The sequence below is a fragment of the Gallinula chloropus genome (genome assembly GCF_964237585.1).
Source record: "Gallinula chloropus genome assembly, chromosome: 2".
NCBI classification, from domain to species: Eukaryota; Metazoa; Chordata; class Aves; order Gruiformes; family Rallidae; genus Gallinula; species Gallinula chloropus.
In genome coordinates this window covers 64,926,892-64,998,980 of record NC_140086.1, presented here as the reverse complement: position 1 = coordinate 64,998,980, position 72,089 = coordinate 64,926,892, and the positions used below count along the sequence as shown (strand labels likewise).

The 72,089-nt window shown below is 43.4% G+C and overlaps 3 protein-coding genes across 3 annotated transcripts; 2 read left to right on the top strand and 1 right to left on the bottom strand.

Moving 5' to 3' along the window:
• Positions 1–37,899: 37,899 nt before the first annotated feature.
• SEC61B (SEC61 translocon subunit beta) lies at positions 37,900–43,056 on the bottom strand. Its single transcript, XM_084260339.1, has 4 exons — positions 42,971–43,056; positions 42,773–42,870; positions 42,332–42,433; positions 37,900–38,278 (listed from the first exon to the last, which is right to left on the bottom strand). The coding sequence occupies exons 1-4, from the start codon at positions 42,971–42,973 to the stop codon at positions 38,191–38,193; spliced, it is 291 nt and encodes a 96-aa protein (XP_084116465.1). The 5' UTR covers positions 42,974–43,056; the 3' UTR covers positions 37,900–38,190.
• Positions 43,057–43,412: 356 nt separating this feature from the next.
• On the top strand, positions 43,413–45,163 carry ALG2 (ALG2 alpha-1,3/1,6-mannosyltransferase; the record flags this gene model as incomplete). Its single annotated transcript, XM_084260626.1, has 2 exons — positions 43,413–43,739; positions 44,139–45,163. 2 exons carry the CDS (start codon positions 43,413–43,415, stop codon positions 45,039–45,041), a joined length of 1,230 nt encoding a protein of 409 aa, XP_084116752.1. The 3' UTR covers positions 45,042–45,163.
• A 21,111-nt stretch (positions 45,164–66,274) lies between these two features.
• Positions 66,275–70,540, top strand: LOC311189168 (uncharacterized protein). Its single transcript, XM_084260748.1, has 3 exons — positions 66,275–66,535; positions 69,376–69,522; positions 70,405–70,540. The coding sequence occupies exons 1-3, from the start codon at positions 66,328–66,330 to the stop codon at positions 70,431–70,433; spliced, it is 384 nt and encodes a 127-aa protein (XP_084116874.1). The 5' UTR covers positions 66,275–66,327; the 3' UTR covers positions 70,434–70,540.
• The last annotated feature ends 1,549 nt before the right edge of the window (positions 70,541–72,089 follow it).

Sequence of the window (72,089 nt, the reverse complement as noted above, 5' to 3'; positions counted from 1 at the left end):
AGAGGGGACAGCAAACATCTGCTTCCACAGGCTCTCCCTACTTCCCAAATGCCTTCTTTCTTTCACAAGCACCCAAGGGACAAGCGCTGTTTATTTAGCAAAATCTCTGGAATTAGTTAACTTAAACCAAATAGTGTTTTTGAACCAGTTATTTGTTCACAGTCCCTACTACATACCCGGATACCATGAGGCCTATGAGGTGTCCCGAGCATAACTCAGTGCAGAGTTTGTCCTGTGTGGTCCTTACAAGCGATGGCACATGAGTCAGCTGGCTAACCACTAGAAAGCAAAACCATGCTCCTCATAAGCTTTCAATTATAAACAGTAAATTAACAAAGCCACAAACACTTCTTAAAAGCTTCTATTTCAAAGCCAGCCTTTTCCGCTGTCCTCTCTGATTTCTCTCAGGGTCCCAAGGTAAGGACAAGCTCCATCTCCTTCTGAAAAATCAGAGGCGAGAGCAGTGCCAGGTGTAACCCAGAACAGCAGTGCTGCACATCAGGAAAACTTTGTCTGGAAGGGATCTCTGGAGGTCTCCACTTCCACCACCTACTGAGGGTAGGGTTAGCTTCAAGGTAGACCAAGCTGCCTCACAAGCTTTCAGCGTCTCCACAGAAAGAGACTCTGAAATGTTTCATAGAGATCTGCCCCAGTGTTTGACTAAGTCTCACAGTGAAGAATTTCCCTCCGTCAGAACTTCCCTTGCTGAATGTTGTGACCACTGTCTCTTGTCCTTTTGCTGAGCAACACTGAGAGGAGTCTGCCTCTGTCTTCTCTGTAACCTACCTTTAAACAGTTGAGGAGAGCAGTTAATCTCCCCTTAGCCTGTTCCTCTCTCGGCCAAAGAGCCTTGGTTACCTCAGCCCACCCAGCTACGTTACACATTCCAGCCCACAACACAGAGCATTTCACTCAAAGTTAATGACACCATTCCACTCCTGCAGAGGTCCAACCCAACGACCTAAGGATGTCACCCTGTGTACTGCAATGATAAAACACCAAAAATTCTAAAACCACTTGAGGATTTTTTCCCCCTTGTTCTATATAAGTTAAATGCTCATATGAAGCAACAATGAATTCAAAACTCTACGGAGTCCTGTTTTATTACAAGTTGTGTAAAATACAGTGACAAAACACACCCTCACAGGTGACCCTCCCTCCCTCTCTCCCTCCCTGCTAGGTATTAAGCCTGCTGCTTGGCCAGCCGAGCTGCACTAAGCATCAGATAAAACCTGCGGATGGATTAGACCCGGCTGGCACCTGCAGAATTAACACCTGCAATTTTGGTCAGCTAGCTAAACTAATTGAACCGAGCCTCACCGAGCGCTCAGGTTTCACCCCTTCCCTTTTCACACGTAACTCCTGACGTCCTTTGCAAGCGGCTGCGAGAAACTGCAGGTTTGATTTAGTTTGAAATGTGATCGTTTTCGCAGGTGACCTCAGCTTTCTCATGCAAACAGGGAGATACCTCTTTCTTCTCCCTGCAGAAGGGAGTGGGTTTGGGTTTTTTTGTTTTGTTCTGCCTGAGGAAACTGCCATTGGATATTCAGTGACAAGCAGTTTGAATAGATAGATTTAATTTTTGCTACAGCCCCGGTTACAATAACAATCCTTCCATCCCTTGTAATTACCACCCAGCTTTTCACCCGCAACTACCTAACAGCCTCTCTTTCTGTATATTTAATCACCCTCCCCTAACTTCCAACTCAACTAATGGAGCTGCTGGTCGGTTAGCAAACAAATAATCACCTGAGTGCCAGCTACGGACAGCTGCACCGTGTGTGTGTCACCCACAACCCATCTGCAGGATGCAGCGAACGCCAGATGCTTGTCTTGGAGCAAGGCTGGCAGCAGAGCGCTGGACACAGAGAGCCCTGCGTACGTGCACGCGTGTGCAGATCTGTGTGCTGAGAAGTAAGAGCAAGGGAAGCATGGAAAAGGGAAGGGAAGGCAAAAAATCAGTTGGTTGCTCAGAGAGCAGATTTGGGAAGTGGTCCTGACTAGCATGGTGCGGGTGTCTCAGGAGTTTGGTTGTTGCTGAACACTACAAGCGGGCAAGCCGTTACGACTTTATGTACAGTGTTGGGCAAAATCTCCTGACTAAACCCAGATTTTACATTTGATCCACAAAGTGACTGTGCAGTTCGACCAGAGGTGGGCTCGTAGTAATTGTCGGCATTATTCACACAATTACATTAATCTTTTGATATAGCACACATCACCTTGAGAAGAAGTTAGAGATTCACTGCCAGCTTCAGCATATATACACTAGGATGCTGCTGGAGTACATCTGGGAATCCCCATTTAATGATGCGATATTTTATTTTACAACATACATTCAGGTGTGTGGTGATTATACAGGAAAGATATAAAGCTCAGTCAAATCCACTGGCTTCTCTAAGGCCAGGTCTCTCACTTTATTGTTTGATTTTCTCCACAGAAAAAGGAATTAATGCTTTAGAGCAAACTAGGATTATATCACAGCCTTATTAATCCGAGCACTGCAAAAATAAAACAAGAGACTAAACTTTAGAAAGTAAAGATTTGGAGGTAACCCATCTTTTTTAACTAACCTTGAGCAAAACTCAAACTTGTGGCCAGTGTAGATGCATATTAACACCATATTAACTTACTTGCTTCTTTCTAGTGATAAAGACAAGACACTAGCAAAGCCAGAGTCAAACCAAGGCAAAGAGGCGTTAAACTCTTTCCTTACATGGGTGTAACTGTGGATGTCAGATTGGATGCTGCAAACAGAGAAAACAAGCAAATGGATGGGAGCAGCAATACAAGAACAGAAATGTTTTTGTTTCACCTCATTAGGGAATATCTGCCTCATTACAATGAGGAGAAGGGAAAGGTCCTCTGTCTTCATTACACTTACCTCTTCTGTTCTTTAAGATGGGCTTTAAGTACCCATCCACTTGTTTAGCTGGTACTCTTCTTTCAGAGCAACATGTTGTCCTCTGTGTTTGCCAAAGAAGACACAAGCTCCCTTAAACTCAGCTCACCTGTGATGACTGCTTGGGAGGTTAACTCTGGCCCGGCCAGAACCAGGACAGTAGGATAACACTGCTGTACCACCAGCAATCTCTGCTTGTGCAAACAAGACTTAAATCACAGAATACCCTGAGTTAAAAGGGACCCATAAGGACCAATGAGTTCAACCCCTGGCTCCACACAGGGCTAGCCAAGTCAGAGCATGGGACTGAGTGCAGTGTCCAGATGCTTCTTGAACTCAGTCAGGCTCGATGCTGTGACCACTGCCCTGGGGAGCCTGTTCCAGTGCTCGACCACCCGCTCAGTAAAGAACCTCTTCTTAATATCCAACCTAAACTTTCCCTGTTGCAGCTTTATACCTTTCCCTTGGGTTACATTGCTGGTCACCAAAGAGAGGAGATTGGCACCTGCCCCTTTGCTCCCCCTCATCAGGAAGCCACAGACTGAGATGACATCTCCACTCAGCCTCCTCTTCTGGCAGTACAAACCAAGGGACTTGACAGCAAACACAGGTGAACCTCCTAAACATTTAATGGTCTATAACTATGCTGCTGGTTCAAAACTTCATTGCTTCTACATTTTTCCTTCCACACTTTGGCATTTAACACTAATTTACTTATGTGGCCTCAGCCATGATCACAGAGCGAGCTGTTACCAGAACTAGAGGGTATTAACTGCTACACAGAACTAAACCCACACATGGCTGCTTGTGTTGTAATATGTAAGGGAAAGAAGAGAGTGTGAACAGCACCCTGCCCTCCCACTCTGCTATGCACTGTTACAGTACTGAATACATGAGAATTTCTGTGGGAGTGCATATGTATAGATAAACCACAGGTAGTGGTAGCTTCTGGGATGGGATGGGAAGGGAAAGGCAGGGCCACAACCCCACCTGTACTGGCTGCATACCAGTGCCCACTGGCACCTGAGGAGAGTGAACTTGTGTTACCTACAATCTGTTAGATCTCACAAAATGAACCCAACCTTTTTCTTCATGAAACAGCACTATCTGGAAGTAATCTCCAGTTTTGATGGATGAGGGGAAATGCTAAACTATGTACTTCATCATTTGCCCTTACAAGAGTGGGATGAGAAGTGGTCTGAACAATCCATTGCTTCTGAGTGAGAGACTGAGCTCATTGCCTGCTGGCTTTCACCTACTGGGTCACAATTTATATCCTCTGCATCTACATGACAATTACATGTTTCCTTCCAAATTGCTGGTGAAGGTATTGAGCAATGCTGAACCAACAACAGCTCCTGATGCAACTTCAGTTCAAAATTTACAGCACTCCTCTGCCAGCTCTTCTAAACCAGAGATTTCCAATCCGCAGTGTGCAAAGCCCAACCTCAAAGGAGCAGCCAAACAAATAAAACTCTGTCCTGATGCTTTCTTCTCAAGACAATGAGAGCCAGTCCCAGAAAACTATAGACAACTTTTGGAAATGGAATTCAAAGCATGTTGTTTATTAACAAGGGCACATCTGGGAAAGAGGGACAGGTGGAAAGGCAGATGACAAGCAAAACCAACCTTTCCAATCTTTTCTGTTTCTTTTTTTTTTTTCCTTTCACCATTGCATCAACATCTTCCCCTTGTCACGTGTGGGCGCACATACTCCTTTCTTGCCTTCCTTCAGCCTATTGAATCCTGTCACTCATTAGCTGTCTGGGGTCCTGGATGGTCTTTGTTCCTTTTGTGTATAAATAACTATCCCAACGAAGCTGCTAGTCATGTGTCTACAGAAACATTTACTTACAAAGATCTAGTTAAAGGTTAAATCCAGCAAACTCTAAAAGAAGTTTGAGAAGTCAGTGTATCTCAAGAAATTATTGTGAAATTAAGAGCTGAAATGCACAAATCTTTGGAGCTCTTGAAGGGGATGCCCTACATTGTGGTTTCTTCGTTGTTTTCAGAGGTTGATGGGAAATTATCTGCTGAATATTTTTGTTGTTAGAAAACACTAATTAGTCAAATACAGAGTTTGGGGGAAAGTAAGGCAGTATCAACAAGGAGAGACACAAATTTTGGTCAAAACCAGAAAGAAAGGAATGCCAGGATAGCTAGTAATTTGCTTGTGAGGGAAATTCATGTGGCATGTGAAAAAACCAGACGCAAGTCTCAGCTCTGCCTGATTCACAACAAGAATATGAAGGAAGCCAAGTCAGTCTTTCTGTGGTTCAGTGACTATTAATACAAGACAGAACAGACGCAACTGGAAAGCCTGAGAAAGTCCCACACACACTCCCTTGCAAAAGGCACTGTCTGGAGACTAGGGAGGCCATAGCCTAGTTTCATCAGAACAGCCACTTGGAACAACATTGAACTGTCTCAGATTTATGTTGAAATGTGGAGGAAATATTTATAAAATTTCAGTGAGTTTGGTGGGCAAACCTACCTCCACACTCCTCCCCTCTCACAGCCCTCAGAACTCTTCAATCCTGGTGTCTCCATTACACCCTGCTCTCCTCTGAGAGCTCAGAGGAGCAACATGTTGGCTGAAGTGAGTCCTTTTTTCTTAAAAGTCCAAGGATGCTCAAGGCTCAAGGAAGACAAGCCAGACTGCTTCAGGCTGCCCATGGGGGTTGTGGAGTCTCCTTCTCTGGAGATATTCAAGACCCATCTGGACGCCTGCCTGTGCAACCTGTCGCAGGGAACCTGCTTTGGCAGGGGGGTTGGACTGGATGATCTCTGGAGGTCCCTTCCAACCCCTAAAATTCTGTGAATCTGTGAGTTACTCCTCAATCTCTGTAACCTCTCTGGAGCTGCTGCAGGTGTTGTATGCATGAAATGCTCTTCTGGGGTTTCAAGGAGACAAGTGTATTGCAGACTCATCGATGCCTTCTTCCTTTGTTTTAGCCTGCATCTGACTTGGCTTTCCTTTCTTTTGTTTTGGTGGAAGGATGGGAACTGTGTATTCCCTAATACAGAGGAAACTGAAGCAAAGTAAATGAGAAGACCAGAAATTAAACTTTTATGAAAGTTTTACAAACTGTTCATTGCAGTTCTATGATCCAGGATAGATTGGTAAAACCAACAATAGTGACAAACCCCAAGCAAACCGAATGAACAAAAGTCAAGACAAAGTTTCAAGAGTCATGACTCAGGTACCAAGTGATTTTACAGGTGCACAGCAAAGAAAATTTCAGCAGCAGTGACTTTAAGCTCCCTGAAGAAATAGGAGAGGAACCTGTAGACACACGAGATACTTGGACTGGGAAACAGAATGAACTCTTTGCTCAGTGGCTATCAGGCATAGGAAGAGCAGTGGTTCAGGAAATATTCCCTGGAGGCAGGAAAACATGACCATTTCTTTGTCAGGACACATGTAAAAGAAAAATGCAACATCTTTTCAAACATTCCTAGAGATTTTTGCTCTTGCCCTGATGCAGAACCCTGTCTCATCTTGGTAACACTTGTTTTTGCCCCTGTACAATCACATGGGTACCTCCTATTACTTACAGATGATGTTTATCACACAACCATAGAAACTTTGCTTGAAAGGGACCTGTGGAGAACATTTAATTCATCCTTCTGCTTCACACTGTGGCATCACCCACACTAGCTCCCATCAGCTGTGGTTCACCTGGCCATCTACTGAAAATTTCCCAGGGTAGAGATTGCACAGCCTCTCTCACTAATATGTTCCAGGCCTACACTGCACGTCTCACAGGTTTTCTCAACCTCCCAACTGCAGTTGTGGGCTGTTGCTCCTTCTCATACTGTCTGCTACTGAATGGTAGAGCTGGCCCTGTTGCCTTTGCTATTGCCCCTCCAGTTGCTGTAGGCTTCTTCTAAGATCACCATAGAGCCTCTTCACCAGACTAATCCCTCAGCCTCTGATTGTGGTCTCGGTCCTCCACTATCCTCTGCTGGACTCCCTTCAGCTTCCTCACAGCCTCTGTTGAACTGGGGGAGAGAAAGGAGGGTCAGTACAGGATGCAGGATTCCAGCTGTGGCCTCATCAGCACCAAGTAAAGGTAGATGAGAACAACTTGGCCTGATCTGCTGGGTATGCTCCTTCTATCCCAATGTGTTGTGTGCCTCACTGTGACTTTTGATTCAGTCACAAGGGGTTCAAACAGCCCACCATAACCCCGAGGTCCTTTCCAGCCAGGCTGCTGCCTAGCCAGTTCCCGCTTTGTAACAACACCGGAGTTATTCTGTCCTCAATGCAGAACCTTGCCTTTCTGCTTGCTTCATCTCAAGGAATTCCTGCTGTCCCAATCTTCAACTTTGTGAAGATTCCTCTGGACTAAAGCTCTGCCATTCTGCGTGTCAATCACTCCCCCCCACTTTAACACAGTCTGCAAATTTGCTAACGGTGCCATCTGCCTCCTCATACAGGCCACTGCCTTCGTGTCTTTGCTATGTTTGAAAACGAATTTCAAGAAGATGTTCTTTTTCAGTGACTGAGGTGACAGGAGCTGGCATATTGTTCCCTGAATCCTCCTTTTTGCCTTTACCAAAGATAGGCCTTCAGCCTTTTTCCAGCCTTCACAGACCTTTGCAAACCACCGGTATTTAGCAGATGACAGGCAGCAGGTGCCTCTCTCCGTGCCATCAGATGCAATCTCATCAGGCCCTATGGATCTGAATACATCTAGATGTAGTTGTCTGTAACTCACTGACCCTTCCTCCACAGCTGATACATATAATGCTGGGAATATGCTTTATCTGTAAAAGCTGATGCATAAATGACATTGGGGACCCCGTTGTGTAGTGCTTGCTGGTATGTTGTTTTCCCCTATTCATCAGTGCACCCAGATGCACCTTCAACTTCTTTTATATTTAGCATTTCTGTAGAATCCCTTCTTGTTATCCTTAATGCCCTCTCCTCACCGTAGCTCCAGCTGGGCTTTCACCTTACTCAGTTTTGTCAAAAAGTGTTCAAGCACTGGTTTTTACATTCCCCCTTTGTTTTACATTGATCTCTTCAATTCTTGCATGCTATTTGGCTGCATTACTGGCTCACCATGCAGCTCTCTGCTTAGTTATGTGAGCCTTCCACTGAAAGCCCCTCCTGCACATCGAGGCAGATTGTTCCCAACTTCTCAGCAAGGTTTTTTTTTTTGCACTCCCCCTTTTTATTTTTTAATCAGCCAGACCTTCTGTACCCCATTCCCCTTCAGTAGCTTCCTCAGGAATTGTGCATACAAATTCCCTAACTGCCAATGTCTGCTCTATAAAGTCCAGGTTCCTAATTCTTCCCAGGCTTCTTCTGTACCTTGAACTCAAACATCTCATGATCACTGCAGCCCAAGGTGCTGCTTCTGCCTGTCTGGATTGCTGAGATCTCCCATGCAGACAAATGCTTGCGATCAGGAGATTTCTGTAACTACCTGCAGAAACCTTCACCCTCCACATGTTGTTCAAGGGGTCTTCCTAACCTTTCCTTCCACATTTGCATTTCACACACTTGTGCTCCTACCCTCGTTGGCATTAGTGTAACAATTGTGTTTTCAGAAGCTTAAGATAACATAATGGGGTGGTGGTGATGGGGGAAGCCTTGGGGAGTGGTAGGAAAAGAGGACTAGCAGGTTCCAGGTACTCATACTTTGCAATTCATCAAACTCAAAAAAAAGATGGACATGCCTTAAAAGACTCCAAACAACTTAGCATTATTAACAAATGTAAGCACAACTCTGTGATCCAGCTGTGATCATTTATCATTATTAGGAACAGGAAAATACCCAGTTAATTTTGAGTCCATTTAAATGAATGGGAGACAAACCTGTAGGTGATCAAGAAGATTGAATAGACTGTAATTATACTATTTTTACTTGAAAATTCATTGCAAAATTATGCACAGTAATTATGCCACTGTTGTACTGAAAGCCAAAAATGAATTAAAGAATGTCCTTTACTCGCACAAACTACATTCTACAAACCTTTCTCTGAGACCTAAGAGGAAAAAGTCAGATAAAGGTACCAATGTTTCTGTGTTAGCCTTCCAACGGAATACCCTAGTAGCTATTGATGAACAGCAATTAATGCCCTCTAAAGAATATGCAAAGGATTTAACAACTCTGGTCGCCAGAGGGTGAAAACAGATGCTGCCTACTAACCTCTCCCTATCCTGTGCCACTTGCAAGGTGTGCCTTTCAAGATTTAGGAGGCCACAGACCATAAGCATGCCCTCCAGAAGGACTGTAGGGCTCACAAAGTGATGGCTCTCCTTGAACCTATCCTCCCATGCTCACTTTCACTTTCTACTCCAAGTCTTTCTCCCTGCCAATAGTGCCCGAGTCAAGGACAGGAGAAGGTATCTGCCCACTGCAGAGGCAGCTCTTATTAAGCCAGTAATGACCTGCCATGGCTAGAAATAGCCTGTCACGACAATGTGCCTGAATTACAAGACAGCATATGCAACTCCTGACAGAACATGTGCTCTCCAGCCACTCTACTCACATGCACTGGTGCCTGCTTGGGCCAGCAGCCATGTCTACTTGTCCAGCTGGCTGCCATGCTGGATTCAGGCGGTGAGGAAGGAATCATCCCCATCTAGCTGATCCACCACCACATCCTTGGTCATTATTTTTATGAAGGGCATTTCTCAGTCGCAATAACCAGTAAAGCAATACTGAGATTTTAATTAACTTCTTGCAAGCTTCCAGTGTCTATATGACACAGTTCAGATTTTACGTCAAGTTGCAACAGGTATCCCCACTGTAATTTGTCTGTTAAAATGCAGTTCTTCAAGGAGCAGCATTAAAGCAATCCTGGTGATTAAATTCACTATCACACCCATGGCTGACTCCCATCTGTATGCCTTTTAAGTTCTCTTCCCTCCCTATGTTGCTTAAAAGCAGCATCTTTTCACTTCAGTTTTCCTCCTTAGTCTTCACCATGATGAATAATAATCAAGGACACAGTTCTGGTAATAGGTGGCTTCTTTGCAGTGCTCTTCTTCATTTCTCTTGCCAAGATGAAGAGTGCTGTCCCACTCTTTCCTGCCCAGCATTTTACAGGTAGGGGAACCAGAGGCCCCAAAATGTGATTACTGAGCTAGCAAACGATGGAGCCAAATACCATGTAGATCCTGCTGTCACCACCCAGCACTGCAGCTAGAAGAAGCTTTGTTCTCCTGTAATCTCAACGATCACTACCAATGTGAGTCATGTTTCCCACGCTGTCATTGATTCCTCGCTTGTGTGATGCTGCTAAACAGGGGTCTGAAAGGGGATTTTAGACACCGGCTTCTGCCCCAATTACTCACACAGAGCTAGTACCATTATGCAGAGACAGATGCAGTAATTTGACGTATGACACACCTCAGGCTTTTAATATTGCTCCAGCCTCCTTACATACAGGATTTCACGGAACAGGCTTGGACTTTCTGACAGTGCAGCACAACCACAGCACACTTTGGTTTGATGCATGTTCAGGGCTTGAGAGCAGTTTTTATTTAGTTAGTTGGGGTTTTGGAGTCCGTAAAGAGTAGAGCTTCTTCTTGGCGAGTACGTGTAAAAGCAGAAAAGCAAGAGGCAGTGCCAGCTTGACTCTCAGAGAGAGACAAGATCTTTAAAATAATATTTCCGCTCCTTTTGAGGCTACAGCCTGTGGTTTTGTATGATGTACCTGTGTGGCAAACTATTCAAATGAGCCCACAGAGAGTCTCGCATGTTAAAAGATATGTGAAGGAAAGAGGAATTTCCAGTGGAAAATGTGATTGAATGGAGAGACGTTCACTTGGACAATCTCTTACCAAAGCACAGCAAACGACTAGAGGTACCTGCCAGTCTTTTTTTTCCATGCCATGAGACACTGTCTCTTTACTGCTTGCATCAATTAGAACTCATAATGTAATTACCGGGCACATCGAAGCATCATGCCTCCCTTCAGATAGGCTCACAAGCCTGCCCACTCATGCTGCGGTCTGCAAGGAACTAAGAATCCCCCAGCACTTTAGTGATGTGTTTCGCACTTCAGCTCTGGGCTCTGAGTGATGCTTTTAGGCTCTTCTAGCCCTGACAACTACAGACACCATTCCTCAGGAACCTTCAGGCTCAGTCAAACAGTCAAACATCCTCTTTTTTCCTATTTCATATTAATAGGAGCTACTTTTAGAGCATGATGGTCACAATTTAGTATATAGTCAAGAAAAGAACCCATCTATTTGCTGAATATTTCAAAACTGTGATAATAGTATGAGACAGCGTGAGTATGTATGTATTTACAGACTTTGAAATCAATTGTTCTCAAACTGTGCATGTGGGGTTTTCAACGTCTCAGGGAGCTTGTATGTTTAGGTATATTTATCAAAATGATGAGGATTTTTGTATGCATAAGCTCTTTTCAAGCTATAGGTACTAGTTATACTGATCACTGAATGTCAACATGCCTGGGTGTTGGGGTTTTTTTTTGAAAACCAGAATGATCTCTAAAGCTGATTCTTAAGGGAAATGTCAGGGGAGATAGGGTCAATTTGAAAAGGGCAAAGGGAATGGAAATGTTATGGTTTGGGGTTTTGGGGTTTTGTTTTGCTTTTTTTTCCAGACAAATGTGATACCATTGTTCTTCATCACAAATAACAATAACTACAAAATTATTCTATAGTCACAATGATCTGATTTGGAAATTAAAAAATCTCTATCATAAGTAATCCATTGTGTACCCAAAACCTCCAAAGCAAAACTAGGTCCAGGACCCAGAAAGAGCTCCCTGAACAGCAGGTAGCAAACCAAAATACTCTTGCTAATCTGAGCCTGCTGTTCTGCACCACAGTCCCGCCTGGTCTCACCCTAGCTGTACATCCCAGTCTCCTCCCTGGCATTCGCTCTCACATTCCCCTGCTTTACTGGTGATGCAAAAGGGTTCACGTCTGTACACGGTCAGTTTCTTGTTCTGCTCACTGCGTAGGAGTGCCAGAGACATCACAGGAGAAGTGACGGGAACGTATAACTGGGGATGGATGTTCAGCAATGGCCTCAACTTAAATATTGTTTATCTGTAGCCTGAGGCTTTACAGCTTGTGAAATTACCCAGTGTAAGCGCAGCGAAGGGGTAGAAGGGAGAGAGAGGTCAGTGCTCAGTGGCCTTTACACACCTTGTCTTTAGGGATTTGGGTGCCTCTGCACACTTGCCTTCCTTATTCATGTGTAGCAGGGCCAATCCTAAGCCCAGAGGATGCAGCCGCCTTGGGCAGCAGGTTGATAAATGATCACAGCCCTGACGCCTGCTCTGAGTATGCTGGAGGTGCAGAGGGCCAGGTCAGTGCAGCTGCTGACACCGAGGAGGGGATGGAGACAGACGTTTCAACTGGGCTCTTCCCTCTCATCCTGTTTAACAGCAGCAGCAGCAGCAGCAAATTACATTCCCTAGGCTCTCCCCTCTCTGAGCTAGCTCCCTTTCCTCCCTTCTCCCCACGGCATGGGTCCTGAGTTCGGTTTACCGTGCTAAGAAGCCCCAGGCCTCCTCTGCCACACGGCTGAGAGTAGCCCAACTGCACAGCTGCAATCATGACAGCTGCTGGCACTGGTAATTCATACGACACACAGATCTGCCATGGCCAGGAGGTATAGGCTACCTTCCTCAAGGTGTTGTGGTTTCACCCCGGCTGAGAGCCGAGATCCACGCAGCTGCCTGCTCCTTAAAGGAAAAGAGCAGGTTAAAGGGAAGGGGAGGGGGGGGTTGAGAAGTAAGGGAAGGGAAAAGGAAGAGAAAGGGGCAAATAACCCCAAAATCAAGAAATTAAGAGGCCCGTGGGTTGGGATAAGGATAGTTTACTAAGATAACAGAAAGATACAATGTAACAATGCTAACAGGACTTCAAAGCAAAAATATATGAAGCTGTTGATACACAATGCAGTTTCTCACCAAACCACACAACTCAGGCCGTGCCACCCAGAGCCGTCCCAGAACCCGACCGTCCCCCAACAACCGCGCGTCCCGGAGCCGCCCCAGGCCTTCCTCCCGTCAGCCCCCGATATCCTGGGCAGGATGTAACTGGCGTGGAATACTCTCTTTGGTCAGCTCGGTCACCTGTCCTGGCTTCGCCCCTCCTTTCTCGTGAAGAGCTGAGAAAGTCCTTGACTGTCTGACAGCAACTAGAAACATCAGGGTGTTATCAGCACTACTCCCATTTTACTCTCAAACACAGCATTCATCTGCTGTTACAAATGAAATTAACTCCATCCTGACCAAAACCAGGACACAAGGGTACAGCTCATATGAGCACAGTCTGCACGATGTGGTATTCCTCAGCAGGCAGGTCCCTAGACCTGCAGCTTTCTGCTGCGTACAGCCATGGTTATGCTGGTCCTGCAGCCACAACGTTGCCGCAGTTGCTCTTCAACCCAGACAAGCAAAAGGAGAATGTCAAAGAGTGATGAAGGATTACGCTGGTATTCGGCCAAATGAACCTGAAGTGATCTACACAAGCCTTCTGTAGCAAGCAAAGGAAACTCTCACAAGGCCACCATCTTGTTTGGGATGGTTTCTGCAAAGCTCGAGGCAGCTGCATGGCTCCAGAGACCACCAGCAGAACTCTCTGTCCTTTTCTGGATCTCAGTAGTTGGACCATCACAAAGAGCTGCTTGTGGAGCTCATCACAACAGTGATGGGGGCGGGGAGGGGGGGGGGGGGTTGTGGTTGATTGTTTTTGTGGTTGGTTTTTTTTTTTTTTTTAAAAGGTCAGAACAGCTGAAAACTGCAAAAATGAATTTGTATCAAAACAAAGTTTTGCAAAAGTGAAGGCAAATGCAGCCCTTTGCCCAGCTTAATATATAGCTGTAGTTTCCTCCTGTGTCCTACCAGAGACACATCTGAACTGGAAGTGGGGGTGATCTTAATAAATGGCGTTAAACTGCATATTTTTCATTGAACTGGAGGGGACGGAAGCAAGAAGCAGAAAGCTGAGACACCTGTTGCAAGCCTCCTTCAAAAGAAACTATATAATACTAATTGCAAGCTGTCGTAAAGACCTTTACAATGCCTCAAAGGCACAGGGTCAATGTGTTAACAATTTGGTTCATGTACTTAGTGGAAAATAAAGAGAAAAGAACTTCCAGGTATGCTTGTTCCCTGCAAACTAAAAACTTTAGCTGTATGGTTTGATGAGTGGCTTTATGTTGTAAATTCCTTTATAGTTATAGAAATATGAGTTAAAAACCCCAACTACATTGCAGACCTAATGTTGAAGTAGCAACAGGGAAGGGACAAAAGAAAGAGGTTCCCCAGGAATGGAGGAATTATTGCTATGTCATCAAAGGACAGATTTTTCTTCCATGCTTTCTCAAGGCAAAACTTTGGTTCTAGTCTGCCTAAAAAGAACATCTTTGCTTCTCAGGTGATGTCTGTTGCACTCGCTGAGCAAAGAAATGTGAGGAAGGACAGCGTCTGGGGAGAAAGAAAGCCAAGAGCATTTATTGGAAGGTATTAACTATATCAGAAAGAGTACTTCAGACTCTGATTTAATTGAAATCAGGACTGTAGCTGGAGAAAAGAAACATCGCCAGCATACCCTAGAGAGCAGTTCTGAAATCTGTGCTGCATTGACCACTGACAATCCATAGAGAGCTGGCAGGTCACACTGTGCTGGCTCTCCTCCTCGTTTCCAGATGCTAAATTACATTAAAGTCAGCTTAACATTCATTAAAAGCCTTCCTATTATTACTTTTCCATATAAGCAGTTGTTATAGCTGCTGCAGAGACATTGTGTGCGGGTGACAGTGACGGGAGAGGCCCGAGTAAATATGAATGGGAAAGGAGAGGCGATTCTGACCAGGAAAACGCTTGGGAACCTTTGCTTCAGAATTTAACTGCTCTTCAAAAGATGAAAGCAGCTACACAGTAGATTGCGAATTCAGATGCTCCAATGCTCCAGAGATACCTTCATCCTGAACGCGGAGGTCACGTTTTGTTTTTGTGGTTTTGTATAAATTACGAACCAGTGAGAGCCACCACTCTGTGAGACTGGCACCGCGATGCCGCTGACCTGGTGTCACTGATAATTACAGGTAATTTCAAGTGCTGTCATTAATTTGCCGTTTTCAATCACTCAGCAAAGCCTTACAGGCTTTGTCCTGTATATAATGCTGTTGAAGGTAATAAGATTTCTTCCATCAGGGATTTAAGGAATTACATTTAACTCGGATTTTTTTAAAGGCTTTGCGCTCTTTCTTGCAGGTTTTGGAAAAAAAAGAAAAGTAATTTTTTAGCTGTTTTCACCCATTTCAGTGGGAAGTTGTTCCAGACCAGGTGTCCCTGCCTGTGTCAAGGGGGTTGGAACTCTACGATCCTTGAGGTCCCTTCCAACCCAGACCATTCTATGATTCTATGATTCAATGATTCTATGATTCTGTGATTCTATGATTCTATGATACAGAGGCCTGAAATTAAGGTGTTACCAGAAATATATTGCTACTCAGTTCAGAAAGGAAGCTCCTTTAGAGGCGGGAGAGGAGGGGAGAGCAGGGGTCTTCGCCTCCACCCCATATAAGCCTTTTTGCTCACGTCTTCATTTTTTATAAAAGATCAAAAATACAAAGGTTCTTTGCTTGAATTCTGGCCTTTAATGGCATATCCCATGCAATGAAGAAGAATCAAGTGGCACAAAGTAAGTGTGGCTTTGCCAGCAGGACAGAAATGACAGTCCAAGCCCAGTACTGAATGATATTTTGAAGGCAAGTATCAGTCACAGTGCTGTGCATTTATCACCTGCATCATCTGATGTACATGAGAAAAACATATCAAAGGGACTTCAACAACTAAAGAACAACCCCATCTTTTTTTTTTTTTTCTGGGAGAGCAAAGTAAGAATCTACTGGAGAAAGAAACTCTTTTTTAATCTAAAAAGGAAGATTTAAACCCTTTTTAGTGACTCATATGACTTAGAGCTGTAGCGACTTTTTTAAATAGTATTTGCAATTTCTGCAGGGAAGACTTTCAGAATAGCATCACTAAAAATACCCCGATGCCTTTAAAGATTTACTGTCCATGCCCTGAATTCTCGGAAAAAAAAAGAGCAGAATATTAAAATAACGTAGATCCTACCAGAGAACTACACATCTATAAAATCTTACAATGAGCATAGCTGGGAGGAGCAGAGGTCCCTACGCTGAGACCCCTTCTGTATGCAATGCAGTTCCTTTGCATATGCAATTCCCACTGGTGTCACACTTGACCCAGGCCACACAATGACGCTACCAACACACAGTAGACATGTGCACTGTTGGCTTGTTCTGATCTTTGCTCAATATTTGAAGCTGAATTTGGCTTGTTTGGCAATCCAGGTACAGCAGAAGGCAGGAAATCTCTCATGGTTGTGGGCTTCTGATGTCTTGGGGCAAGAGCAGCTGAATCGGCTACTGCAGACGTGCAGAAGGACAACACAAGCATGATGCGTCTCCCAAACCCAAGGGGCTTCTAGGGAACTCGGTTTATCCCGCAGGTTTCCTCAATGGAGTATCTACTCCTGTGGAGAGATGAGCTACAGAGACGAGACACCGGCTGTCTTTGGGAGAAGAATGTAACTTGGTCTTCCTAGGTGGAGCTGTTCTGCCCCCCCATGGCAGGTCACTAGCAGAGCACGGAACCAGCCCTCTCACAGAGACAAGCCCCATCCTCCCATTGCAAGGCACGCCGAAGGTTTTATGCCAGAAGGACGGGACCCGTGTTGGTGTTCACAGCACCGCGTTCTGTTACAACGGCACATGTCAGAAAACTGCAGGACCAAGGCAGCTGAAGGGAGTCTATAAAAAATTAATGGCTGACACAAATATCGACCTCCAAAGAAACACTGGTTGGAAGTGGAGATGCACCAGAAGTGAAAGTTGTGAGTTATTACAGACTTTCTAACAGGTTCTCATTTGGGGAACTGATTTAGGGTGCAAACTGCTTCCAGGGGCTAAAACTGCACACAGGGTGCAACTGGGAATAGGGTCCCCAATGACATTAACTGCTCCACATGTGCCCAGAACGAGCGAGATACGGAGCCAGATGCTGGAGAGGAATGAAGTATAAAGTTTCTGTGGAGGAACCCAGACAGCCCTTGAGGGGAAGAAGATGACTATGCAAGTAGAGAATTAACACACAAAGCCTGGGAAGTTCAGAGAAGCATGAAGAACATGTTCCTATGAGGTGAGACAGTCTGTCCCATTCCCCCCAACCCAGTGCAGTCCCCCAACCCAGCAGTCACTGGGAGCTACACAGGGGCTTGGCTGCATTCTGCTGACTCCACTGAGAGTGGGAGGAAGATCGTGACTGTTTCCTGACTACATTCAAACAAATGTATAGAGCTTTTATGTGGGCAGGGGCATCTGGTTTTCACACCATATGCTACTCCTTTTGGAGTATAAGGATATAGCTGAGTACATGCAAGGGGATGTTTGTATGATGAGCATGAAAAAGTCTGAAATGAGACCAGAAGCCCATAGTAATAAATAAATTTTGCTTTCCATCATGGGGCTCCGAATTCTCTTGATAAACTTTACACTTGATCTTAAACGAGACGGCACTTGTGCATGGATGGGGAAAACCAGTTATTTTTCAAGATTCACCTGGAGTACACTTGCTACTTCTCAAACACCCAAAATGTCACAAGTGAAACAAAAAGAGAAACAAACCTCACAAAATTCCACCATGTCCCAGTCGATGTTCTCTCCCTGCAGTGCTTGCTTGTCACCAAAGATGCTGTACTCATTGATGCTGTGTTCACTGGCAAGGTGGCCTCTTGCCATTTAATGTAGGGAAGCTGTGACCAAGTGACTAAACACTAGTCTTAAAAAACCCCCAACAACCAAAACCTGAAAAAATACGTATTGTAAGTGGCACAGAAATGCAGAATTTAAGAGGACATCACAGGCTTCATTAACCCCCAGTGCCGTGGGATCCTTTGTCTTGAAAAGGTCCCCATCAAAACCCTTCTTAAAGGTAACACAATAAGGAACAGCACACAAAAGTGTTAGTAGTACACAAAAGGATAAAGAAGAAACAATTTCACTGCCACTGGTGAACTGACTTTATTAATTGTAGGCTGGGAGGACAGGTGGTCAAAAAAAGACTCCTGAAGACCAAGGGAAAGCATGTGCCAAAAAGAGGTTGTATGTTTTAGACTGAAAAACAGCTGTGTCGGTGTGTATGTACTATTTGCTACCAGTTTCTGCTGTTTTCACTGAATTTCATGTTAACCATACCTCCCAAGGAACAAAAGGATTATTAAAATATTAAGTTTCCTGTAAGAAGTTTGAGGAAAGAGCTTGAAGTGTATTGATGCACATCCAAACTAGTTCTTACCTGTTGTTAAGAGTATAAATGGTGCCAAATAATAGTGCCATCACAGGAAAAGGCACACATACAACTAGCATGATGAGTTTTCTTGACATGAAATCTTTGAATAAAACTGGCCAGCAGAGAAAGGCTTGAAAAGATGACAAACATGATTCAAGCATAAGGGCAGGAGACAGTGCAACTGCATAGAGAAAGTGATGCAAGGTTCTGTTTCTAGTTGGGGGAGATGTTTGAGATGAATTAGTAGCTGGTGGATGTTTGCCATTCCAAGCCATGCTAACGACTTTCAATCAGACCTGAATTTCAGAGTTTCCAGAGAGAAACATGACAATACTGATGCCCAGTGGATTTAGGAATTACACATAAATACCTGATGTATCATGTATGCACATACATATATTTCAGTGAACACACATCCATATAATTAGGAGCACAAAAGCAGAGCGACCAATAAATAGGTGATTATATACGGATGTAGTTATTTGGCGGGTTTCTATTTGCATCTGTAACTATAGATATCATTTTGGCACAGTATAAAAAAATCTGATATATATTGGGGGTTTCTTTCTATATTCAGTAGAAATAAGAAATATGTACATGAGATAAAGCTGTATGTAAAGATCTGGCAGCCTGACACACTGAGTAGGCCTGTGCTCACTCTAAAGGCTGGGGCTGCATTAATGTTAGTTTCCTTTCAACCATGACAGGGAAGGAGGAGGGAGGTCTGGAAAGAACCATCTGCTTTTCCAGATTGCTGTTAATCTGCCAATAATTCATATTGGATATAAAGAATTAATGCTATGGGAAAACGTTTAAAATATATAAAGTGTTCATCTTCAGCATATGGAGCAAAGACCAGCAAAGAACAGGCATGGCATAGTCCTCATGAGTGGAGAACCCTCAGAAATTCATCTTTTGGGTAAAGGAGCATGAAAACACAGACAGCTGTGGAAGGAGAAGGGGATATTCCTCTGATAACCAAAGAAAGAAACCTGGAAGTCAACAAAAACCTTTGCAAAAGAACATTTACAGGTTGGACAAGCAACACTGGGGAAACAGGGCCCAGCCATGCACAGGGATGTATGTACGGAAGGCTGGCTTTGAGGGATGTGCAGGCTATGCTCCGTGAGCCTGTGACAAGCTCTCTGAGAAGACACACAGCGAACTGCCTCAAGCAAAAAGGTCATGCAAAGGCAGCCTGAAGTCACTTGGAAAGGGTGGCAGGGTGGCATCGGTGAGAAAGCAAAGCGTGGGGTGATACATCTGAGGTGGAACACTAATCTCCTAACAGTTGATCATGGTTTTTACATTGACCAGAAAAGGTCGACATATGGTGTGCTGGGAAAACTGCCAGCAGAAGTACTGCCATTTTCTGAATGCTTTTAATACAAATTTCAACCTTTTCCTTATCTATGCCGCTCTATTAAGAGAAAACAGTGTCAATTACTACAAGGAGTGATTTCTACTTCTTATGTAGAAGTAGGTTCCTCTGAAGATGTAGGCTGAGTCTGAGAAGGAATGAGTTACATACAGGTGACAATTCATTGAAATGGGACCGGTTTGTCCCAGAGCTGGTACTCCAGCATGACATGGGCAAAGGAAGCTCTGACAACACCTATCCAAGGAAACAGAACAGGGTATGGGCACAGGCCTGAGCACTGACAAACCTTAGCATAGTTTCTAGTACAACTTTGGCCCAGGCCAAATGTCATTGCTGATCTCTAGGAATGTTTCAAGAGCTAATGCAGGCCAACAGCCATGCTGGGTGCACCCAGCCGCTGTGATGGGGAGGGCAGGTTAGGAGAGTCTAGCTTTACGAGCACAACCTCAGCCATGCCTGCTGGACCCAGGTTCAGAGGCCTGTCCCTAGCCCACTTTATTTACCAATGCAGACACAGCCTTTGTGACCTAACTCCAGCCATTCCTATGTGCCTCTACACGGCTCCTATGGCCTTCACACAGTGACACACTGCCCTCTTCAGAGCAATTTGCCAGTTCCAGCGTTTGAATCCAACCAATGCAAACAACAATGAAGGCTTTCTGCATAGGCAAACGTGGTATTTTGGATCCATCCTTCTATCCCTCCCCATGCAAGGCGGCAGAGGAGCTTTAGAGAATTGAGTAAATAGCTTTTCAAAGCTCTTACCACTGCATTCATACAAAGGTCCCCAGTGTCCTGTGCAGTGTGAAATTATCTTGTAATGCCAACATTCAAGTTTCATGCCAGAAGTGAAAGGACTTATCTACTCTGACACCAGCAGAAAATCACCCGCCTCTCGGAGGACAGAAAGCTGGTGCAGCAACATAAGTGATCTGGCAGTTCCTGCATAAACAGGAAGGGAAGAATTCCACAAATTTGATGACATGTGGTCTTTATTTTCAGAGTTGCTTGATTGATGAGTGACTGTGAAGAGGTGCTGTGTATGGGGAGCTCTGCTGATGGGCCTCGTGATCCAAAGCTGGAAGGAGCTCTAGACTGATATCATTGCTACCTGATGACAATTTTCTGGCTCTGGGGGCTATTTCTTCTGTCAGACATACTGGATTTTGCATGCCATCTCTCCTTCATTTCATATGTCTTTTTTTTTTTTCCTTTTTTTTTTTCCTTCTCTGAGTTTTCTTACACTATAAAATGTGTGAATGGGTACGGGTTGTACTCTGAAATCATGAATGTGCTGTCTCTGTTTCACTGTAATTTTTACAATCTCTGCTTTACAGACAATAAAAACTACCAGTAAACCAATTCGGTTTATTCTCCTCTCTGGTAAGCTTAAGCTGCAGGTTGAGAATTTCTCAAAAAAATTAGTCTTTGTCAAAAGGAGCAGGGGCCACACCACCTGAAGACCCTCCATCAATAAAAGCACAGACTGATATCTCACTTTCCAGAAGCAGCAGATAACATAGCTGGGGGGAAAAATACAAAAGATTAAAGCCCTTTAGGGGGTTCTTTACTATAAGGTATTCTTGGCTTAAAGCTTTAGTATTTTAGATACTACCTTTAATTTCCACAGGTGCAAAATGAATTTTAAACAAAAAAACTCAGCCCGCTAAGTAATGTTCAGTTTACCCGGGACACACAAAACACAAACTGGAGAAATTACACTTCTGGATACATAAAATGCACTTATATTCCATGTGTCCAAAGTATATGTTGTTTAACTTAGTGTTTTGTTTTATGAAAAGAAAATGAAAGACATCATTTGTATAGCTGCTTAATGTTTTATTCCTGGCTGGGTATTTGGACTAGGAAAACAACAGCTTTCCTTTTGGCTGTTAGTGTTTAATTATTCAATGTTAACAGCCAAGAAGTAAGCTGTTAGCCCTCCTCCTCTTCTTCACAGCTTTTCTTTCCCTAGTGGGTCTAAATCTGTCCTTCACACATACGAAGAGCAATTTGAATCATAGGGATTGCATTTTGGCCTCACAGGAAACAGCCTATGGCTTACACTATTTCCTTTTAATAGCAGCGTGGTTTGTTCTCTGTTTTTTTAAAACAACACAGTAGCAGCTTCATTTCCTCTGTCTTTAATGCTCTCCATTAAACACCATCACAAACCTTTTCCTTCACAGACCTGCTCCCAAACTAAGCTCCTCACTACAATTTCTGAAAGCAATGACCGTTCTACCCAAAGCACTGCACCTGCCGTTAGACAACATAAATAACCTCTAAACGTGGTGGTTTCCCTCCTGCTTCCTCAGAAGTCTCAACAGCACTCATAAGGTCTAACAAGATTAACTCTAGGAGCATTTAAAAGTTTGCTTGAAAGATGGCAGATCCTGGTATCACAGTATGATGACTGCCTGAATCATTCCCAAATAACATCTTGTGAAGTAAACCCCATATCCACTATACATGGGTCAAATGCACAAAGGCCAAATCCAGTACTGTCATTCTTCAGTAACACACAAGCTGTCTCTTCCTAACGACTCAAAAATGTTACACCTCCTGCCTCGCTAGGATGAAAGCAACTCAAAGACATCATGTCCTGGGTTCAGCTAGGATAGAGTTCACTTTCTTTCTAGTACCTGGTGCAGTGCTGTGTTTGGGATTTAGGATGAGAACCATGTTGGTAACACACGTTTTTAGTTGTGGCCAAGCATTCAAGGACTTTTCAGCCTCTGGTGCCATCCAAGAAGCTGGGAGGGGGCACAGCCAGGGCAGCTGACCCAGACTGGCCTAAAGGATATTCCATATCATAGAACGTCATGTTCCATTTATAGCTGGGGGTAGGCTGTGTGGCAGCTGGGGGGTAGCTGGGGGCCTGGTGCAGCAGCTGGGGGTCTTGCACAGCACTGACTTTGCGGTGATGGCTGGTGAATTAATTCCTTGTCTTGCTTCGCTTGCACATTTGGGCTGAGAGGCTGGGCAGCTTGGGGGTCTTGCACAGAAGCTGGGGATCTCACACAGCAGCTGGGGGTCTCACACAGCATCAACTTCAGGTGGAGAGAAATTGTGCTGTTCATCACTTGTTTTGTATATATATTATTAACATACATATAATCTTCCTTTTCTGTGTGTCCTATTAAACTGTTTTTGTCTCAAACAACTTTCACTCCTCTGATTCTCTCCCCCATCCCACTGCAGGGGGGTGAATGAGCAGCTCCCTGGGGCTTAATTGCTGTCCAGGGCTAAAGCACAACACATAATCACACACCTTCATTGAACAGGGCTTTCCTCTTTATTCTCTTCTGCAAAAATCTCTGGAAACTGATCCATCTGCTCCATCAAAGCATGACAAAAGGTGGTTATGTACCTCTTCACAACAGGTTATCCCAAGATACTTTTGCTGTATCAGTCGGGGATGCACAAATGTCCAGGACTGTTCCCTAATCTTTGCCACCAAATCACTGCGTTATAGACTGCCTGGATTCCAATCGGTCTGATACACTTGAAATGATAAGGGCAAAAGCAACACATACACAAAGCCATGAACTTGCTGTGGTTCTAGCTGAAGTCTTAACAGTCTAATGAAAGAATTATTCATCCACTTACAATGACTTCACAGTTTGAATTACATTTAGTTCAAATTGTACACACACAAACATTTTAATATCTACCCATTCTTTTGGTAGTGTGCTTTTCTTTCCACTGGCCCTCTAGGTCTTAATGATGATAGCTTCAGAGCAAGGGGAGGGGAACAGTGAGCTATCAGTATTCAAGTCTTCTGGCTTCCTCAACTTACGATCTGCTTGGAGTCCTTTTTCTCATTTTCTAACACTCTACACCTTGGTCCCTCTTCACTCATCTCCAACTTTATGTTACACGTATTCACGACATATGGTGCCTATTACATATGTTAGATACTTAATATTTGTTCTATTATCCCTAACTGACTTTACCCAGTCTTCCTTTGATCATTAGTAAGTGACCTCTCTCTGAGCTGTTCATGGTCCTGAGGCCTCTGCTATCATACTGTCTGTACTCTCAAGGTGTTTTATTCTGGGATCAGTCTTACACAGCTCATTCTACAGAATGTAAGTACTGGTTATTAGTATCTTCTAGTTACAAAAACTTAGATAGATAGATAGATAGATAGATAGAAAATAGTATATATATACACACACACACTATTTATAATACAATTATAATTATTAATATATATATATAAGAATAAGTGTTACACCACACAGTTGTCCAAAACTGATCAAAAGCTAAAACAAAACTGTAGTCACTTGGTCATCAGACAACCACTCTTACAAGTAAACAAGCTAAACAAGAAATTTGCAGGCAGGCCAAGACAAATGTATACAAAGCCTGACAGTTCCATTCACATCCATCACTAACTCTGGACAAAGACTCTGGGCTCTTACAATAAACGGCAACACCGTATCTACCGGGCTGCAAGGCTACAGCCTTACAACAGGGATCTGAAAGTCTACAGCAGAAACATCTCCAGTCAAATTCTGAGTTTGAAAAAAATCTCTCAAGAAGTTGTATGTCTTAAAATCACAAGTGGACCTTTGGCAAGTGGTGGGGACTGTGATGAAAACCCTTTCTCTGCATTTCTGAGATCCAACATTCAGCTTAGACTGGATCAGAAGGGAGTAGACTTCATTACACATCAGCCAGTCTCTACAACAAATTTCTGAATGACAGATTTGCCATAATAAAGGAAACAAACAGGCATTTTATTCATGTTAAAAGAAGAGCAAAACTAAAGAATTCAAGGCTATGAAGATCACTGTAACATCCTTTTTGAAGCCTATTTCCAATGAAAATGAGGTGCTCATACTCCTGAAAGGTTCTCAATGCTCCCTCTCTAGCTCAAAATATAGGAATAAAGAGCAAATGTGATTCTCCAGGGCAATCAACATAATCCTCAGTTGTTGCCGGCACATCCAAACAAAAATGCAGATTTAGATTTAAACTCACTGTCTCTGACAACTCTCTCCCTTTCAGTGAGTGTATTACTTTGAAAAGATGGGTGTTGATGGTTATACAATGCTAATAAAAAGACATCTATGAAATCCATGTAACTCTTAGGTTAACCTTTACTCTTTCATGTGTTTTTTTCTTGTGAGTTTTTCTTATTTCAAGAGAGAAATTACTATCATACATGGAGACTCATAGCTCATGGAAAAAGCAACATGACCTTTATTCTTACTATCTTCCAAAAATACATGAGATTTTCATTCCACCCTAACATGCTTCATTATTTCCAGCTACCCTCAATACCATCATTCTCATGTGCCTCAGTGCAGATTCATTCAGGCATTTGGTGAAGAAACTTTCAGCTGATGACACTGTGTAGACATCAGGGACCACTGAGCTAAGCCCTCTACATACAGAACGCAATCCTGGACCACAAACACTGACTTCCAAGATCTGCTCTGCATATTTTAAGACATATCCAGAAATGTAAGACAAACATTCTCAAGTTCTGAGCATACAATATGTAGAAATGCAGAGGTTCAGTTTTTCAGGACTTCGGTCTCTTGCTTGAAACCCATCAACCACACTGATTTGGGTTATTCATCTTGGGAAGAAGAAAAAGTAACAGGACCAAAATTAGTTATTTCACCCACAGAAATTTTCAAAACCTCAAATTCTGCAAATTCAATTCCCTGTCTGTCCTGTATAGTGTAAGTATTGCAAAAACAAAGACACTTGTAGACAGACACAAAATAGATTGGAAAAAACCCTTCTTTTGTGACCAGAGAATGTCTGCACCTTTAAGCACTGGGAGCTGTTATTGATTTCCCCACCAGATGGAGTAGCATGTACAGTTTTGATGATTCCTTCAGCCATGTAATTTATTTATTTGGAGTGCACACTGTATTCTTTGCTAATATCATGGAACTATCTCTACTCAGTTTGGTAAATCAAAAATTCAACATCCAAAGACTGAATAAAATCATAGATAAAACTCTGAGATTCTTCTCTCCTTCCACAATTCTCCAGAACCTTTGATAATCTGAAGTAGGCTTTGATTGAGGTTCTTCTCTCCTTCATCTCTTTACCTTAACTGCTGTCCAGCAGAAATACCCCAAATTTCAGAAAATGCAGACATTCAAGTCAGTGTCAGAAGGCCTCTGCACAAGTCATCAGATAATTCAGGTTGGAAGAGACTTTGAAACGTCACCTAGTGCAGCCCTGTTAACTACAACTCAAAGGTGGGTCACATATGAGACCAGGCTCCCAGAGCTTTCAGATCCTGAAAACATCCAAAGGAGGAGACTGCACAATCTCTCTGGGCAACCTGCTCCAATGCTTGGCTGTTTTCATGATGAGAAGGTCACTCCTCTTATCCAAACTTTCTTGTATCAACTCATATCCATTGTTCCTCATCTTCCTGCCCTGTAGTGTTGTCAAAAGCCTGCCTTCAGTTTCATCATGAGCTCTGTGCAGGTATAGGTAGGCTGCTACTAAACCTCCCCTTCTCCAGGCTACGCAGGTCCAATGCCCCCAGCCTCCCCTTACAGAACAAGCGCTCCAGTCCCTGACCACTTCTGCTGCATTTCCTCCAGTTTATCATCGTCTTTCCTGCACTGAGGGACTCAAAACTGGACAGAGCCAATCTCTGATGTAAACTGACATGTTGTGCCCTCACTCTCCTCTCTTTCCTAGCACTGACAGCTGGTGCACATGCTAACTCACATTAGATGGACTCTACACTTCTATTGCAAGTGCACAGCATCATCTGGAGGAACACATGTAATTTAAGGACCTGGAAATTCCTGTATTTCATCCCAGCCTGTGCCACTGAATTGCTGTGAGAAGAGAATTAAAATCTTCAATCTTTACACTGCTTCTATGTAAGGACAGCATACATCTCACAGGAAGCATACATACAGAGTTCATCCCAACATGGCACACCTGACTTGAGACACACACACACACACATTGTTCTTTCTTCACCAACATGACAAAAGAACATATCCTCCCCAGGATCAGTTTCAGAAGCAGGTGTGATCAGATGATCCAGCACTTTCACCTCAAGCCTGAATTTTCCTGGAAAAGGGAGGATGAGGCTAGATCCCCTCAGCAGGAACCCAAGCAGTGCATTCTGGCCATGACCAAAGGTGGGCAGATACACAAAGGAATTGGAAGTGGCATTGATGCAGTGCAGAAACGAAAGCAGGGGCAAAGCACTGACAGTGCTCAGATGTAAATGGCTTTATCCCATGCACAGCAACAAGGAACAGGACCTGTGATTACTGCCCTTCTCATTAAGCAAAAGGAGACAGTACCTAAACAAGACCAAGACCAAGTCAGTTCTTGAATGAACTACATCCCATACGTGAACCTGAGCTACATATTAATATCTTGGGCTACCTACGTTGTTTAGAGCAGAAAAAAAGCTGAGGAATTATTCTGGCCAAAACTTGAATGCAGCAAACTGAGAGAAAAAAGAAATGATGCTAACACTGCTTGCTACTAATAGCTAGTAAGTATTAGTGGTTCTTAGAAAATTAAGAGTATTACGTTTTCTTTACTATGTAAAGACAAAATGTAGGTCTGCTTTTATTTTAATTTCACTTCTAGTTCTGAATGAGAAGCTACTGTCTTCTGACACACCTTAATGGTCTTCCAGGGAGACTGTGCTACTGGGGTTTTACTCAGCAGCACCCGGCGAGGGTGAAAAGGGAGAAGTAAGAAGGGAAGCACTGCAGGAAAGCTCTTCTGGCATGGCAGGCACTGGAAATATTTAGCATGGGCATGCTAATTATGCATTACAGCAATGTTTTCAAGTCTGGGATCTGATGGTGTTAAACACTCAGTGGAAAAATGAGGCTTTGCATGTGAAAGTATTGCTTTTGCTTCCTGCATTTGTCAGTTTACAATAAAACAGTTGTTACAGCTGGAATGTCAGCACCTGCAGTGCCATAGCTCCACAACTTTAATCTGCCTCTGCAGCTTTTCACAGCCAGGTACTTGACAAAGACACTTATGGTAAGATAGGGTGCCATGTTGGGACTGTATGCTGGATTTTATGACAAGGTTCCTTGTCATTTGATCCATGATTGACCAATAGCAGTATTGTTCCCAACTTCAGCATTATCTGAAAGCCACTGTCTTACAGCAGATGGTGGGGGAATAGGTTCTGGAGCATTAGTTGTCTCACTGCACTTCTCTACTAAATGTGGTGATTAGATGCCTCTTTAAGACACCAGCTTTTCATTACCTGATGTTCACATGCTGTAGAGTCAAGGCAATACACTTCCTTACATCAATACCATCTTCCTAAAGTACGGGCATATTTCCATAGGCTGTGAGTCAGCTGCAGGTTTTACTAAGCCTGGCACAGCTACACCTACAACCTCACTGATAAAAGCTGTCTTTACACAGGGACATAGCAAACCGCTACACCTCTCCCAGCCTAACTTCTCAGACAACTCACGGGAGGTTCATGATCCCTAAATTATGGAGGTTGATCAGTTCATATGCTTTTATGTTGCACAGCCTGCAAGAGCAGGGTAAGTGAACGTTGTAGAATTCATGTTACTTTCTGTCCCTAGGCTCTGATCTCTACATGGCAAAGAAGAGACAGGTGTAAACATTCTGACACCTGTACCCAAGCTCTCAGGAAAACATCCATACTTCAGCCACTATGTGGGACATGACTGGTCAGCACTGACAATTACCTGGGATTACATGAATAGGGTTCTTCCTCAAAGCTTTTAGTATCTCATCTAGTTGAGAACTGGGAGAAAACCCCCTAGTCCTAAGACCCTAGAGAAAGAACCAGGCTTTTCACTCCCAGGGAGCAGGTAAAGAAGGATGGGGGACAGGACTACTGGTAAAATTAGCTAAAAATCTGTCTCTGTTTAAACAATGGAAAGAGAAGTTATCCACCAAACAGAGCACCTGGACACAGAAATATCAGTTTGTAGTGGCTTTAGTTTATTTTAGAGAGATATCCTAGACTGAACTTACTTTAGTGGCAAAGAAATGCCCAGCAGAATCATTACCTTTGCATTCCTAGAGCTCCTTTTCTCCTCAGAGTATCCATTCAAGGGAAGAATAAAGGGTGAACATAGATATTTAAAAGTTTTCTTCCTTCTACTGGGATAACTGGGAATACTGAGAGGAAATTCAGAAAACTACACTTTTTTTATTGAAATCATAGGAGAAACTAACTTTTATGTGCTGTTCTGGCTGCCTAGTACATGTTGTAGGCATCTTTTTGGATGGTCTGTGTGAGACCTACACATAACAGAAATGGTGTAGGCTATGGAGAAGCAAGAACTTTATATAAATCAGTTTATGAGCCAGCAGATAGATCTGAATGCACAGGTGGTGAGTGAGAAATGAACAAGCAGAAGGCTTGGGAACAGTGCCTAGTGAATTTTGGGAAGGCACTCTCAAGCACGTCTAAGTTTTCACTCACATCCCCCATGCAAAGTGGAGTGCAGGGCTAGAACCTGCTCTCACAGGAAACCCAGTATCTCAATGCCAGCCTTGCACACAAGCCCAGGCACACTGGGTTGTTGTAAGGATGGTTGAAAACAGGGACAGGAGTTTAGGGTTTAGCTTCGGGTTTACCCGCAGTGATGCAGACCCATTCTCATGCTCCTGTCAGGAAGACAACCAGTCTTATTATCCACATCTTCAGCAAGTTTGTGAAGACACCACATTCCAGGAAGAGGCAGCCAGGCTGGAGAATAGCACTGCAATCTGAGGGACCTGAGCAGTATGGAAACGTGAGCCAGCAGAGCTCTCTCAAAGTTCATCAAGCGCAAATATTAGGTCCTGCATCTTGGACAGAGCAACACGGTGCAACAGAACATGGCCTGACTCACCAGAGAGAGCAACACTGAAGGGAAAGAACCTGTGTGTCCCAGTGGAGGACAAGTTGAACCCAAACCAGCAGCATGCCCTTGAAATGATGAAAGCTAACCATACAGCAGGATGCACGAAGAGCACATGAGGGGAAGCAATCCCAAAGACAGTCCTTTATTTGTCACTCATTCAGAATACGTCGTCCAGTTTTGTGACTCCAGTACAAAAGAAACAATAAACTGCAGAATCCAGGAAACGGCCACTTCTAGGGTTGGGGGCTGGAGCACACTGGACAGAGGCAACCAGGTTTGTTTAGATCTAGAGGGCCAAGGGGAAAACACCAACTGCTCTCCTCACCTAAGGTTAGGGAGTAGATGGAGCCAGAGTTCTCTCACCAAGGCACAGCAAAAGGACAAGGCAATCAGTGCAAGGCCAGTCAAGGGAACTTCTAATTGGACAGAGGAAAAACAAATCTTCACCAAAGAGCAGTTATGCACAGAGAGAAACTCTGAAATCTCCCTCCTTGGAGATTTTCAAAATGCTATTGGACAAGGCACTCAGCAACCTGATCAGACCTAGATGCCTGCCCTGCTGTGGGCAGGGGGCTGGACCAAAGACATCCAGGAGTCCCTTCCAAAGTACATTTCGTTACCACTTACACCTACATTTCCAATATTATTTCACATTTCTAGTGCTACATCCTGGTTCCAATTTGAATTTCCGGTTTATGGAAAACACTGACACATTGCAAATATTTCATTTTACTTTTAACCAAAACAGTGGCTTTTAAATTAGGAATTTTTAGAAGTAATTGTTTTGATATTATAGAAAGTTAAGCATATTTATTTAAAATGCATTTTAAATATTAAACTCAGTGATTTTTACTCACAATTACTTTTTGAAAAGATCATGAATTTATAATAGCATCAGATCCTGATAAATGCTAGCTTTGTTGTTTAGGAGGAAGACTTTTGGGGTTCTGTACATGAAGACACTCTGTGGGAAGATGTGGCTTATTTTATTTCAATCTACCATATACTGTAAGTTGCAGCAAGTTACCTCCTACCTTTTCGTGGCTATTTCTTGAGAACGTAGCAGAGACATAAAAAGCTGAGGCTACTGAACATGAAAACATCTTTCATCAGGATGTTAATTAGCTGTTGACTTAAATAGCTTCTATAAGGAAGAAAACATCTTAGCATCCTTTTGGACGATACTGCTCCATTTTCCCTTAACACTTTGTGATTTCATAATATCTCTATTTCTCCAGTGATAAAGCCTGTCACAAGAGGCCTTAATGTCTAATGCAGAAGAAAAGTGTATTACAGAGGTTGAAAGGGGTGGGGAGCATCGTAAAAAACCCCAACAAACCCAAACCAAACAACTTTCAGTCATTATTTATACCCTCAGATAGGAACACAGGGATATCTACCACCATCTTTCTTTTCCTGCCAAGTCACTTCTGAAGGCTGCTTGGTTTCACCAAAATTGTTCTACTCAAAGCCTCACTTTCCGTGCATGGCCATCCCTAGTGACCTGTGCTCTACTCACCTACCTCTGGTATTTGGGCAGAAGTCTACCCTGCAGGCCAGCTACAGATATAGTCCCAAGCATTATGGTATGGTACTTGTTTTACTGGCCTGGGAAGAAGAAGAGTGAAAACTTCATATGACATGCTAAGGAAGGCTGTGAGAGGTTCAGAAATACTCCAGCATTTCTGAATGTCAAGGTTGTGTCTTAAGCTTCCTCCTCAATCACTTTTCTAAAAACTTTCTGACATCATCAGGTTCAAGTACCATCTAACTTTTGAAGCCAACCTTTCTTTTTTCAACCTTTCTATCATTTGCGGCACATTTCAAAAGTGTAGAATCCCAATTTTGCCAGAGACCCATCATTAAGACCACACATACCATAAACTCTGCCAATCTGCCCAGTGCCTGCAACTTCAAACATCCATATTCCTGTTTCTCCTCCATGTAGCTCTCCAAATATAAGAAATAAAAATATAAAGACAGTCTTTTGAAGGAAGCACATTGTTTTACAGCTCGTTCCTTACCTCAAGTATAAGGAGGGTCTATTTTTCTAATCAAATTGAATTTAATCACCACTATAGCTCCTGGGTATTCATTTCAGCTTTACAGCAAAGAACAAGCTCATAAAGTGAGCAGTAAAAGCATGAAATTTCCTTTTTCACTCAAACCTGCCACTGCCTCATTCTCCTCACACAGATCCTTAGCAGCTTTCTCATTAACTTCACTATGATACAGTCAAACCCATCACACACACTCCATTTCTCTAAGGGGTTTTCTTTGTATTGTATTCCTCATTGGTTACACAATTATTTTGATACAAAACTAAAACCAGTACAAAATTTATAACCATTTCATTTGGGTTTTTTCTGCACTGCACAGGGGTGACTCAGTTGCTGTACATAGCACAAAACACTGCCTAGTGATGGCAGGACTCTAGCAGATAGACAGTCTCTGTGTTGGCACAACAGATTCACAGAACTGCAGGGATTGGAAGGGACCTCCAGAGCTCATCGAGTCCAAGCCCCCTGCCAAAGCAGGTTCCTTAGGACAGGTCTCACAGGTAGGCATCCAGACAGGCCCTGACTACCTCCAGAGAAGGAGACTCCACAACCAAAGTGAAAGAAAGTTTAAATGAAATGGTTCAGTGATACCCACATGGGAAAAACATCCTTCCAGCAGCATTTATGGACTTATTTTCTTTCTTAAGTGCTTTTCTGAATTGGCAATTATATTTTTTTTCAAGGATCATTGGTGCTGCCAAAATTTTTTGCTCTTGGGAAATTGTTTTTGGATAGCTGTGACCTGCCAAGTGTGACTTCATGAGGTCTCTGGCTTTCATCACCACTGCACACTCTCAGCTTATTTCATCATTGAAATGAACTTAAAGATCAGTACCTCTGTCAGCAGCAGCTGGGATGCAGGGCTGGATTTCATCTCAATATGGCACCTACAATGTTGACAAATGCTCCCCAAGCACTCTGAGTTGCTGTCCACAGTTCTTCAACTCCCGGCAGCAACAGGCACCTACACAGCACCTTTTCACTTGACACTAAAACAGGTTAGCAGAAAGGCACCCTAGAAACAAAGTTCTGTCACCAGTGACTACAAAAGGTGCACAACTATTAGCAGGTATGCTGTGGACATCTACAGTTAACTAATGAGAAGTTGAATTTCAAGAGAGGTGAGATTTCTGCGTCCTTCACACAGAGGAAAGGAGCTCAAGTTTTTCTTTCTTGAGAAAAGCCAGGAAAAAATGGGGAGAAAAGGCTATCACTGGGTGAAGTAGTGGTGTTCCTTAAATATCAGGAAGGAACAGCTGTAGGTGAACTACATTGCTTGGGCACCAGGACAAGAAAAAAAAAAGACCCCTGTGCTTTCTGCAGCACATAGATGCTTTTTCAGAGCCACAGGCACAACTGCCCAAACAATTGAGATAAGGTGTGCTGCAAGAAGCCACTGCAATGACAAAAGTCTTCCACTGTCAATCTTTATGCAGTGGTCCAAAATGAGAAGCCCCATCTGATGCTCTTCAGTTGATGAGTTCTCCATGGGGCAGAAAGCTGAGTATGGAGGTGGAAAATATTCTTGGAAGCAGAACCAGCAAAACCATTTTTCTTCTTCCCACAGGTGTTGTGAGATTATTTCTTTGCTCAGGAACATGGAGATAATATCACTCCACAAACTCTTCTAGTGAAGGCAATTCTACCTTTAAGTAATTTTGCATGCAGGCAGCAGGGAGATTAGTGTTATTTAATTCCACCAGGATCAGAAGAGAGAAAGGTTCTAACTCTAATATCCACCAATGTGAGTTCCTCCACACGAGTTTTCAACATTTAGTAAAGTTTTAGGGTTTTTTCTTTATTAAATCACGCCCATATGCCAAAAAGAAGGCAATAAAAGATAGCTTTTGAGCAAGAAGTATGGAAACAACAACACTGAAACAAAATTAGAGAACTAGGTCTACCAAGCACCACAACTGCATCAGGTTCAGATTTACACTCAATTACAACAGTTTGGTCCTCCACAAACTTCTCAGCAGTTTGTTATCATGATGTTATGTTTTTTTCCCCTCAGAGATATCTTCTTGAGGTGAGGAACACATATGCTCTCCTCCAATGACTACAACATATACTATACTCTAACTGTATGGTACTTTTATGCAAGAAATGAGTAACAGTACTTACCAGCCAATCCTGGAAATGTAAGGCAACATTGCATTAGGTTCTTTTCATATTACCTTACCAGAAGAACCCTAAGAACAATCAGAACAGTAGCTAATAAACTTGGAATAATGGCTCAAAGAATAATGTTTGATAATTAATAGATGTTGGGGGTGCAGCCCCTCTGAAACTGGAGCATACTGACTGTACATTTAGTTCTGATTTTATTTTGGAAGCATTTTATTGAGATAATGTCTTACCTCTACAGCATTTGTAAATATATTTGGTATCTCTACTATCTCAGGAAGAAAAAGAGGTCAGTATATTCATTCAGTGATAAATGCTTGAACTGAAAAAAAAATAAAATGAGACTAAACAGGCTGGAATTTCACTTTGCTAATATTAAGATAAACAGCTCTTTGGAGGATGCAACACATGGGAAGTTTTTCTTAGTTCTGTTTTATGAAATGATAGTGTAACTTCAAAGAATTCCTCCATTTCTGGTTGATCAGAAAAAAATGCACACAGTTCTGGAAAGCATCTGTGGAAAATCCTTCCAAATAAGAAATAAGGATAATTACTGGCAACCTGCAGCCAAAAAAGTGTCAAATCTGTGGCAATCCCTATCTGAACTTCCATTTTGTTGTAAGTAAAAAGGATCGGTTCTGTTCACTGTTGTTGCTACCTGCCACGTCTCTGCATCAGAGCCTTATCCTACGACATGGCACAATTCAGCATCATCTCCAGAGAAAGAGACAACTAGAATACAGCAGGAAGAAGAGGTCACAGCACATGTCAGGGGTGAGATCTGCTCAGTAACTTCACACCTGCCCTTGATTTGCCTGCATTTCTTTTCACTAACTTCTGAAATCAAAGCTATAAATAAATAAAACAAATAAATGCTATACAGTTTTCCCCTCAATAAAAAACCCCAAAAGACAGACAGTTCCCTCTCATAGCTCACATCCCCAGAATCAGCAATAAACAATGACAAGTCTACAAAGTTTAGCCTTCCATGAAATACATTTATATAATGTGTTATGTTATGTTACATACAGTCAGACTTGACGATCTTGAAGGTCTTTTCCAACCTTGATGATTCTATAAGCAGCTAATATGAGGATGCCAATGCAGCCTTACTATCAAGCATATGACAAGTTAAGACTTTGAAGAAATGAGCATCTCTTTTGGAAAAAAAAAAATTCTACCAAGCCACTTAGAGAAGCCATTAATATGTACTTATAAAAACATTTAACCCTCACCACACAATCTCAGTGTAGCACGCACTCATCTCAAGCTAACAGAGCTGAGGAGGAGAACACAAGCTGTTCTGTTTGCTTCTCTGCATTGCTGTCATGGTGCAGTGTAATATGGGTATATACACCATCCTACATTTTCAGACACACATCTTTCTGCATTTCTAAACTGATAATGCGACCATACACACACGGACACATGTAGCTTTAGAGATATAGATATATCTGTCTGTACTAAAGGCATTATAACTTACTGTGAACAATACTAAAGAAAGCTTACAGTACTTTACGTTATGTCTGATAGGCTCTCTGAGCCTAAGAAACAGCTGGAGATAGATAAGACATTGGAAAGAGGTGACAGTTCTTCTTGGAGGGCAAATTCAGAGTCTGATGGGATAAAAAGAATAAAGAATTCCTGCTGTTGCAAGAGAGCTGTGTATGTATAGGACAGTCATGATTATGCACTTGAACAAATGCATCTCCCCTTGGTCCCTTTAGGAATGAGGAACACTATGAGTGATCATCAGAGGCACAACTTTTATCCTGACATAATGGCAGAAGATGGGAGAAGTTCACATGCTGTATGCACACTGTAAGAAAGGCTGTCCTGGATGCAACTAACTGGATACCAGTAAACAGCAAAGCCCAGCAGGGAGGGCCAGGGTGAGATTTTGTTTCTTTACAGACAGCAAAAGGTAGTTCTGAAATATCATTAACTTATGAAGCCCCCATCTCTGGAGATCACGGGTTGTGGGTGACAGACTTCAGCATGCAAAAAGGTGCAAGAGCAAAGATTAAAGCTTTTCCCATAAAAAAAGGCATTTGAGAAGTCCAGGTCTCCCTCTATTCTCCCTAAGTAACAAGTTGAAAGTGAGTTTCTTGCTCAGATAGAAGTTGCACAGTTTCCCTTTCCACTACCTACCTATTCCACCTAACCCTGAAGAACAGTGTCTTTCAGCTTCAACTCCCCTGTTAAATCGCACTGAACCTGGCTCAGATGTATTGCTGGGAGAGGGAAAGCTTAAGTGACACACAACAGGACCACTTCCTTAGAAAACCCCTCCTTCACCTGAGGAATAATAAAGCCTGAGGTTTCAAATATTTGTTTAAAGCAAAGAATAGAAGATTCTAGTACTTCATCAGACCTTCTGTAGAAGTGCAAATTCTTACAGGCTTCCTGAACCCTTTTTGCTAACGAGACAAAGTGAAGATCTTTGTGGACACAGAGACTTTGGTAGCACTTAAGTAAACTGTAAAGAAACCTACAATTTCTAACAGTCAGCTCAGGCAAGCTTATATTTCAATCACAGACATGCAGACAGAAAAAGACAAAGTCTTACTCATTTCTAGTTGTCCAATATGAACCTTTGCAAATATCCATCCCTTCTTTTCCACCTGTTACTGTAAGACTAGCTGTCTGTATTACAGACTAGTCAATGTTTGTATGTCATGGCCATAATTTCTTCACGCAAACCAAACAGAACTTTCTCTTTGCAAACTGCCTTTTTTTACCTGTACTTCTATGGAGCTGAAGTTTTGATAAACATCAACTGTAGAAATCCACTACAGCTCACATACATGAAATACTAAAAATATGAGCATGACTTTCTAACACCTTCACACTATTCATTAAAATGATCACAAACTGAAAACATTCAATAGAGAAATCTGTCTTTTTATCATGTACAATGTCAAGAGCAAGTCATGTATGTTTCAAGTAGCTGCATCCAACTACAGTACCACTTCTTCCAGGAGTTAAATCAGGAAAAGTTTTTTAAAACCATAGAAAGCTCACACTTCTGAGATACAAAGCCAAGAAGGGGCGGTGGGAGAGAAGTAATTTGAGCAAAACTAGAGACTCATCAGCAGCGTATGCAAAAAATCTCTGACACAGGCCATTCTAGAAAACAAAGTATTTAATCAAGGAGAGCACTGTCAAAACAGTCAACATTTTTATGCTGAGTTGAATTACATGTAGGCTGTACAGCAGCAAGCCTTCCCCCCCCCCTTTTCTTTTTCTGAGTTTGTAGCTGATTTTGATCTTTAGAAGCATCAAGACACCAGAGGAGCAAAAAATACAGGTGGTTTTACATGTAACTATTTGATGTGGCAAAACAGCTTTCAGTGACCAGAAGTATTTCGAAGAAAACTGTATCCTGCTGTGTTAGAAAACTGTATCAACAATAGTAAAGAAGAGGTTACCTACTCAGACATTACTGTCCATTACTCCTTTCCCTTACACTATTTTAGAGTAAGTTATGCCTTTCCCTTTGAGTACCACAAACTAAGACAGCAGCACAGTGTCCACATAATCAGTGGAACAAGTGACTTGCATTTGGTCTCTCAGCATTTTCTTACCTGACTGAAAATTAAATCACTGACTGTACAGATTTTATTTTCTTGTTAGACAAAGTATTTAAATATAAGAGATCATTATCTCCACCTTTTGAAGTGGTGAGCTAATCCCCCTATTTGTTTTATTTCCCCCTGCACTTTTACTTCCCATCAATATGCACAGCAGTAAGTGATTCGTTGATCTATTTCCTTTGATACCTGATTTATTTGGCTCAGTTTCCACTGCTTCAGCGTATTCTGCTACATGACTGCCTTTGAGTCACCAGAATTCCCTGCTCCTTGACTTTCAAGCCTCAGAAAACATAACCCTCCTTCCATTAAATTTTGGAAGACAATTCTCAGTTTCTGCTCCAAGCCTATTTTTTCCTCCACATTTACAGTAGGTATTCGGGTACAGCTCAGAGCAATTCCCACTATGGCTCTGAGATCACATTCCTTATTCTTGGTTTTGTCTGTAACAGTTTCTTCTCTTCAGAAGGAATGCTACCTTACACGCGTTTGTGCAACTCATTTTGCCACTCCTGCTCACAGAAAAAAAATAGAAAAAAAAAGGAACTTATGGCATAAAATTATACAGCAACAAACAGTATAGAAGGATCTGGTTTGAACTGTCAAAGGGGATTTACTCAGAACATGGCTATATATGAAAACCACAAGCATAATCTTTTAGTTGTGGTATACTTGAATAGGAGGAAAAAAGTACAGTTAAGACTGTTTCTATTTCCATATACAATTTTTATTGCAATATCTGTATTCTAAGTGTACAGATACAAATATCAAATGACCCAGGACAGACTTTAAACCTGCCCAAACAGCAAACTGAGAAATTCATTTGATAATTAGAGCCAAAGATGACAGTACTCCAACAGGTGATAGGAAGCTTCCCCAGTCTCTCTTTTGGTCCAAGATGTATGCTTTAAGTTGGCAGCTGAGTCTATGAACGAGTGTATTTACCCCAGATGTGCAGCATAAACACAGAAGCAATAAAAAGAAGACTCATGACCAAAACTGGAACAGGCCCACTAAAAATAAAGAAAAAAAATGCATTAACATAAAAAAGTGTTTGCTTTGCCCAAAGGCCAGTCATTATCAGGCAAGTGAACTCATCAGTTCATAAGCAATTCTTTGAGAAAACTCTTATTCCATCCCCACAGAAATACCTTGAAGAACACAGAAACAAGATAACCATCTCCAAGAAAAACTGATGCTGCCTCTATGTTTTTAAAGATGCAGGTTTTACACACCCTGACCGTTACATAACCATAAAGCACAATATAGTAACAAAAAAACCCCTGCTTATTAAAAAAGTAACTGAAGGTTCATTACTACTTAGCATTGTGAAAACAATCTCCAGAAAAGTATCATCTGTATCTACTACTCAGATAGCCACCGGAGCGGGGATGCAGTCGGATACAAAACCCAACAGAGTCCTCTAGCGGCTAGTGAAATTTTGGCATAAAATTCACATTAGCTGGTTTTTTTCAGATGTTTTATTTCATTTGAAAACAACGGCAGCAGTGGGTGAGAGGCAGGGACTTCTGCTTTCTTGAAAAAGATACACAGGATGTCAGTCAACTCCATCATTAAATCATTAGCTAAAATGCATACATTAACAAAATGGGTTTTTTTTTCCCCCCTTTCCACTTTTATACATTGCTTAGAAATTGTATAGTGATGTTTTTAAAAAACAATTCCATCTCAGGGTGGATGTTGAAAGACTAAATCAGCTGTTTCACGCTGTTCTGAGGCACAACAATTACATGCAGTATGACACAATTAGACGCGCTCAGCACTGCTTCATACCGCTCACTTCATACAATCTCAGTCCTGATTTTCAAGCTGCTATTGGGAGAAACACCATGAATTCTGCTACTGTTTAGAGGCAGGTAAATGTTAGTTGAAGGCAAAGTGAAAAAGAAACTGAACACAGACTGAAAAAAATTTACAAACATATTTTCCTATGAGATCATGGTCAACATACTTCAAGTGTACTTCTACCCATAATCTTACACCAAGTTTCGAAACTCAATTATTACCTATCACACTTCAACTTGTTTGAGCATGGAGAACCCTGAGCACAGACATAAAGCATTTAGCAGATAAACCAATGACAAAAAAGGGCAACAGAAAAGTCCACACACACTGTGACTCCACAAGCGACCCCTATCCAGGGGCATCTTTCACTCAGCAACAGAACACACTTCTCCACCCCAGTGTTTTATACATCAAGTTTTATGCCCCATGTAAGAGAAATCATAATGGTATCAGGTGCACAAAACCCTTACATTGTATCTGAATTACTATTTAATTCATTTGAGACTTTAGTAGTAGTAGCAATCCAAAAGCTACTCTCTGCCTTCAGTAGCAGCAATCCATAAACTGCTCTTTGCCAAAGGCCCCCAGGAATAGGGGAGCCCCACTAACCAGAACAGAGCAACATGGAAATAAGCAGGAGAATGTGTTTGTGTGTTTGCTGGGGCGAGTTTTTGAAACATGCAGATGACATAGATCCCCCTACAGAACAATCAGCTTCCCAATACTGACACGCTTATCTATCTCATTTCTTCCAGTCCCAAAGACAACCTGATGAAACCCTGTAATTCTCCTCCATACATCTCAGCCCACCACACCATTTAAGTAAATAGCTAGGTAAATAACCCAGTTCAGACATCTCTAAAGATCTGGCATTGTGCATTCTCAGAGTGTCTTTCACAAGGCCGCATATTACATCTCAAGCCCAGCTGGATTCTCTGTCACGACTCCCCAGGAAACACCAGCTATAGTTCTTCCATCAAGAAAGCTGGAGACAGGCTGCAGGATCCACAGGTACCAAGTACAACAGAAAGACCAACAAGTTTGGGTTCAGTCTTCTCTTCAAAGTACATAATACTTGATCTGATTTTTTGAAGAGAAAAATATCCTATCCCACTCTCAAACCGATACCCCACAGCTCCCTTTTGCTGTTTTTAAAGACATGTATTTTGTAGCATCCTGTACTACAGACAAATGTACTTCTCTGATGCAAACCAAACTTGCTTATTCAACATATGCATTACTTCTGATGTTGAGTACAGATACTAAACACCTGAAGCATCAGAAGTATTATTATGCACAGTATAAAATACAAAACTTTTGATCTAAAGCAGAATTCTCCTGATCACAGCCAGCACGATGTAACCCGTTCTCAAGTCATTTTTGTGTATTTTTTCATAGTAATTTTAAAAGCTCATATTTTAACAACATGAGAAAACACAAAAACAACCCAGCAGAAGGCTAAACTTCCACCCTGGTTTATGCAGTAGTGATGACAACCATTTCTGCAAACAACTTCAGCTGAAGCACTTTACTGAGGCAACAACCCCTCTATAACCCATTTTCAAGCCTGGCAAACAGGACAGAGATCATAACAATTGCTTGCTGTGGGGAAAAAAAACAACCCCAAAAAAACCAAAAACCACACACTGAAAAAAACCACTGAAATCTGTAAGGAAGAAAATTGCTCCCAAGCTGCAGTTCAGAAAACGTTACATCTAGTGTGGAAGTGATTTGTAAAGCCAATTCACTTTTACCAATTTGTTCCTTCCAGTTAAAGCCTGACCATACAGCTACCCATAGTAGTTCACAAAAGAAACACTTCCCAATGTTAAGGGTTTAGAACACTGGAACCACAGTGTCTCAACATAAATAGAATGGAAAATTTATCTATTGACCCATCTGAAGAATAGAACAGCTGAGGGGCCATTCAACATCAAAAATGAAACCAAACATTCACAAGGAAACTCACTGAAATTGGTAAAGTGACTTTGACAGCTTGCATCACAAGCCTACTAAAAAAACCCAACCAACCCATAACCTACATAATGGTAGATCACCACTTCCTTTTCCTCAGTGTGCTTTATTTGTATTTTTTAATTGAGCTTTAGTAGACCAAACCACCTGAATATAGTTGCTTTGCCCATCTGCATACGTTCACCCTCGCACACCATTACTGTTCACTGCTGCTGTTTGGGGTTCTTTTCTGAGTTTGCCTTATCTCCTCTCCAGGTATAGGATGGAGAACACAAGGCATGCAGCAGCAGAGCACTGCTACCTTGATGGTCTGCTGGTCAGATCTTGGCTTTCAAAGTGTCAAGCACATACGGAAATGAAAACACGTACGACAGCTTCAGAGGAAGGATTACTCATGGGACAATCACTAACTAGACTATCACCAGCCCTTCTTCAAATGTTCTGTTTGTGCAGCCTGCAGCAGCCCCATTAATGCTAATGGATTTCAGAAAAAAAGAAGCATTAGGGACATCCCTGAGTATCTTGAGACTCTTCAACCCAGACAAGGAGGCGATGAAGCATAACCCCACAAGAAATAAACTCCCACTCAGGGTATGACTTAGCACCAGCCTTCAGCTGAAATACACCTTCCGCCTTTGTTACCTAAGTACTAGGTTGCTTGGGAAACTGATCAGAGTGACTGAAACTGACCAGAAAGTAAAAACTTGGGCTCTCTTTACAGCATAAGGGGCACTAGTACCAGATATCTGACCATCACGTTGGAATATTCACCTTGTAAAAACACAGATATGCAAGGTGTCAGAAGGCTATTTGCCTCGCAAGCTTAGCTAAAACAATTTATCTTCAGCTTCTTAACAAACACGCCTGAGGTTCTGCAAGCATCTGGCACAGCAGCCATATTATGTTTCCAAGGGCGAGTGCAGAATCACAACATAACAACTAATACAGGAAAACCAAAAGAATAAAGAGAACAGAAACATGCACGCAGATGCATAAACTCACTGCGACAAGTAATCTTTCCCAACTTCAAAGGAATCGCCTACAGTCTTCAAAGACCACTTACGGTAAATCTAGGCAATTACAAAATATAACTTGCACCTACGTTTTCATTACCATTGTAAGTTTAAAGTCTACTTCTACTGCAAATCTATCTAAGCAGCCATCAACGCAGCGTGTTTTCACAGGCAGACCAGAACACTGACCTCTCAATTCAAAGACCAAAAGGTTATGTAAGCAGGTGAAATACACAGCCCCCATGCCTGACACCACCTATATGTCCTACTTACACTTTGAGCCCCGGAGAGTCCTCAGTGTAGAATCGCCACATCCCACCAGTACCTGTGGAAGTGGCACGGCCTGCGCTCCTTGTCCCACAGCTGGCATTCTTCCTGTATGAGTAACAAAACGAAACAAAGACCAAAATACATTAGCACTTCCCCAGCTTCTAGCACTAAGCACCCCCAGAGACTCTGCAGAAGTGAGATACTTGCATCAGCTTGCAGAGCCAGGCAAGCAGAGGGCACCAGCACCAAGGTGCCTGGAACAGCCAGGTGCACCGAGAACGGAGGTAAATTAATTAGGCCCGCAAGAGCCCTACTCACACAACCCGAGAAAGACCCCGTTTTGTGCCGTCCCTCTGCCCCCGCCGTGACTGCCCAGGCGCCAAATACAAAGGCCCTGAGGAGACGGAGCTGCCCCCACTACGAAGACACGGCGGACACACGTACCTCTGCCGGACGGTGTAACCCACGGCGCGGGGAGCCATGGCCTTGCTGGGGGAGCGGCCGGACGAGCCGACGCTCGTAGCGCTGGGGTTGGGCCCGGGCTGCGGAGAGAGAAGAGAACCGGGAAAGGGTGAGAGGCGGCAGGCACGGCCAGGGGAGAGGGCACGCCTCAGCCGTCCCCAGTCCCGGGCAGACCCTCACCATAGTGGCGGCGCTGGCTCCGGAGATCGGCACAGTCTCCACACACGCTCCTCCACGGCGGCCTGACACGTCCCTGCCTGCAGCAGGCCCCGGTCCCGCCCCCGCACCCCGCCTCCCGGCGCCTCGCGGCTGCCCGGGAGGCTGCCTGAGCAGCAGCGGCCCCTTCTCTCCCACCCGTGCCGCAGCGGCCGCATTTCAAGAGAGCCGACTCTTCGCAACTCCTCAGTCCCTCCCGCTCCCTCACCAGCGGCCGGACCGAGGCGGCCGAGCAGGGAGCCCGCGGGACGAGTCACCGGGCAGCAGCGCGGGCGCCCGGCGGGGGGGAGAGAAGGAGAAGGCCCAGGAGGAAAGCTAACGTGTCCTGCGGGTAGCCGTTAGGCTGCGCATGCGCGCTGCTGAGCGGTGCGTGGCCGGGCGGGCTGCCGTTCACCCCGGAAGGGCCATGGCGGCGGCCGCGGCCGAGGAGGGCTTGTCCGTGCTGTTCCTGCACCCGGACCTGGGGCTGGGCGGGGCGGAGCGGCTGGTGGTGGACGCGGCGCTGGCGCTGCAGGCGCGGGGCTGCCGGGTGCAGATCTGGACGGCGCACTACGACGCCGAGCGCTGCTTCGCGGAGACGCGCGGGCTGCCGGTGCGGCAGGCCGGCGGGTGGCTGCCGCGCAGCCTGTGGGGCCGCGGGCACGCGGCGTGCGCCGCCCTGCGCATGGTGTTCGTGGCGCTGTACGTCCTGCTGCTCAGCGGGGAGCGTGTGGACGTCTTCGTCTGCGACCAGGTGCGCGGCGGGCCCCGCTGCGGCGGTGGCGGCAAGGGGGAGGTGGCGGTGCTGGCGGGGGCTGGGAGAGCTGGGGGAAGAGGCAGGCGCTGCTGCTTGGGCTGCCCCTGTCCGCGTCTCCCTTCGTGGCGGGCCCTGGCGGGAGGAGCTGCGGGAGGAAGGCCCGGGGGCTTGATGGTGCCGCGGCGCCTGAGGCGAGGGAGGAAAGCCAGCGCTGCAGCAGGAGGCCTTGTACAGGGGAGTGCAGCTCGATGTGCTTATGAGGGGGAGAGGGAGAAGGCACTTGGCTTGGAAAGCACGGGGTGCTCAGGACATGGCTTTGAAATCACACGTAGGTGGTAGTGCACTAGCACAAGTAATGAGCGTCTCCTCTTTCCCTGTCTCTCCTGGTTGCACTAGGTGTCTGCTTGCATACCCGTACTTAGACTGGCCAGAACCCGCAAGAAGGTTTTGTTTTATTGTCACTTTCCTGACCAACTTCTGACCAAGAGAGAATCTCTCCTAAAACGCATCTACAGATTACCACTCGACTGGCTGGAAGAGTACACAACTGGCATGGCAGACTGTATTGTCGTCAACAGCAAATTCACGGCCAGTGTGTTCCAGGACACGTTTAAGTCCTTATCTCACGTTAACCCAGATGTCCTCTACCCATCACTCAATACCAGTAGCTTTGACACAGTAGCTCCAGTGGGCATAGCTGATCTGATACCTAAAAAGAAAAAGTTCTTGTTTGTTTCCATTAATAGGTATGAGAGAAAAAAGAATCTAGTGCTGGCTCTTGAAGCTTTGCACGAGCTTCGAGGAAGACTTGATTCTCACGAGTGGAATGAAGTTCACCTCATTATGGCAGGTGGTTATGATAAGCGAGTTCTGGAAAACGTGGAGCACTATGAGGAGCTGAGGAGACTCGCAGCCAAGCTTAGTGTTGATGACCACGTCACTTTTCTGAGATCCTTCTCGGATGAACAGAAAATCTCTCTTCTTAGTAACTCTCTGTGTGTGCTTTATACACCAAGCAATGAACATTTTGGCATTGTTCCTCTGGAGGCAATGTATATGAGATGTCCCGTTATAGCAGTTAATTCAGGTGGTCCTTTAGAATCAATCTTGCATAATGTTACAGGATTTTTGTGTGATCCTCTGCCAACACAATTCTCTGAGGCCATGGAAAAAATTGTGAGAGATCCTCTCTTGAAGGACACAATGGGAGCAGCTGGGAGAGCCAGAGTTATGGAAAAATTTTCCTCAGAAGCATTCACAGAACAGCTGTACCAATACATATGCAGATTAACACAATAAAATTATATTCCCATAGTATATTTTACAGCTCTGTATCTCTCATTTGTAAAGAGGAGCAGTATTTGATGTGACTATGATGAAGAACCCAGGACATCTGAATTTCCTTCTGAATTGCTTCTTGTGCTGCCTTATGTTGTTTGATACAAAGAACTAGCAAAACCTATCCCTCTGAGCAGAAGGTTAACACTTTCACGTGGTAGGGCTGATTTACCATTGCAGGAGTGTGTACTGTGCCTGGGAACAACGTGTACTGAAATGGCAGAAACCTACCAGGAAATGACTGCACGTTTTACTGTAGTACTGTAAGGTATGGCTGATTCAGTTTGCACAGTGGGGATTTGTACAGAGAAGCTGCCTTTTTATGTATCTAGAATGTCCACCACGAATTTTTTTAAGTAAAAGAGCTGTTTCACTAGAAGTATGGAGAGAACTGCACAGTCCAACCAACTGCGTGTTAAAAAAACACCACTAGGGCAATGATTAGTACAGGTTCAAAGTGATTGACCTTTTCCTGTACTTAAATTGCATCAGGTAGTCACGCTGGGTGTCAGAGAGGTGTACAGATGTGTGCTGAGATGAATAAAACCAAGGACATCAGGCTATCTCAGGCAAAAACGTTAGTCTGTGTAAGTCTGTGCAGATACCTGCAGTGCTAAAGGATGTAATTTTACTTTTGAGTTTCTTGTTTGTAGAGACTTAAGTGATACTCTCTTTATTTTCATTCTAAGTAACAGCACACTTCTTAAAAAGGTGGTAATCTGGACCAGGCAGTAAAGGCAGGTTTTATTTTGCCTCTTTTAGTGGTAACTTTTGAGTAATTTTTCTAAATAGTTTAGCTGGAGGATATTTTTCTCCTCATGCAAGGACTGCACCTTTTTTTCAAGTGTAATACCTGGTTTTGATCAAGGAATATCTGATTTTTTTTATCTACCTCTTTTTTTAGTGTGCCTTTTTAGTTGGTATGTTTGTTTTGCAGTAAGACAAATCTACACGGTTGAATTACAAGTCTGAAAATGGTTTGAGTAACTGTACAATTTCCTCATTCTTTGAAATCCAGTTTATCTACAAAATAGAATTTTGTAGTCCAAATTCTGCAGTTTGTATTTAAGATAAAGTCTAAGGTGCTTTTATATTTTGTACTTCACAGCAGAGTGACCGTTCTTGGGAGTGCAACCTAGGCCTCAGTATAAGGCTTTTATTGAAAGTAAAACAAAACAAAAACCCAGAAATGAAGTCTGTCCTTGTCTTTAATTGGGAAAGTGGGATGCTGTAATGGTTAGTTGTTATGGATGGGGAGGAGGTGGTCTCACAGAATCTCTTTCCAACATTAATATTCACATCAGAAGAACTGGCAAGCTGGAATCTATCATCTTTCGTGCCTGTTCCTGCATTTGTGGTCCTTCCCCACCCCTTAATCCACTTCAAAACCAACAAGTTTTCCTGCGTCTTCAGCTGAGTTTTTCAGGATGGGTGTAGCAATGAGCGACTGAAGAGCCTGGTGAGAGAGCATGTAAGCAAGCCATGGTCATTGATGTTAACACCTTCAGGGCGCATTTGGCCTGGGTTTTAAAAGCTGCAGGTGCAAGGAGGTTGGAGCTGATTCTCATGGCTGCTGAGGTCAGTTACAGTCTCCCCTCCAGCCTGCACTGCAGCTAAGGCAGAGCACAAGGTACGTGGCAGCGTGTGCTTGCCAGTGTCGATGTGGGGGTAGTTCCATCTATGGAACTAGATGATCTTTGAGCTCCCTTCCAACCAAAGCATTCTATGATTCTCTGCTCAGAACTTGCCCTCCGGGTGGTGGTGCTCAGAACTTGCACTTTCCCAGGTGGTGTTGCTGGCAGGTGAGTCCCTAGCCTTGTGTCCCACAGCTCCTGTTGGCTGGATTGCATGAGTTGCGCTTGGACTTGGCCTCCCATCTTTTGTTTACCTGGTGATGGCTACTGTCAACAGTGTCTTACTGTCACCAGGCTGCCCTGCTTCTGTCACTGTCCCTCTGTGATGTGGTCTTCCTCAGTTTTCAACTGTCATCCCTTGTGGATCAGTCCTGCTCTTGCTGCTTCCTGACGGGTAGCATAGGCCATCTCAAGCCCTGAGCCACCTATCGTGGAACCTTGTCTTCAGGCTGCCCACCAGCTGCAGGTTAAATTCCAAGTCCTGCAGGAAGCTCTGGTTGGCATGGAGAGGGGTGGGACAGCCCTTCAGCCTGCTTCAAGGCCTCCTGCTGCCGATCCTGAGCAACCTGATCTAGTGAAAGATACCCCTGCCACTGGCAGAGGGGAAGGGTGGAACTAGGTGATCTTTGAGGTCCCATCCAACCCAAACCGGTCTGTGATTCTGTGGTCCTGAGAGGACAGTAAGTGCCCCTATGTAATACAAGTCAGAATGCTCTAGGGGATATCAAGTACGTTCTGTTCTGCTCTCTCTGGACCAACACAACACAGCAAACCAAGGCTGACCAGTGTTGTGTTTCCAAAATGGCAGGGTTTTTAAAGAAATAATTATTTGTATCTGTATTGATCCTGTTTTAGAAACCCATACTTTTTGTGTCTATGTCTTTTCCTCTTTCTCCTTTATTTGAACAGAAGTTTATTTATGAGAGTTTTATTTAAATCAAATACCAATTCCCTAGTGCGATCGGCCACCAGAAGAAACATTAAGTGTTGGACTAGTACAATTAAACAAGTTATCATTAGACTACACGAAAGTGAAGTTTTGAAATTCCTAGTCCACCAGTGTGGTGTGAAGGATGATGCAACAAGAAGGAAATGATTGTCAAGAGGAATTCGTGTCCTGTCCTTTTCATCCAATATTTGCACGTCTGGGTACGTTCAGTTAGAAGCCAAGTATATAAAAAGCAGCCAAATAAAGAAAGAGAATAGTTAGAAAAATAAGGGCAGAGTATGTGCAGCAATACTGGGTGTAAAACCCTGTGTGAAACGCAGGTAAGAAGAGGTAATCAGGCTTTAGAGTTTCTTCACTGACCAATACTGTGGAGTAGAAAGCGGAAACCCATGGTTTTCCATCTTCATTTTACCTTTAATACGTCTAGTAAATAAGCCACAAATAAATAATTTCATGTGCATAATATTTATACAATTTTTCAGATTCTAAAAAGAAATCAGAGTAAGAGCAATTTCAGGTTTAAACCAGCCTGGGTAATTTTCCCCTCTTCCCTCCCCCTTGCATTACTATTTTTTGCAATTTTACACAATATAAAAAATTTATAGATTTTAACATTTACATGAAGTCTATAAAAACATGCTACATTATCATATTGCTAAACTTTATTCCTTTTTATTATGGCTTCATTATTCTCTCTCATGGATGAAATGGCTGATATTTTATTTTGAATTGTAATTTATTATACGGTTAATATCACAGGGGTATTTTTAATAAAACAATAACTATAGGATACTGAAAAAATATAGTATTATGAAAGGGGTATGTTCAGTAGCGTGAATGTTAAAACACATAGTAGAGAAGGAAATAGACATTTTAATTATAGTTACCTTTATTTGCTTTTATGGTGAAAGTAGAGTATGTGACTCAAAAATAATATATCAAAGGTTAGTTTCTATTGATTTATGGATGTGCAGTTCTTCAGTGCTGGTTGATTTATGACTGAGATTAACTGAGTTGATTCCAGATTTTTGCTCTGTTAGTCATATGGGAAGACCAACAAGTTTGACCTCATGAACTCCAAGACAAATCTATTAAAATTATGGTATCTTTCTGAGTCCAATTCCTCTGCCCTGATAGAGAGGAAAGATAGAATGACTGTGAAAATGAAAATAGAAATCATTTGGAGTTGTTTTACATGGGGAAAGGGAACAAGACTTGCTAAATTTTAAAGCCCTTATCTAAGATAATCAATCTCCAGGAAATTAGCCTTCGAATACCTACGCTACAGCTACAGGCACGTACCATATTTTAATTTAATGAACTTTTACCCTCACAGGTATTCACAGAATTTATGGCCTGTATAGCAAGGTGTGTAAGAGAGAGAAAACTGAGAAGCACTCTTCCATTATTCCCGGGCAAAAGCAAGGTGAAAATCCCACATAATTCTTCATTGTGTGCCTGGTTATTTGCAAGTATGTAAAACAAATCACAGGAGCAGCACACGGTGTCTGAACTGCTCTGCTGCAATCTTAATCCCTGTTAACAAACCTGTAGCTGTATGTTGTGGGTCAACCCCAGCCAGCAGAGGAGCACCAGGCGCCGACTCCCTCACCCCTCCATCCCTCGGCGGGACGGGGAGGGGAATGGGCAGAGGCAAAGCTGGGGGTTAGGGAAAGGGCAGTGTGCTGGGACAGCACAGGGCGAGGGGAGCAGCCACAACAGGGCTTGTCACAGCATACACACACGGTGATAACACAAAGCACTGGAGGAGCGTGGCATCACACAGTGTGGAAAAAACCCTTGGCTGGCTCAGCTCAGCTGTTCTGGCCCCTTGTGAAAATCAGGGCACTGAAAAGGTACCATGTGTAGTAAGAAACGTTAAACCTCGTCATAATTTATTGCGGGAAGAGATCCTGACCATCACCACCTCTAGGAACACAGGACAAGAGGACAGAGAACTATGGAAGCATAAAATCAAGTAGGAATGCCTCTCTAATTGGCACCCATCTCCTAGCACCCAACACAAGGGACAGACCATTTGCCTCTTGCATCCCCCTTTTAAAAACCCCTTTTTTTTAGCAAAGTGATGCCCAAGTGGCAAAGGACTGCTCAGAGGAACCTAGTGACTGGAGCCTAGCAGTGTGTTTGACCTTCTACTCAGGTGAGAGAGGTCCAAGCAGAGCTCCTGCAGAAGCAGCACAAGTAATGCAGCAGCTGAATGAGGATGCCTGATGTTTTAGTGGGGGCTCATCAGTAGTCAGGAGGAATGAAGCCATCTTTGGTGCTAACACAGGAAATAACACTCAAATAGGCCAGTAAGAAATCCAGGACCACTTCAATTCCCAGCTATCTCAGTTTCCCTCCCATCAGACCTTTCTCTTACCTCTCACCACCTGTCTGGATCCACTCAGGATAGAGCTATACTGCCAGGGAACAGTAAGGACCATTTGGTCACTGAGGCGCAGTGTGTAATGACAAGGTGGCCATCCCACCGTACGCAGGCAAGGTGAGCAGGGCAGGCCAGGGGATGGCAGGGAACCAGAAGGTAGCCTTTGCTCTGGGTAAATGGCTGTTATCAGCTGGGTGAATGAATTGGCTGCATAGCAGCTGTTGGTCCACAAGTCAATTAAAATAATGCACAGATACCAGCACGGCTCAGCCCAGAGTACAAACAATAAGGAAGAACTCTAAAGAGATCTATGGGCATGAGTGGGTTTCAACCCACATAATCCCTCCTGGAGGCTGGGAATGCCAAGCATTGTGATGGTGAATATATTATAAAGATCAGTAATGGGGATCACGTTTGCATTGTGACTCAACTGCATAGTGCAGTTAGAATACTACCCTAAGTATGACTTGCATCCTTATTGTGATGTAGGTACATCGCTGCATCACTCTGATAGATCACCATCCCAAGTAACATAACTTTAAATAACAAAAAATGGTAGGCTTGGTGTTAAACATCAAGGCCTTCATGCGTGGCGTATGTAAAAGCACCTGGTCAGAGTGCAGCATGCGCCCCGTTAATAGTACCCACCCAGTTTATCTAAGGGGTTACTGGAAAGAAGGAGCAAGTCTCTTTACCCTGGTGCCTAGTGGGATGTTAAGAGACAGAAGGTGCGTATCAAATCAAAGAAAGTTCCAATTGGATATAAGGAAAAACTTCTTGTCACTGGGAGATGAGGATCCATGAAAACAGTTGCCCAGGCAATACAGTCTCCATCTTTGGAGAGTTTCATGACCTGACTCAACAAAGACTTGAGCAGCCTCGTCTGATATCATGATTGACCCTGCTTTGAGCAGGAGGTTGGACTCTGGCCATGAGTTAAGTACTTCCTTAGTCAGTATTGGGTCCAATAGCATTCAACATCTTTGTGGACAATCTGGAGGATGGTATTGAAAGTGCCATCACAACAGGCTGCAAGAAGAGCAATGTTTGCTGGAAAGTAGAGCCATCAAACGTGGAAAGACGTCTGGAAGATTCAGCCTGCAAGAATTGAAGATGACAAAGATCACACTTGGGACAGAGGCAGCAGTACAGGCTGGGGTCTGACTGGCTTGGGAACACCTGTCTAGTGAACTTAGAAAAAAACCCTAAGCAGCCTCTTCTGTGTGCACTGTCCACGGATGCTGAGCAATTGGTTACTTCCATTTATCCATGCCGGCTATATCCTGATACTGTGAGAAGTCCCAGCCGTCTGAAAGTGTGGTCTGAAAGTAACACTTTATTCCTGCTTGAAGGATGGGAACAAGAGATGAAGAAAGCCTCTGGAGGGACCCACTGAGTGTCACTGTATGGATGGAAGTAATTTCCTACTGCTTCCCAGGTTTCAACTGGTTCCTTAGCTTTAGATGTAGCCAACCCAGAGTTGCATTTCTGTGTTAAGCTTGTGCAGATAGGTAGCAGTGAAAAAACCCAAACCCCACACTAAATAGGAAAACATAAAATATTTTCTTTTGGTTCTGTTGATTACGCTGCTTTCTCCTATGCTTGATGACACTGGTTTAACATTAGCACTGGGCTGCAGGTTCTACAGGCTTGCTGCAGGGCAAGACCAAGAAAATAGAGTCTTTTTCCTCACAGCACAGTTACATTGCAGGAACTATTTTTCTGTAGTGCATTTCTGTAAGATAACACTAAAAGCCAGAAATAGTTTTCAAAAAAGGGTTAGGCAAATAGGACAAGTTTAAAAATGATGTCCAAATACAGTCATTGCCTAGAAAGTCCCTCATGAATTGGTAATTAGGAGCTGGGAACTGTATTCAACAACAAACAAATAATAATACGTATAAGCATCTGCTTTCAGGCACTGCTGAAAACAGAATAAATGGATCCATGGAAAAAATGGATCAAGAACGCACCCAATGAGCACAGAGAATGCTCAAAGGGCATGAAAATGGACAACTCCCTTCCTGAAACTGTTCCTGTCCTAAGGAGAATCTGTGTATCATCATAAACAGCAATGCACCAGCAGAACTCCACTAAGAGGGGATGTTTAATTCATCCAGTGCTAGTGTCTGCTTCAATAATACTTAGAGGATGCTTTGTCACCTATTTCAGCAGCATCTAATTTTCTACTTAGAAGTATTCTTCTAACACTGCAGACAGTGTTAGAAGTTGGCACTTCTAAATTAAGCTGTGACTTACTGTGAATACAGTGCATAGTACTGCAAAGCAACTTCTATGAAATTTTCATCACTAAAGCGATATGAAAGTTCATGACAGGTGAGAAGGTAAAATTCCACTGCTTGGGTTCCTGCTATATTTCATAAATAACCTGGTGTGCTCAAGTCTCAAAGTACGTTCTCTATATATACGAACCCATTAATCTTTTGCGTGAGAGAGGCCCAGCCCAGGCTGTCCCCCATAGCTATGAAAATGCTCAGGTAAGTTTTCTTTTTGCCTATATATTTTTAAAGGGAAGTCAGTTCCCAGAACTCAGGGGTTATGGGGTTTTTAGTGTGACTACATTCCTCACTAATGTAGGCTGAAGGAGATATTAATTAGAACTAAATTTAAAATACTCTTTGAAGTGAGCAAAGGCACTTGCCCTTAACATGGTTGTCTAACCCTACAGCTCTAACAAACTTCTGTATTTGACAATGTGAATAGATTTTGATGATATAGCAGTTTAACTAAAATTATGCAAAACCAACTCGGACTCATGCAGGTAAACAGGCTTCCTGAAGCATAGTATCAGTTGTGGTCATCTGAAACAAAGCCCCTCAACAAGGGTTCTAGAGGCAGATTTTAAAAAGATTAATAGATGGCAATCCAGAAGGATTAGAGAAAGTGCATTGATCTGATAGGAATGATCAAGCATTAACACTCCTTCCTTTAAGGTGCAAAGAAGCCAGTACATGGATCTGTAGAAGATTCCTTGATTTTTATTTGGTTCCAAGAATTCCAACTATTCTCCTCAAAAGTAACTTAAAGCAAAATTCTTGTGGTTTTGAATACACAAGATCTTGTAGTTTCCAAGAAATGTTTCATTATTCTCATAATCCTTGTAAAAGGAGAAGAGAAAGTAAATTCTGAAATCACTATGCATGGAAGATCAGCAAATTTCGAAGAAGAAAGATACATTTGGAAGTAGTAGATGGACTGAGCACAAAGGGATCACAAAAAGTATTAAAATAAATGGTTAATAAAAAGGATTGGAAAGGTATGGAACAGCCTCAGATAAAATACTCTGTTCCAGGATCTTCTTCAAACTGAGGCTCAGGAGAAACCAAGAGTTTCACAGGAGATTGTAACAATGGCAGGATTTTTAACAAGAAATGTGATTTTCTCCAAAGTAGGTAGCTTCCTCCTTGAACCAGTCTCCTGAAAGCCATTTTTCTCAGTCAGACATAAAATAGGCCCTAACTACATGCATTTCTTAAAGAATAAACTTGGAGGAACAGCAGCGAGTAGGGTGATTTACATATAATTTTCCTAACAGTAATAGGGATCAGAATTTATGTACACGTGTACACATATATTTGATTTATTTTAGCAAACGGGAGGAAGGCACAGCCTCTTCACCTGAGTTCCAAGTGGATAAATCTATTCTGATTTAAGAAAATACTTCACAGAAGATCATCTTATGAACTAAGTTTAAATTTCGTCTGAATACAGTAACATTCTTCATATCTTAGTCAAGAACCTAATACAACATCACTTCGGGTTGCCACCCATGAAATCATTATCTATGTGCCAGCAGCATTGTCAGTGCTTTGTGCTTGTTGAAGAGTGGTCCAGAGGAATGGAGGAAAGACACTAAAACACACTGAAAACCCTGAAAACAAGCTGCATCACCTTGCAAGCAGCCACACTTTGCCTACAGTCACACCGTGATAAGCAGTGGTTATACTGGTGCTGATATCCTGTGTTTGCTCTTTCCTGCCCTCCTTGTGTGTTACACTGTTTGCTTAGATCAGGTTTCATTTCCTTCATCTTGTTATCTCTTTACTGCTAAGAAACAAGAAACACCTTCTTGTGACAAATATTTGGGAAGCTGTTCTCCTTATCTCTGACAGTTTCACCCTAGAATGGCTTGCATGGTCACTATGTCCAAGAAGAAAGGAGAAGAAGTTGCTGCCAAGTGTAATTAATGCTTTATGTAATTGTACGTGACACAGAGATGCTATTCTTTTAGGAGCATGTGAAAACCATATAGAAGAGTGAAAGAAATACTAAATCTGGGATCCATGAGACTTCTTCCAATGACCATGGCATGAATGTGGGAAAAAGATCCCTGGTGCTCAGAGAGCAGTACAATATTGCAGCTGCTTGGATGGAAACTCCCCTGGATAATAAGCAGATGATAAACAGGCAAGAAGCTCAAGTCCTTTTACAACTTAATTCAAATCTCCTTTCTCTTGCCTGCAGGACTTCCAGTTTTCACCTTCCTTCTTTAAAACCCTTTTATATCAGATTCCCTCACCCAGGCAAAGAGCAAGGTCATTTACAATGGCAATCGAAAATTGATTAGAACAAATAACAAAGGCTTTAGTTTCAGTGAGTTAAAAAAACTTTAAGAGCATTAAACAGATGAAACTCAGGCGGGATCTACTTATGTCAATAGACTCCCACAGTGGGCTTCAAGACAAGTGTTTCCTTTTCATAGGTCTCTACAGGTTTCCTCCACCATAGTGATTCTAGGCTCAAAGCTCACCCTGGACCAGTGCTGTTAAGAATTAATTAGACCAAGCAATTGATCGGAAGGTGCTCGCAAAATGACAGGCTATGCCATGCTCACACCAGGCCTTTACAAGCTGAGCAAAGCAACTGAGTTCAGATTTGAACCAAAAAAATTCAAATTGCCCAGACAAAAATAGCTCTCCCCCTTTGCAATGCTGTTTGCATTCTCCCAGTTGCAGACTCCCTTTGCTAATTGCAAAGAGTATTCCAACCCCTACAGAGGGAGAGAGCGGGAGAAGTGGATGGAGGTGGGCCTACCGCCAGAAAGTCATCCATAGGCTTCCAGGCGACATCTCATTTAAGCTGATGAAACTCACTTCCACATGAGTTGTGACATAACCATGGCAGGAACTGACAAGTGTCAAAATCTTGCTGAACAAATAAGATTTCAAGTCCTATCCCTCTGTACCAAGGAAGAGCCAGCAAATATTACACATTTATCCTACTTTTTCCAGTGGCGCTAACTCCTCTCATCAGCTTCATTGGCACTCTGTAAGCATGTCCAACTCATGCCTTCACTTAGAATAGCTGCTGATATTTAAACTGAACTTTTCATGGCTTTCCCATTGGCATAGGACACCTTTCTAAATATCACGCTACGGGGAACTGTTACTGGATACTCTGCCATCAGGACTGGGGTTTCTGTGCAGATTCTTGAGCCCAAGAAACAACCCCTTGTGTTGACCGGCATCCCGAGGAAGGATTTTCTTCACAGGACCGAGTGTGTCTCATTCCCTTTTCCCAGTGCTCTCATCACATATCAGTCTTTTAATGGAACAGACCAGCAAGTGTGGACCTGGGCACAAAGAACCGGTGCTGTCACGGAACAAACAGGTTTAGGTATCACTAGATCATGGTGTCCAGGTGCAAGCAGGGAAATTTCCAGCTGCTTCTCCCACCTTGCAGTCACATAATAAGCATATTATGCTTATTATCCAGGGGATATTATGCATCTAATCAGGTCCTACAGCCTATTTTTTTTCCCAGAACATTGTCTACCTGGTGCAGCTGCATAGAGACAAACCACCCCACAAAGTGTTTTTCTCATAGCCGCTCGCTGTGCCTGCAGCTGCGGCCATGGGGAGTGTCTGCTGGCAGCTCTCACCCCCAACGCTCAGCCAGGCTGCTGTGACAGGCACCAGGTCTGCAAACCTTGTGTGGCTGAGGGAGTGGGGGAGATGCTCTGAGAAAGCTGAACCACCATGACCTGGAAGGACTGCAGCTGTCATTTCTTGGGATGGAACACATGTTAAACAAGTGTCCATGTTGTGCATTTTTCTCTGTGTGGGAGCTGAAAGTTGCGTTCTGCTCAGACATCCTTTTCCAAGAAAAGTTTCTCCAAATGTCTAATCATGCCCTGAAAACTACCTGAAACTAAGTGTAGCCTCAGGACAGGCTCCAGCATGGATTATCAGATTTAGCAAGGAGTGGAGCATCTCGGGACAGTAGAATGAGATGGGGTGAGCCTGTCCAATTGTTCTGCCAAAGCATGCTCAGGAGATGTGCACAAATGGCAAACTGGACAGAAAGTTCAGGAACATCTTTGCTAATAAACATAGCTTTTCTCCTGCATGGATTTTCCTCTGGAACTCTCTCACTTGCTTCCTTCCAGATGTATGGCCCCTTGGGATCGTACATATATGGGTAAGCTGTACCCACAGTAACCTCTGCTGCTAATTACAGCTTGGGGCTAGGGTGGATAACCCACACTCACTGTGGTAGAATAATATGCTTTTCCTCTTCTGGATCTACACTACATCATCTGCTCAACAGAGTGGTCTCAAAATTCACATGCTAAGGCTGAAATAAATGAGTTCTGAATTAATAAGGTGTGGTGGCAAAGTAGAGGCATTTGAGAAACATGATAATGGAATCCACAGCTCTCTAAACCCCAGATTAACACTTTTTCACACACTGGTACTATGTGCAGTACCCTGAAAAATTATAGTCATATTATCTCCGTATTTGGTGAAAGAGTTTCCCCAAGGCTTTGCAGAAACTACAAGAGGGAACAAAGTTTGCACATGTTGTGATGTTGGCACTTAGCTTGTCCTTGCAGTAAAACAAGCTGAAGATAAGTCTTAGGTTTTGCCAGGCAGGAGTTCAGGGCCTCGCTGGGACACCTGAACACCCTCTGATCCCAGCTGCACACCATGGGGGGTCAGGCAGCCTCAGTGCCATGGTGCAGAAGAGTAACCAAATATTGGAAGTGCCTGTGTCCCCCGAGTGACAGAAGAGCATTTAGTTCCTGCAGGAAGACATCATGGGCACTGTGAATGGATCACATCACTGCCTGTAAGTCATCTTACGTCCATTCTCTGTCTGATAATGGATCATGGATCAGTCTCCATTCCTGCTAGACATCCTGCAAAAAGCAGATCCACCTGCAGAGGAGCTGCCAATGCCACAGCTTGCACGTGATGCAGGCAAGTAGTGCAGGCTACCAGATGGGTCTATGTTGGATGGACAGAAGAAACGAGAGAGGATTGCTCTTGAAGCTTTGGTAGGTTCCCAAATACTTTACAGTGCAGACAGGGTCTGGCACCATAAAGGCCATGAGATGTGGGTAGCACAGGCTCACACCAGCCTGCTTTCTCATCTAAGTAACAAAACGAACAGATGATCCATCTAGGACAGAATGATGCATCTAGGACTGCACAACCTACCTGCAGTAAATAGTTTATCCAGTGGCTTATCTGCAGCCACCAAAGGCAACAGAAATCTCTCCATTATTTATTGTTAGTACCTCATGAGTTGACATTTAATTTAAGTCTTCCACAGTGTCTTGCCCAGAAGCTTTAGCATTATAAATAGAGAAGCACTTTCTTGCCCATTTAAGAACTAGCCACAAGGATTAAGATCTTCTTGGTGAATCTTTTCATAAGGCTTGCATTCTGTTGTCATAAGTGGACAATTTACAGGCACCTCTGTTTTGAGGAAAGTTACCTAACTGCTGAAGACATGATTGCTTCAAGGCATCTATCGATGTCCAGCCTTCACAGACAGACATGTTTTCCTAAATACCCTACAGTTAAGAAGTTGTTTCTTTTGTTCAACAGCTACAAACTTCTTCACAAACAGCTTTTTCTGAGAAATGTTTTCTTTCCGTTACGAAAGCTTCCGCAGCACTTGGGATATCAGGCGTTCTGACGCAGAGGGCAGTCAGGGTGGCCATGCACAGTGTGCCCTTGGCAAAGCCATGCTGAGTATTGCTGACCGGTTTCTCGTCCCTCATGTGCTCAGGTGTGGATGCCAAGAGGACATGGTCCATGATCTTCCTGGGGAGGGCTTTCGCTGTGTGCTTTTCTCACTGCACTTGATCTTTATTCATGCTAGTATAATTGGCTGCCCTTTACAATATCTCAGATGCTGTGTTACGTTTATTTGTAATAATGTCAGTAAACAGACCCACCACCCTCAGATGGCACTTTATCCCCAGCATAACAGTGAATCACAGAATCACAGAACACCCTGAGCTGGAAGGGACCCATAAGGATCATCGAGTCCGACCCCTGGCTCCACACAGGGCCAGCCAAGTCAGAGCATGGGACTGAGTGCAGCGTCCAGACGCTTCTTGAACTCAGTCAGGCTCAGAGCTGTGACCACTGCCCTGGGGAGCCTGTTCCAGTGCCAACCACCCGCTCAGTAAAGAGCCTCTTCCTAACATCCAATCTAAACCTGCCCTGTCACAGCTTCATACCATTACCTCAGGTTCTATCGCTGGTCAGTGTACACCATATAAACATGCAGCCTGCATTCGCAAAACAGAAAAGACTAATGCCGAATCCAAACACCTTTCAGATGCAGAAACTTAGTGAGAGACAAAAAGTAAGAGGTTTCTTCCCTTATATAAGGAAACCTCTCAGTCCTTTGTAAGCATGGCCTGAAACCTATCCCCACCTCTTTCAGCTGGGGCTGAGAAATAAATCGGGCCATCTGGTCCTCAGATCCCTTGACCATGTAACAGATTAGCTACTTTGACATTGATATCTCTTCAAAGCACTCATAGAGGCACTTCCACTACTTATACATTTTTATAGATACTCCTTTGTATTAGGGTTTGAAACCTCTTTATCCACATTATATGTTTATGCTATGCTTATTACCATAATACCTGTGTAGTGTAATATATGTGGCCTCAGAAATCTCCCAGGAATAGGAAAATAATACTATCTTCAACTTACAGGCAAGGGGGATTCCGTATGAGTTCTCTGTGCTCAACTCTTCTGACAAGACTTGCCCTTTCCTTTTTGAAAAGAAGGATTTGGTTTCGGTTTCTCAGACTCTGCAGCCCCGATCAGAGACACACGCAATTTGAGTGCACTCCTTGGGCACAGAAGCTGCTGTATGGGAGAAAAAAGAGCTGACAACCAACATCGCAGAGACCACGAGTGAATTCATATCCTCTGACTTGGGCTGTAGATGGGAAGCATCACAGCTTCCTGTTCTGCAAGCTGCTCTGCTGTGGAAACGGACCCACCAAGCCTTGGAGTTTCTGTTAGATTGGGATCCCTGGCTGAGGGAGTAGCTGCCCCGAGGGATCAGAGTCATCCCAAACTGCTCAGCACTTGCCCGGGAGGACATACAGTGCCATAGGCTTACCCAGGTGCTGACCACAAACTAGAAAAAGTTCCTTTACTTACATATGCTCACTTGATGTTTGTAGATGGAGTGTTTTGAAATGGCTTCATTAAGTCAGCAATTGTGATTACATTTGAATAGCAGTGGGGGCTCAGTGTTGTTAAAAAAACACCTTGACCATTAATTTCATTTCTTCACCTTTTGTTCTTGTTTTCACCACATTTCTTTTAGAAATAAAAAAAAACCAAACCCAAAACAACCAACTTACATTCTCTTAAGACATACCATTTTCCCTCAAGTCTGTGCATCTTGAAGGCTGCATGAACTGGTTAACATTTTTTTCCTTCCTACAGTCTGGAATAGTCTGTATTCATGTATTATGAGGTTTTGTTAATACAACCCTACCTGCTACCTCAAGATCAAGTGGAACTTTTACTCAGCAGATGACACAGTTTTACTGCTGGTCTCTGTGTTTCGTTAACAGAATAAGATACAAGGGAACAATTCGTCTTTATCTTTACTTTCATTTTCAGGCTCAAAAAATAAAGACCACACTACTGACATTTATTTGTCAGCTGAAGTAACTTTCCATGCTTTGGAAAATAAGACTTTTAGCCCTAAGGAAAGGATCCTTCAGTGTAGGAATAATGGCTCGTGTTAAATGTCTTTGGGATAAAAAATCACATCACTAAGAACATTAAGCACTGGCTATTCCATGACATCTTTCAAGTACCACATTCCTTGCAGCAGAAACTAACAGCCTTGAGAATGATGCCCAGCTTTCCATTTCAGCGTCTCAAAAACACGTGATAGCTCAGGATGGGAAACGAAAGCTATCAGCTGGAAGCCCAGTGAGCTAGCAGGGACTTCCTTGCAGACAGATGACAAATGGGAACGTGACTTCACAGCTGAGCAGTGCGTCTACTCTGGGTTCTGGGAATACTGCTCCCCCTTCCTAAAAAGCTGAGTCATCATCTGGGTGAATCCTCTGAGCTTGAGCATTCAAGGCAGGACTTGTCCCTCTTGTTCAGAGCCTGTTTAGAGCAGGGCTTCTTCTGATGTGTTTGGATTATGGAGCAAAGTGCTGGGGTAAACTACAAGAAGACTAAGGAATCGCTATAAGGGTGATCAAATACTTGAGCAATTTGCCCAGAGAGGATCTGGAATCTCCATCCTTGGAGATACTTAGACCTCAACCAAGTATCAGGGTAGGTCCCTGGCTGAACTGGATGATCTCCAAAGCTTCCTCCCAACCTAGATTTTTGTATGATCCTATGATTATGACTATATAAAGACCTCTTTTGCATTCACATGAGTCATGTGGTGTCACTGTGTGAGCTCATATCAGTCCCTTGATGTCATAATATCAGTCTTGTGGGGTTCGTTTATGTACTGATTTTATACTACATCAATCCTGACAGAGACTTAATATTTTTAAATCAGAAAATCATGTTTGCTGACCTACTCTAAGCATGACCATGGTCATGCATTAAATGCTTATTAAGTTCTTTGTTCTATTTGGAGACCTCACCTAATACAGCTTGATAAAAAGGTTCCTGATTTTTCACAGCAAATGGAGCTTTGTAGCTAATAAAACTAGCACTGCCTGTATTATGGAGAGTTTCAATGGGTTTGACTTATCTAGATGGCCTCTTATTCAAGTGGAGTTACTTTGGAAGTGTTTTGGAATATGTATACTAGTTACATGTGGCTTGTATGTATTTCTTCTCGGGTGAAATGAAAAATTTAATTATATGAAAAAAATGCAAATTGCTGCCAACTGTGTTAACTGTGAGAGAGTTGCATTATCTTCTAACATAAATTGTCAGTGAATTGAAGAAAAGACGTTTTGGAAGCTGATCTGATTACTGTCAGGGAAAGTGCTGAAACTCAATTGTTGGCAAATGTCCAGTACCCATCACTGAATGATCATCACCTCATCATTCAGCCTTCTCAACTGACATGCAAAACAACATCCAAATATTCATTGCACATCTGTGCTGGACAGATTATGCATTAGCAATTCAAATCAATTCAATGTACAGGCAGTTTCTGTAAAGGCGTCTGTTTGGGTGAGATGCCTTGTTGTCTGGGATGGATAATAAGGCAACTCTGTCTAATCTTGGAGAACAATCAACCCATCTTGAGAAGGTGACTGACTACGTATGCTCTTGCCCTGACAGCACTAGAACAATGGCCCCATAATGCACTTGACTCAGCTGGTAATAAAATCTACTTTTGATTAGCAGCCATGGCTTGTGTCAATCACTGCACGATGTACCATTGTCCTCTGGTCCTGAACACAGTTTATTTACAGGGAAACAAAAGCTTTTTGGATATGGCTGCTGCCCAGAGATTGCAAAATAGATTGAGCTGTCAGCCTCACACACTAGATGAAGATTAATGAGTTGTGCAGACAATAAATATGAAGCAATGACCATAAATATGCTAATAGGTATTATCCATATACACTATAATTGCTACAAAAATTAAAAAGTAGTGTGAAGGAAATAGGTCACAGGGTGACAGATAGATAATCTTGGATGCTGAAGATCTTTGGTTCAGTCAGATTCTCTACAGGTTTATTTCCTTCAATTAGACCCTTCAAAAGAGTAATTGTTTAAAAGCTGTTTGAATAATCTCTTTTGAAACAGAGGTTTATGGGAAAATGTTTATGAAAAAGTTACTTCAATGAACATGTTATTGGAATGAAAAAGGTGACTACCAAAAGCAGGCTACGCAGAGATTAATGTCTGTGATCAGCTGCCCGGCTTCGCTATGAGGAAAATGTCTCCAAGTGGCACATTAGTGAGGGCTCCAAGGAAAACATATGGAAGATATTCACAGACACAAGCAAGGAAGGTCAATCCTCAGCAATATATAGAAGATTTGCATGCACATCTGGTTGTGTTGGTTTGTTTGGGGTTTTCAACTTAGCAGACTTTTTTTTTCCTCTTTCTTTCTTTTTCAATCTGAAGGAGGGAAGGATGCTCGTGGCTCAAATTTTCAGAGTATCTCCAATCAAGCTTCTGTTTTTCCACTGCCTTTCAAAGAGCACACAGACTAGAAAGCACATGACACTTAAGGAATTCATCTCAACCTGAAACTCAGAGAGTTAAACATCAAACTATGTCAGCTACATGGATAAATGCATCAGCACCTAGGGCTACTGAAATTGTGGTAACACTGGAAATAAAAGCACTTGTACTCTTGGTTTTTATGGCTTTGACTCTCTGTTCTCTGAGGCTTAGAAGTGCCACTGGATGCTTTTCAGGTCAGCTCACACCACCCATCTCCTCTCCTTAGATTTTTAACTTCTGGAACAGGGAAATTAATCGGATTCTCTCCCCAATCCAATTTACAGTTATAACATCAGGCTCAGTGATATGAGGCGTTTTTTCCCTCTTTCCTTATGTACTTTAACTAGAAGTTGCATCAGTTTGGCTCTTAAATTAGCACTGCTTGGATTTTTGGCAGTCTGCAAAGACTTACAACTGCCTTAGTGCTTCTGTGCCAGGCTCCCTCCAAACTCAGCTGGACATCAACTACACTTGCCTAACATCTTGGAAATTATACTTTCTAACCAGAAATACCAATAAAACAAATAAAAAAATTAAAAAGATAGGGAACCATTTAGACATTAGGAAGAAGTTCTTTGAGGATGGTGAGACATTGGAACTGGTTGCCCAGAGAGGTGGTGGAGGCCCCACCCCTGGAGACATTCGAGATCCAGCTTGATGAAACTCTGAGCAATCTGATTTAGTTAAAGGTGTCCCTGCTTACAGCAGGGGGGTGGATTAGATGACCTCTAAAGGTCCTTTCCAACCTAACACATTCTGTGGTTCGACAGTTCCATGATTCAGGCAGGTGAGAGCATGACTTTCTGGATGAATCAGTGGAGGAGGAGGACCTCTAGAAGCTGCAAGCTCAGGGACCGAGTCTTTTTTAAACTGGAGGCTGTGATGTTAGTCATGTCACGTGTTGCCAGGGCACAGCAAGGCCCTGTCACACCACCCCAAGCACAGCAGGCCCAGAGATGATAGGCTGGTTGAACTGACTCCAAACCATCAGGCAAGTTTGTAGTGGTAATGCAAGTCCACAGTCAAGCCAAAAAGTGAATCAAAAAGGCAGGGTCAGGTTTGGTGATGATAGCCAGGGTCCAGTGATTGCTGGGCAAGTCTGTAATTGCTAACCAGACAGATCCAAGGTCAAGCGATGGAGACAGACTGCAGCTCAGTCTGGATCAATGAGATACAGCTGTGATGGAGCTTAGACAGATGCACTTACAGCATTGCTCAGGTCAGGACTCAAGGCCCATGGGAGCCTGGCCAGGGCTGTAGAGCTGCCTCATAGTGAACTCAGCCCTCACACAGGTACAAGAAATTGCCCTTATTTTCATTCATTTTCATACATGAGATTGTTGCAAGTTTTCATAATAAACTGAAAACAAGTAAAAGCAAACCCCTCTCCAGTCAGACCTTCTCCATAACTTACATTTACCATGCCACTACAGCAGTAAGAGTATGAACACTGGCAGAGCTCAGCTGTTTTTTAGCCTTCTGTCATCTGTGCCTACTCACTCCAGGAGCTACTCGCCATCCAACTCACTGCAACCACACAGCACATTGGAGAGCAACCTCCTTGCTGACAAGGTCCATGGCACGCCCATAAACAGGGGCTTCCCTTGAATCCTTTCAGTGGTTTCCCTCACCTTATTACCTTATGAGTTTCTTCACCTTGTTTTTATGAGATTATTATTAATTTCTCCTCTCCCTGCTTAATCAGTGATGAGTCTGCCAATCATGAATTGCCTTGAGGCACTTTGCTTGCACTAAAGCTTTTATCTAATTTTAACTATTTTTAGTTAAACAACTTTGTAGGTATCCATTATGAATTCTGTTTTAGGACTGAGTAAAAAGTCATCACATATATAGAGTCTCTGCAACTTTGCAAAGCTTTCATTCCCTGTGGCATTGCCAGACTTCATCATCGTTTCCTGATGGCCTGTTTGAAATACTAAATAAGTGATATTAACAATGCACATAAAGATTTTAGCAACTTTGAAGAAAAGATCCATAGCAATATGTACAAAGAAAGTGATGTTGTTTGGATTTATTGTCACTTTGAAGAGGGCCTTTAGCACTAATCATCCTATTCTTACATGGAATTTTACTTGTTTTTAAGCAGCAACTTCAGATATTTTATAACATTGAATAATTCAAAGTGATAAATGAGAGATTTGAGAAATTATGGGGATAAAGATGCATCAGAATTACAGAAGCCCTTGTGTAAGCAGAGAATTAAATAAAAATGCAAAACAGTGGTGTGGTTTAACCCTGTCTGGCAGCTGAGCCTCATGCAGCCCCCTTGCTCGCTGCCCCCCACCCCACACATGGCGGGATGGGGGAGAGAATCAGAAGGGCAACTGAGAAAATGTGTGGGTTGAGTTTAACAGGTAAATAGGACGGTTTAATAGGTAAAGCAAAAGCTGCACACACAAGCAAAGCAAGACCAGGAATTCATTCCCCACTTCCCATGGGCAGGCAGGTGTCCAGCCATCCCAGGGCAGCAGGGCTCCATCACACCCAATGGTTACTTGGGAAGACAAACGCCATCACTCCAAACATTTCCCCCTTCCTCCTTTCCCTCCCAGCTTTATATGTTAAGCATCACGTCATATGGCATGGAATATCCCCTTGGTCAGTTGGGGTCAGCTGCCCCAGCTGTGTCCCCAACCAGCTTCTTGTGCCCCACCAGCCCTCCCACTGGTGGGGCAGTGTGTCCCAGCAGCAAAGGCCTTGGCTCTGTGTAAGCCCTGCTCAGCAGTAACGAAACCAACCTGATGGAATCAGCACTGCTTTCAGCACAAATCCAAAACGTAGGCTCCAACTAGCTACTGTGAAGAAAATTAACTGTCTCCCAGGCAAACCCAGCACAATTAGAATTAAAGAAAAATAGCTTATGTGAATTAAGGGAAAAATGAATCAAAGAGTTAAAAGAGCAGTGCTACTCAGGGGTATGTGGGTCAGATATCTGTTACTTGGATAAATACCACATAGAAGAACAGAGGAATGGACTTTATATCCTGTTTTCTATAACTCACCATGTACAAGATATAGATGTTATATGACTGTGAAAATGCTACGTTTTAATTCTATATATTTCCACTTGGAAAGCCACCCCCATGGTAATGTGACCTAATCAAATATTCATCTTTACTTAAGGAGGAGGCCCATGGATTTTTAAACAACTTTATTTTAAAGGACTGGCTTAGAAAGAACTGTGATAAAAGGAGCATGTGCCATTTGCAAAAGCCTGTTCATTAAAGATGGAGGCTCTGCTTTAGCAGGAGTTGCATGAGGAAGCACAAAACATCCGTGTCAATCTGCTTTTATGACACAAGGTCCCCTAACAGTTCCTTCTATAAAGAAATTAATTTCAACCCTCCATTGTTAATTGAGCTCTGATTTCCAGCTCTCTGTAAACCATTTTTTTCCAGGAGTAGCTCTACCACAGCTGAGGTCTGGCTGCTCTAAGCAAGTTGCAATTTTCTGCATAACCACCACTTTGCTGCCCCTTTTTCTATTGTCTTTACTCAGATCTGTATTAGTTCTTAAAATGAGGGGCCATCCTCCACAGGTGCAATTCAGTCTGGTGGTGTGCGATGCAAGGTAATGAGGAAACAGAGTTCTCAGCCACATCAGCTGCCAATTAATGCTTCATAAACTAATCTGGTTTAGGTAGGATCAGAAGAGGAGGTGAGTTGGTTTGCTTAAACTTCACCCAGGCACATCAATAAAAAGGCACGTTCCAAAGTTCAGTTTCATTTCCCCTGTGAGGACGAGTTTCGGTTTCCTTTCTTTCTGGTGGTGGTAGGAGGGTCTTGCTGTTACCTAGATGGTGTATAAAAGACTGGCCCTCAGTGCTTCAGTGGATTCCGCACCACCAGAAGGAACGATGTCTGACTCCAACGTCCACAAGGCTGGTTTCACTTCATCTGGGATCCAAAAAGGATCTCTTGCTTCCAGGATGATGTCCAGTGAAGCAAAATCATCTGGGGGAGGCGTGCAGTCTGGAGGCCCAACCGCTACTCTCCAAGGAATGGGTATGAGTAACTGGGGGGGGTGGGGGGGCTTAGTGCTGCTCTGGGTAACACTGCTCTAGGATAGCGTTAGTTATCACAAGGTGCCAGCACAGGTGAGCCAAGCTGGCCGAGGGGGTATTCCTATCACAGGGTGTCACACCCCCATAAAAGGAGGCCAGGTAGAGAGGGGCAGCTCCGTGAAAAGCTGGGATAGCCCGAGCGTTACCTGTGTGTCCAGTCATTGGGTTGGTAAGTGCTTTATGTTATCACCATTTGTGTATTCCATCACAAGTCCTGTCAATGCTGCTCCCCTCTCCCTGTGCTGTCCCAGCACACTGTCCTCATCCCACCCCTCTGTCTGCCTGTTCTCCTGCCTGCCCCACTGGGGAATGGAGCGGGGAGCAAGCAGTGCCTGGTGTTCAGCTGCCCGATGGGGCTGAACCAGGACAAGCACATATGGTGAAATCATTTGTTTTTCAGGTTCAGATTAGATGTTAGGAAAAAAAAATTTCATTGAAAGAGTTGTCAGGGCCTGGAACAGGCTGCCCAGGGAGGTGGGTGAGTCACCATCCCTGGGTGTGTTTAAAAAAAGGGTAGATGAGGTACATAGGGATATGGTTTGGCATAGGATGGTAAAGGTTGGACTCAATGATCTTCAAGGTCTTTTACAGCCTTGTAATTCTGTGATTTTGTGAATCTGTTTTCTTTGAAAATAAGCTTTCCAGTTAATCTCTCCTCTCCTACATTCCTGCACTGCGCTGAAGACAAAAGATTTGTACATTTAACTGCACGTTATGAGTGGGATGGTATTACGGGTGCTTTCTGTATATGTACATATGCATGAACATAGACATACATACATGGTATTCATGAGGTTCAGTACAGTGTTTATTTGAAGTTTGCGCTGTCTCTCCATTCTGCTAGGAATCATCAATAACATGGGAATTCATGGTAGCAATAGGCAATGACACATTTATGCAAGAACATGATCTGTGCACCTACATTTCATGTAAAGTCTCAGCTTTCCCTTGCTCTTTACTCACACACACCCATATAGGGACAACCCATAAAACTTAAAGCAAATGCTATAGCTGAGGGAAATTAGCTACAGTCCAAAAGCTGAGTTTCCAAAGGGAATATACACACATCCTTGTAAGCCCGTGTCTAAGTACTACAGTTAGGCATATCTGACTTTCACATGAACTAACCCTGCTCTGTTGACTGAGGGTTGTGTTTTCCCTTTTCCAGTCGGTGGGAACTTCACCGGGCTGCCACAACTTCTCAAATATGCTGGAGAGTGGCTTAGGAACTTCATTTGCCAGTTCCCTCAGAACCCACAGATGCATCTCATCAGGTCCCTAAGAAACCTTCATGTTTCTTAGATGGTCTCAAACCTGATCTTCTACAGTGGGTGGTTCTTCATTCTGCCAGTCCCTGCTTTTCCCTTTTGTAATCTGGCCAGTGCTGGACAGAGCCCTTGCTGGTGAAGACTGAGGCAAAAAATTCATTGAGTACCTCAGCCTTCCCTGTATCCTGGGTAACCAGGTCTCCCCTTTTGCTCTGGAGGGGGACCACATTTTCCTTCATCGTCCTTGTATAACCAACTTACCTGTAGAAGTTTTTCTTGCTGTCCTTGACATCCCTGACCAGATTTCTTTCTGTCAAGGCTTTAGCTTTCTTAACCTGGCTGCTCAGAGAGTTCCTCTGTATTCTTCTCAGGCTGCCTGCCCCTGCTTATGTCCCTCCGTGTGCTGAGAATCTTTAGGAGAGAGAGAAGCCAACTAAACCTTTAACATCTTCCAATGTCTGTATCAACTATGGACTTTTATGAAAATCACCATTTTGGTGAAGAGAAATGTGCGTGATTCAAGAAAACCTTAGCCATGCCTACAGGAGATACTCCAAAAGAGCTTTTATCCATGTGAAAAATGCTAGCTCTGTAACGCTGCCAAGGCAGGTGTGAGCTTTGGCTCCCTGCAGCAGGAGAGCTTGCCACACATTCTTTGCCTGATTGAGAGCTAAAAGGGCCTGATTTCATTTCCGCAGGTGCTCACTGAAATCTCTCGCTCTTCAAACACATCTTCTTAACCTTTTCATTCAGACTGTAACCCCTCTTCCCCCCCAGAACAAACGCGCTCGTAGGAGCGGCTGATTCTGCCGCAGGGCATGAGTATTGTTCAGTATCACTTTAGAGAAGATTTTATAACAAGCTCATCACCAAAATATTTGAGCATCCTCCAGGAATGCTTTAAGCATTATCACTACCATTTGTCATTGCTAATGCTTTAGTCCCCTCCCAGGAGAAGAAGAGCTTGCAATGGAATACTTTGCCTGGGGCTTATTTGTAGTGGGATGGAGACATACATATAGATGGGCCACTGGCTACCACAGCTTGCTGGCTTCCCGTGCTTGAATTATACAGGTATCTCTTGTGCACAGGTTTATGCTATGGAAGGTGAGGTGAAAGGAACATACACATCACCGGAACAGTATGTGGGGAGGTCTGCAACAGTCCTTTGTTCTTGTAGGGGTTGTTTGCACAGTCCTCTGGCAGCTCCTCAGAAAACTCTGGTTTCAGCAGAGACAAACGGTGCTGAAACTGTTTTGGAGATCCAATTTTACCAAAAAACAGCCAGTGCAAGAGTTGTAGATTTTGTGGGAACATCCACAAAACGCTGCAAATGTCCTTTCCCCAAGGTGGCAGCTAAAAAGCAGTGTACTGCTGGAACAAGTCAAGCAATCAGCAGTCTCCTTGTCTTTTGATACAGTTCCTAGACTTGACTTTTTTAAACACATGGTAGCTTATAATTATCGTGTAAAATTCCTTCCAGGCAGTAACATCTCTTTTGTAACTGTTGTAGGTGCCAAATCCTCAACTCATTCATCAGGTTTTACCACCTGCGGGATCTCCGGTGGATCACAGGCATCCCAGATGATGTCCACGTCTGCCAGTTCCCATGGAGGTGGAACTCCCAGGGGTGGTACAGTTGCCAATGTCCAGTCCATCTGTAAGTGAGAATCTTCCTAATAAAGGTTAAATAACAAATGATTTCAGGGAAGTCAGCAGTATTTCAGCTCAGGTGTACATTTGCTAGATGAAGGGATGCAAATAAGCCAAGTGGCTACGCTGCACCCGAAGCAACATTTCTCCTGTTTGTTGCTCTATACTTGGTGGCAAGCTGCAACTAGGGGATAGGTGGAAATAGCTGCACCATAAAGGTGCAAAGATACAGGTGGATAGCAGAGACAGAAATCTGAAAACAGATACTGACAGATAAAAAGAGCCAGAGCAAGTTTAGGTTATGCTTTCAGCAGCACCACAGTGGAAGTTCATTCCTTTTTTTTTACAGACACAAATTTAGGACCAAACCAAGAGCTTGAACATATGAACCAGAGTAGGTAGGAGGAAACAGTAAAGCATGAGAATGGAGTTACCAAGCTGACAGACAGGAATCATTAGTCCACTTCTTGTGGCCTTTTGGAACAGCTTAGATTTCTTACCTGGAAAGGAAATTCGCTGGGTCAAAAGCAGAGGCATCTACCTGCACTTACCAGCTCAAAGCAGAGAACAGCACAAGTTTTCCTCCTTACCCTGCCAGGTTGATGTAGCTCACAGCTAGACAAATCAAACCAAGGCATGGAGAAGCCCAGTCAATACCTGAATGCACCAGTGAAGAAGTTCATTATGGCAGTACTGGTGTAAGGTAAAGAGTTGGAGACAGGATTGAAGTTCTTTATTTCAAAAAGTGCTTTTTGAGGTGTAACACAGACCTGAGAACCAGATCTCTGACCTGGGAATGTTTGTGACTGGTGCTCAGATGCCCCATGTTTCCCTATATGGTGACTTTGCTTGGAGTTGTTCTCACTCATTTCTTTGCATTTGTCCTTAGCGATGGGCGGCAAAGGAAGTACACGCTGAACAGAAGAAAAACACTACTCCAGAAGTAACCCCTGCAAGCAGTTCACCCTTTACCAAAGTGATTACCTGACAGATTGTCCCCTTCCTTGCTCTCCCGGTGCAAATAAAGCATCTGTTAAAATTATGGATTCTTGCATGAAATTATTTGGGGTGAGGAGGAGGGGCAGTTTCTTCCTTGGTTAAACATCCTCTAAGTGTGGGCACATACAAGCCCAAGCTGACAAATGGAAGCTAAGGTAATTCGGACTGCAAGGGTGTCTTGCAAAAATCCCAAATTTAGCAACATTAGACTCTAAGAGGTCTTTAGTTCCTCTAGCAATGAAAATACAGGTAGCTTGCTTTGTTTATTTTATGCAAAGTGATCACAGTGTAGAAGTCACCCAGTTGTGAGAGAGAAGCACAGAAACACTTGTTAAAGGGACATCCAGTAGTTCCCTTTGGATATAATTCTAATGGGCTATCAAATTAAATGATGCTTAATTAAAGATACACATAAGCAAATGAGAACAGGTCCCAAGAACCACAGAGATTTCAACTGGTATTTGTATCCATCTACTGCTTCGAAGGTCCCTTTCACATTAATTTAAAGCCCCTGTTTGTTTATTGAGAGGTGTCAGCTTTTTTTATCCCAATTGAAGCAAAACTACTCCTGTAAGCTATACCTGGTAACAGATAAGGAAGACAGCCCATCTTCTCTGGTATAGGTCTCACTACTGGGGCCTCTTGCTGTTCCCCACACACCCGACTCGTTTCCTTCCTGTGCGCTCATTAATGACGTTTCCCCAAACACACGTAACATTGCCCATTCCCTACACAAATTCCCACAAACATACTCCACTACTCTTCCATCTTCCTCCTGGCTCTCTGGCTCCTTGCCCTCCCTCCCTCCCCTATTGCTTCTCTTCCCCTGTATTTCTGAAGAAAAGGAAACCCCACAGTGCTTCTTGTCCCTCCCTTCCTCCTCCCACCTCAAGGTGAAGGGAGACAATCTCCCACCTCCAGGCCAGAAGTTCAGGGGCGCTGGGTTTGTGGTGCTGCAGTCAACGATTTTCTCCAGTGCCTTCTGTCCCCCAGCTTGAGTATTCCCATCTCAGCTGCATCTCTTTACAGCTGGGAGATGTGTTTGTACCCATGCACCTCACACCTTCAGATACAGTTGTTTCCCTCCTGCCTAGGCGCCTTCTTGATGGGCATGTGAGAAGTCAGCATTTGCCTCCCATTGCAGCAAAGTAAATTGAACTATTATTTGATGGGGGGAGGAGTGCTGGCATGAAGGAGATGCTGATGAAGAGGGTGAGAAAGGTATCTTCACTTGCTGTGCTATGCAAAGTATTAAAAGGCAATCAAATAACAGACTCCATTTCATGGGACAGAGTGGCTCTCCTAACAAGGTGCTATCTTGGGCATGTGCTTAAATGTAACCAAGAACCGAAGTAATAAAATCACAGGCAGATTTTGTTTCAGAGAGACCTTGGTGTGAGAAGAATGGGGGCAGTTCTCTAGTCTGACCTCCTGCTCCAAGGAAGGTTAACCTTAATGTTACGACTTGCCAGCTCAGGGCTTTGTCCAGTCAGGTTTTGAAAATCTTCAAGGAGGGAGATGTCACAGCTGCTCTGAGCAACCTGCTCACAAGTTTCACCCCTCTGACAGCTGAGA

Excerpts from the sequence above, each read along its gene's own strand:
- SEC61B (XM_084260339.1), bottom strand. Across the intron at positions 42,434-42,772 it reads GGTTACACCGTCCGGCAGAG|GAAGAATGCCAGCTGTGGGA; the intron begins GTACGTGTGTCC and ends TTACTCATACAG. Across the intron at positions 38,279-42,331 it reads GACTCTCCGGGGCTCAAAGT|TGGGCCTGTTCCAGTTTTGG; the intron begins GTAAGTAGGACA and ends CTTTATTTTTAG.
- LOC311189168 (XM_084260748.1), top strand. The coding sequence starts at position 66,328 with ATGGTGTATAAAAGACTGGCCCTCAGTGCTTCAGTGGATTCCGCACCA. Across the intron at positions 66,536-69,375 it reads CGCTACTCTCCAAGGAATGG|GTGCCAAATCCTCAACTCAT; the intron begins GTATGAGTAACT and ends TAACTGTTGTAG. Across the intron at positions 69,523-70,404 it reads TGCCAATGTCCAGTCCATCT|CGATGGGCGGCAAAGGAAGT; the intron begins GTAAGTGAGAAT and ends ATTTGTCCTTAG.